At 32.3% G+C, this 60,948-nt stretch overlaps 1 long non-coding RNA gene across 1 annotated transcript; it reads left to right on the forward strand.

Moving 5' to 3' along the window:
* The first annotated feature begins 23,960 nt into the window (after nucleotides 1–23,960).
* On the forward strand, nucleotides 23,961–60,349 carry LOC143071165 (uncharacterized). The gene is made up of 23 exons (XR_012976811.1): nucleotides 23,961–24,038; nucleotides 40,231–40,318; nucleotides 50,326–50,399; nucleotides 51,119–52,028; nucleotides 52,462–52,535; nucleotides 52,903–52,976; nucleotides 53,345–53,418; nucleotides 53,774–53,847; nucleotides 54,203–54,276; nucleotides 54,632–54,705; nucleotides 55,061–55,134; nucleotides 55,490–55,563; nucleotides 55,931–56,004; nucleotides 56,372–56,445; nucleotides 56,801–56,874; nucleotides 57,242–57,315; nucleotides 57,671–57,744; nucleotides 58,100–58,173; nucleotides 58,529–58,602; nucleotides 58,970–59,043; nucleotides 59,399–59,472; nucleotides 59,840–59,913; nucleotides 60,281–60,349. It is a non-coding gene; the product is annotated as an uncharacterized LOC143071165 (long non-coding RNA).
* The last annotated feature ends 599 nt before the right edge of the window (nucleotides 60,350–60,948 follow it).

The raw sequence follows: 60,948 nt of genomic DNA on the forward strand, positions 1-60,948 counted from the left end.
AAGACACAAGGATATGAATATTACAATATAGCCTTCATCATGAAAAAACTCTTTGATTGTATTTAAAGCAACAGTAGTATACCGCTGTTCAATAGTCATAAATCTAATCAAACAATAAAACAAATTTGGGTTACAAGTCAAAACCGAACAATCAATTATAAGAGGAAAACAGAACATCAAAAGCACTGAACTACAACGAAAACAAACGGCAAGTTGAACATACATAGAAGCTGTATAGTCAGGAATAACATTTAGCCTCAGAAACAGTTCAAAGAGATTATTCAAAAGCAGAGATCAAGTTAAGTGTAAATGTTGAATAAGATTCTAGCATATCAAATCACACAAAATATCAGAACCCTATCATTTCTGTCATCAATACAAGTGTTTTCTAGAGATAAAAGATAAATTTCAACGAGTGAATAAGCCATATGGTACTAGAATTAAACATCAGCTCAGTTTACAAACCTTAAGACAAAATTATAAGCATTCGCCGAAAATTGGAGGGTTTGTTAGCATTGATAGCATGTAGAACTTGCATTACATTTCATAAACAATGCGTCTCCGGAGTGCTTTTATGGATGCTTCTTCAGCGGCTTCCGCTTGATCTCTGATTTTGAAATGTCGACTTATTTTTTTTGTTTTGTTTCGCACTTTTCTCTAATGGTTGACATTCTTCCTACCCCAATGAATGAGAAAGTGAGCTTAACATGCTTAAGTGGAAGAATCGGAATTACAAATAAATAATCATGCATATTATATATACATTCGGAAGCATCTGTATTTTCTTCCAAAAATCACTGAACGAGTTAACAAATACTACACTATTGCAATTGCTATTGTGACTATGTTGAACGCATCTATCCCATCGAACACGAGATAAAGGAGACAACAGATACAGTTAAGTCGGCCTTTATCTTGACTAACATCTACACATTGACAATAAGGGTCTAAGTAGACACATTCTAGCAGCGCCTGCATACTGAGTATATATCTCCAAATTGATACGGTTTTCCCGATCTTGTATTTCCTATCAATATATGATTTTCTTGGTAAAGGGTTGCTACTCACAAGGAAGCTATTAACCCAAGAGTTCCAATGGTGAAGTTGATATCATCCCTTCGTAAATTTAACAGACGCCATCACGAGCCGGTTGGCCGTTATGGAATAAAAGTTTCACAGATGATATCGCATATATTCCTTAAGTGGTAACATCAATCCTCGTCCCTTTGCATGAATGTGACCTACCGAATAGTCTATTTACCGGGTGTGTAATAACATAAGCAACACGACGAGTGCCACATGTAGAGCAGGATCTACTTACCCTTCCAGAGCACTAAGATCACCCCCAGTTTTTGGTGGGGTTGTGTTGCTAAGTTTTTAGTTTTCTATGTTGTGTCATGTGTACTATCATTTGTCTGTTTGTCTTTTTTTTTTTTAGCCATGGAGTTGTCAGTTTATTTTCGATCTGTCCCTCTGGTATCTTTCGCCCCTCTTTTGCAAACAAAGTTTACCTTATATCCTCCTCCTGCGTTGTATCATATATTTCATGTTACATCACTTATGAAAACAGTTTGTGACTGAGGTCAGACTAAGATAACCGTTGACAACAAAATTATCTGCAATAGTAAAAAAAATGAAAATAAGGTATATATTGCATGCGTCCGAAGCGCTATTCCGGGTTGATCTTAATCATTTACGCTCAGAGCCTGATATTTGAAAGACGAGGATGTAAAAAAAAAACAGAAACAGTTGAAGAGCTGTTCGACCAAAAGAACAAAAAAATAAGACAACATAGTTGACGGTCAGCTGCACTTGGTGGACTTGAAATATTAGGTTTTTTTTTATTTAAATATTTATAATTGGACAATTGAAGGGAATTAAAGGAATTGCAGAATCAAAACTCCTTTTTTTTGCTGGCATGGTTTCTAAAAAAAAAAAAATCGAAATTATATCTGTAATTACCAATGTAATTTCAACTGATCTTGCGCTTTAATTTGCATATGGACAGTCTTTTTGAAGATGTGTGCGATAAGGATGATTTCCGTTACAATTATTATTGATTCTAATCACTTATCAGTGTCACTAAACGGATATATAAAAGAACTGACGGTATGATACTAGTATGGGACAAATAGTTGAACACTAATTGTTGAGTGTATCACAAAACACCTGTATATATACGGACTGGTCCATGATGAACAAACCGGTTAAACCCCGCCAGTCAAGTGAAATAAATCAAGTATTAACATCAGAGCAGTTAAAAGTAAATTAGAAATATATTATAATTGCTTCCTTTGTTGAAAAACCATTTAAAAACAAATAATATAAAGGTCATACAATTATTCAAGCATTTAAGAGACAAAAGTCAAAACATAAAAGCGCTTTTAATGCTGAACTCACCTGAACGTTTGAAAAGTCCTTGATTTATCCTTTGTCTAAAGCGTTTGAAAGATAAAGAATTTTGAAGACTTCAAAATGGCGCAAATTTATATTTTATTTATGGTTAAATGGCAAAAACATCAAATTTTTCTGTTTTATAAATTGCAATGAGAATTTTATTTAGAGAAAGAATCATACCAAAACAGGAGGAAACATCAGGAATCTTTTACGTGAGTATTTCTTTATATTTGACTTGTTTATCTAGTTTTTATTTGTATGAGAAAATGTAAACAAAGTATCTACTGGATCCATATGCTCATGTACAAGTTCTATAGCTGATATGTATGTTCAAACAGCTTAGTCAATTGTAGATTGTTATACATTTTTTTCAATTATTTTTTTTATTCATATTTTGGACATCTTCACTCGCCTGTCCAAAGCCAAACTGATCCCTCTTTAGGTTTGTCTTGTCTTGACTTAATCTTAATGGTTTATATATGGTTTTCAAAACAAACGACGTATAATATATGTGGACACAACATATAATAAACAGTACTGCCTGGTATACAATATGAATTTGAAGTATACAAAAGGAGGATGATAACAAACATTTAGCGATAATACCGTGTCATAAATATGTAAATGCAGCTATTGTGTTTCTTTGAAACCTACATGTAAATAAGTACCTGTGTTACTTAGTACTCTTAAATCAAGATACAGGGGCAGATCCAGCCATTTTCAAAAGGGGGAAAAGGGGGGTCTAAACATAAGTTCCAGGAGTCCCCCCTAATCCGCTCCTGAGACATAATATACATAACACCTCATATGTGAAATATTTTACATTTACTGTATCATCGTACAATTTCGTAAAAAAACTAAAACTTTAGCATTTTATATCATGTAACTTTAATATAATAAGAACTTGTTCAAATTTCGAAGATTGCTAAAATTTTAGTTTCATAAATTAAATCGTTTTTTGGCAGCTAAAATTTTAGCCGTAAGAGTTTTGAATTAAAATTTCTATAGGCTAAAAATTTAGTTTTAATATATAAATTTGTTGTGTATTATATATAAAAAGGGAATGCTAAAGTTGTAGCAAACATGTTATTTCTTTTCTTTTTATTGCAGGATGATACTAAACCAGTTCGAAATTGTTTTTTCTTGTTTCTTTTATAGATAAATTGTATTCAGCTGAATTATTGAAAAGCTGAATGCAGTTTCTCTGGCACAAAAGAAATTAAGGTTTTTCAACATAGATGCGAATTGTTTCTCTTGATGAAATGGTTATTTAAAAAGATATATGTAAGTAATCATACATTAAATTCAAAACACAGGTTTTTAGCGAAAAAACATAGATTTTTAGCCATTTTGCAATGATTCAAAACAATCCATTTTGAGAATGAAAATTGCAGAGTATCAATATTTATTGCAGTCCGTTTACTTCTGTTCTTGAAACCACCGATTTCAACCTTTAAAACGACATAGAAAATACCAACGTAGATCAAAGAACAATTTTTATTTCATAATTTTGATAACCTCTTTCATAGGAAAAGTGTCCGATTGCACCTTTTAACAAAATAAGATACGTGACAAAAATATTCAAGCAAACACATGGCATTATCCGTAAAAGAATTTGAAGCTGTAAGATTATTAATGATTAAATAATATTTATTCAAAGGCACAAATCATACATAATATATAAAATGTAAACACGTGTTTATTAAAATTGTCAAACTTAATAATAAAGACATTCAAGAGGAAATCATGTCAAGTACATCTAAAACTGTTTCCAAAATAGCTGCAATTACTTGATGAAATCCGTTTTTCTTGGCATAATCTAAAGCCTGCATAGTAAACACATCAGTAGAATGTATTATTGCTCCTTCTTTGATTAAAAACTGTACAAAGTGCAGAATGGTTTCTTCGTCTATAATGTTATTATTGAGTCTACAGACAGCTATTAACGGAGTTCTTTCATTACAGTCTTTACAGTTTACGTTCACTTTTCCTTCTATCAGAATTCTGGCAAGTCTCAATCTACCTTCGGAAATTGCTTTAAATAGTTGTTGCGCATCTTCATCGTGAACATATTTGGAACACAACGCTTTCTTTCTCAATTTGTTTACTGCGGCTTTGAAGTTTTCCATTTTTTATGTGACGATTCTGGTGATCTTGTGTGTTTGATTTTGTTCATGAAACTTACAAGTATTTATACTGTATTCATTTAGTAAGGTGAGATCACACATTCGAAAATAAATGTCAGGTGACTGATATTTAACATGATAAATACAGAATTATTTTACGTCAGTGATGAGGTTAAATTTCTAACCTTGCTTAAAATAGTGTCTGCAAGAAGCACTTCAGTATTTGCCTGTGAACATTATGTTATGGTAGTACACAATAAAGTTGTACCCAAATTTTAAATCTTCTCGAAGAGAACATGTTGTTCGTTGTATTAGTTTTATTGGATATAGAAGTTAGAACAAAATATTTTTATGTTGAGAAACACCACATGAGTATTTGAGTAAATGATGACTGGTTTTAGATCGGTTAACATAAAGTAGTATTTGTTGTTTAAGACCGACTCCTGGATCGACCAATGGTCGCTATGATGCTTAGGTTATTAATTTTAAACAAAACAAACATTAATCACGTTTTTTATCATCCAAAGCTAAACAACATATTTATATCTATCTAATAATGAACACTTATGTTCTTTCAATTCGTCAATTCTGATATATTTGCATGGCACAAGATATGTTACGCCTATCTCAAACTGACGATTTGATTTGTAAAATCCTTTCCTATCTATTTTTTCGGTAATTGTTATATTTGCTGTTACAACACTGGAGCCTATCATCATTAGTTAAAATATTTTGATTTTCGTTTAATATTATAGCATATTTTAGGCCGTTGGTTTTCTCGTTTGACTAATCTCATTTTTTGTTATCCCGAGAGTCCGTACGCTACTGCACGTCTCATCCATCTAGCAAATGACACCATTGCAAATATAACAATTTAAAAGACAATGCACTTCTCAACCATCAATTTACATCATTACAAAATATAATAATTTAACGGGCAATACTGCACATCTCATCTAGAAAATGACACCAGTGCAAATATAATAATTTAAAGGACAATACTGCACTTCTCAGCCATCAATTGACATCATTACAAAATATAAAAGATCAAATTTATTAATGCATAATAGATTAATTGACATTATTGCACACATGATAAAACAAATGACATCTCTGTACAAATGATTGCACATCCTATAGAGAATATGCATCATTATATAAAAAAGGTAAAATTTCATATTGCAGGAATTGTAAATTAAATGACATTGTTGCATAAAAGATAGAGCAAATTAAATGAGCTTATACTAGTATATAAAAACTCAAATGAAGAAATTGCACAACTCAACGAAGAAATGACGGTTTGCATAAATACTATATTTGGTATTTAAATTTAAAATTAATATAATAAACGAAATGAGTTTATCACACATTGATAGGTGTCAGTTTCCTTTTGTATCGTTCACTTACCGAACCAATTTTGAAAATTCGAGTAATTTAATTAGGTCCTGGTAACTTCCGATAAACTTTTTTGAAAAAAACGTGAGACACTCTTTGACAAAAATATAACTCATTGTGTGTTCGCTCATACGACGATGACGTTTTACAAAGTCTGAGTAGCAGCTGCAAGCTCTTAAGTATAGTTCCAATTATGAATAAACTCATCATAAATACCAGGATAAAAGTTGCATATGATAGACGCGCGTTTCGTCAGCGACGTCCGAAACAAAAAAAGTTAAAAAGGCCTTATAAGGTATGAAAAGCATTGCGAACTCAATATTCCTAGAAGTTTACCCATATACAGATAACATGGCTAAGTTAATCTATTTCTGTTTAAGACACCCCTTATTATTTCGAGCAACAGTAATAGTTACTTTATGAATATCATGTCTGACTACAGGGCTAGTGATACATTAGAGCTCTTGATTTTGCAATTTGATTATGGACTTTCCTTTTTGAATATTCTCGGAGTATTTTTGTGATTTTACTTTTTTAGAGAAGCAAACCTCCACCATCAGTGGCATTGACAACTATAAAAAAAAAAAGAACATAGGAAGTTTTCTAACAATGACAGAACAACTATAAAAAAAAGAACATAGGAAGTTTTCTAACAATGACAGAACAACTATAAAAAAAAAGAACATAGGAAGTTTTCTAACAATGACAGAACAACTATAAAAAAAACAACATAGGAAGTTTTCTAACATTGACAGAACAACTATAAAAAAAAACAACATAGGAAGTTTTCTAACAATGACAGAACAACTATAAAAAAACAACATAGGAAGTTTTCTAACAATGACAGAACAACTATAAAAAAAAACATAGGAAGTTTTCTAACAATGACAGAACAACTATAAAAAAAAAAGAACATAGGAAGTTTTCTCACAATGACAAAACAACTATAAAAAGAGAACATAGGAAGTTTTCTAACAATGACAGAACAACTATAAAAAGAGAACATAGGAAGTTTTCTAACAATGACAGAACAACTATAAAAAAAAAAGAACATACGAAGTTTTCTAACAATGACAGAACAACTATAAAAAAGAACATAGGAAGTTTTCTAACAATGACAGAACAACTATAAAAAAAAAAGAACATAGGAAGTTTTCTAGCAATGACAGAACAACTAGGAAAAAAAAAGAAAATAGGAAGTTTTCTAACAATGACAGAACAACTATAAAAAAAAACAACATAGGAGGTTTTCTAACAATGACAACATAGGAAGTTTTCTAGCAATGACAGAACAACTATAAAAAAACAACATAGGAAGTTTTCTAACAATGACAGAACAACTATAAAAAAAAAAAGAACATAGGAAGTTTTCTAACAATGACAGAACAACTATAAAAAAAGAACTTAGGAAGTTTTCTAACAATGACAGAACAACTATCAAAAAAAAAGAACATAGGAAGTTTTCTAACAATGACAGAACAACTAGGAAAAAAAAGAAAATAGGAAGTTTTCTAACATTGACAGAACAACTATAAAAAAAAAGAACATAGGAAGTTTTCTAACAATGACAGAACAACTATAAAAAAAAAACATAGGAAGTTTTCTAACAATGACAGAACAACTATAAAAAGAGAACATAGGAAGTTTTCTAACAATGACAGAACAACTATAAAAAAAGAACATAGGAACTTTTCTAACAATGACAGAACAACTATAAAAAAAACATAGGAAGTTTTCTAACAATGACAGAACAACTATAAAAAAACAACATAGGAAGTTTTCTAACAATGACAGAACAACTATAAAAACAAAACATAGGAAGTTTTCTAACAATGACAGAACAACTATAAAAAAGAACATAGGAAGTTTTCTAACAATGACAGAACAACTATAAAAAAAAAAGAACATAGGAAGTTTTCTAGCAATGACAGAACAACTAGGAAAAAAAAAGAAAATAGGAAGTTTTCTAACAATGACAGAACAACTATAAAAAAAAAACATAGGAAGTTTTCTAACAATGACAGAACAACTATAAAAAAAAACATAGGAAGTTTTCTAACAATGACAGAACAACTATAAAAAGAGAACATAGGAACTTTTCTAACAATGACAGAACAACTATAAAAAAAGAACATAGGAACTTTTCTAACAATGACAGAACAACTATAAAAAAAACATAGGAAGTTTTCTAACAATGACAGAACAACTATAAAAAAACAACATAGGAAGTTTTCTAACAATGACAGAACAACTATAAAAACAAAACATAGGAAGTTTTCTAACAATGACAGAACAACTATAAAAAAGAACATAGGAAGTTTTCTAACAATGACAGAACAACTATAAAAAAAAAAGAACATAGGAAGTTTTCTAACAATGACAGAACAACTATAAAAAAAGAACTTAGGAAGTTTTCTAACAATGACAGAATATCACGCTTGGAATTGAAAACTGTCTATCACCCTTCAAGGTTGTTTTAAAGTCAGCAAAACAAAGTTTACCTCCTAAGGTTTCATTTGACCTTTACGATGTATAATCTCACAGTTATTACAAATACTGGTTTAAATTTCAAAAATGTTTTTACAGTTTGTCAAAATAACCACAATCTGTCATGTGTAAATAATATTTTAATATTCCAGATAGTGGTTATTGAACGATATATATAACGTTGTAGGGATAAACTAGCAAACTGTAAAAACAATTTTGAAATATTTTAATAAAATACAATAATGTAATAACTGTGAGAATATGGATCAAGGAATTATACAGGTCATTTAGTTGAAAATTTGACAACGACAGCTCTGAGATAATATCTGTACTGTTAAGAATTTATTTTTATTCTATATAATACACATAGAAAAACAAATATGCATTCTGTAAAACAGTTATAATATTGAAAGAGACGATTATTTAAAAATAAAAACTGCTATAGATATAGGAAGATGTGGTATGAGTGCCAATGAGACAACTCTCCATCCAAGTAACAATTCATAAAAAGTAAACCATTAGTTATGCACATTTAATAGCAATGTACGATACTAAATCTAATTTGCATCAACACATGTTGTTCAAGGTACACTTAAAAAATAAAGAAATGTGTTTTACCATCTCTTTTGGAAACCACATGAAAAAAGTCTACTTCCTTGAATGATTGATGAAAATAGATTTTACAATATTGTGCATTGCTGAAATATTTTTAAAAGATGAAAATGTAAACAACATGTTTCCTATAAATGATATTAAACACAAAGAAAATATACCTAATGAAAGGTATTGTAATGGGTTAAGTAGCATTGTCTACATTAAAAATAGATTTGTTACGAGAGAAGAAAGTAAAATAGAAATTCCGAACCACCAACTTCCATGCAGTGACTGTCATAGATTAATATGGTGTACAATTTAAGATATCGACAAAATGTAGCATCGTGAAGGTCGATTGGTTTAAAACAATAGCATTAATAAGATTTAATCATTTAGCATTAAATCAATTTAATAAATTGAGATTTTCGTCTGCTAAACTAGAGTAAACTTTTCTTTCATTTTGAAGGACAAGAGTGTCTTTTGTTTACCAACATTATTTCATAAGCGGTTTTCCCGCTTTTATTTGCTGTAAAGTTGCGTGATTTGAACTGAAGGAACACAAAAACCCAACATTTCCCATTCTTGAGAATTTTTTTCTGCTGTATGTTGTATATTTTCAGATATTATTAAAAGAAGCGTCATGGATTGGACAGAATGTGAACTGAATCCATAGTTTTACTGAATGGCTGAATCTATCACAGTTGGCGTCTGGAAACCCAGTTGCCATTTGAAAATATGAGAGTTGCCCTTCAATATCTTAAATCTTGAACATTAATGACACATGGTCGATAAATGCAAGTTCGTTGGCCGGTTGATATATAGTTGAACTGTCTCATAAATCCATGACAAAAAATATCCAAAATTCAAACTTACTTTTTGTTGTTTTTTATTATGATTATTAATTACTTTGTCTTACAATTTGACTGCATTTGTATAATGAAGGTAATCTGGAGTCGTTGGAAATATAACGAGTGATTTCAATGAATCTAAATGTAGGAAAGGAGAGTTATTGCTATTAGAATTTTTCAACGTGAGTTCTGTTGTATTAATTTCTGCAATTCATTTCGATAATTCTTGATAAAACGTAACATCATTGAAGACTTATTATAAAAGAGGAGCGAAAGATACCAGGGGGATAAAATAAACTGACAATGACATGACTAAAAATAAAGAAAAATAGGCAAATAAGTGGGCAATTGGTACCCAATAGAATATCTACAAGCAGTCGCTTAACTTTATTGCCGATACGTACATACATGTTGTCAAGTCAACTAGATTTCACCAATTTACCGTTATCTTAACAGAAGAAGGCTATATATGAGATGCAACAAATGAATTTGCATTCCGATTTTTTAAAATGACCATTTAATAAAAGAGAAAATCTTTTGTTTGACAAGATTCTATGAAATATAGTGTAGAAAGTGAAAAAGTGAAAAATGTAAACCAAATTTACCAAAACGTCAAAAGCAAGTAAATCATTCGTAAAACAAGTTGTTTTTAATTAATTGATCCAGGAAATGATTTTTTAAATACAGTATTTGTACGTTTCCCCCTCTCATCATATTCTCAAAACATGACCTCTTTCAATATTTAATTCCACTATTTTCATATATGTTATTACAAAAATTAATGATAGGTTCTATGGTATAGTAGTAAATGAACAATTTGAAAGCACGAATGGATCAGTTGCAACGTCTTCAAAAGAGGTCTTACTCGAAGCCGAGATGAAACGATATCTTACGGGGTTTTATGTACATTTTGTAACCAATACAGAGAATGAATTTTCTAATTTTAAGAGGAAAGCTTAACCTGAGATATACTATGGTAACTTACTATCTTGCTCGCTATGAAGAGCAATTTTGAAGCCTATATAAAGATACCATCAATATTTCTGTCTAAATACTAAATACTAGTACTTTGAAATGAATTAAAATTGAGAACAAAATTTTAATATCAGAAAGCTATTATATGGTGTTAAAATCTTTAAATACATTGTCACCTCTATATTCAAAATATAATTTTCATTAAAAGTAAAACTACCAAATCATCACTTTTAGTGACGTCTTTCATTAAATCGTCTAAAATGATTAAACTTGGAAATCTAGAGTGTATGAATGAGTCATCATTCAAATTTTCAGGTAAACCTTGAACAAACAAAATGTTTTTAATGGTCTGTCGCATTTCACTACATAATGGCTGCCATCGTTTATAACACCATATTATCCTCTCTGGTGATGGTGTAATCATAGTCCGTGCTCTCTCTAATAATTTTTTCCTCCCAAACGTCTTACCTGAACCAGTACGTCCAGCCAGCATCATAGTGAACGGATGATGTAGTATCACATTATGTGGCGGCTGTGGCCTATTCCCCTTCTGTGGAGGTGGAGTCGGAGGAGGCGGTGGCAGAGGAGGAAGCAGCTACCTTCCTTTTGCGGAGGCGGCGGAGGAGGAGGAGGCGGCATGCTATCTTCCTTTTGCGGAGGAGGCGGTGCGACGGAATCGACTGTGGATATACACCATTGCTCTGTAGATATGATTGACTAATTCCATGTTTATTTCTATGATGTCGCAACATATTATCTTTTCTTGAAAATCCTATCTTGCACACGGGACAAGTATTAGACATCGTATAGAGCTCTCTAAACACGTCCGCTTCCTTCAAATGATAGACGTAGAGTGATTAAAATGTTGATTTTCATCCTTATTATATTCTGCAATATCCATAGGCCAAACTTTGTAGCCCATCATCTAGTAAGTATCTTTTATCATCATAAGGGGATAAGCCCAGTTTGCTGATTAATATATTATATAACGTATGGTCATATGAACGAATCTGAGTCATGGTAGACATGTGGATCTCTTTATTGAATAAACATTGGTCTTGTGTCATGTTTGATCACACTCTTCTTTATACCCTTCGCTGTCTTCTTTTCGCTGAGTGTTTCATTCTCCTCATATATCAATGAGTACAGTTTTGACTTAAGACCAACGAATTCTTGTATGGGAATACCATGTGTTTCGTTCTTCATCTTTCCTAAAACTTTTTTTTTATTTAAGGTGCTATAAAGCCGATGTTCAGGGTTATACTCTGACGTATCAAACAAGTGTTTGTCCTCCATCATATCTTGATATATATCATCAGTGTTAATGTTGTAGCATAGCGAGTCGATATCCGTAAACAAGAGTTTTGCTCTAGACCCATATTCATCCTGCATGGAATTATAATGGAAATCGTACATAAGTGTCTTTGACAAATCGAGTACAGTGAATCCCACGTAGATAGGTCTGTTTAAGTATAATCGTTGTTTCAACATGTGCACAGCCACCAAGTCGTCGTTGAATATTTTGAAGGCATGAAATATTGGTTTGCTGATTAATTTTCTGGCCTTTGATTGGTCATTCAAAAGTTTTATATCTGTTCTCTTCCTTAAATTTTCGATCGTCTTTCAAAAGATTGCGTTATTCATAGTTTAAAAAAAATCTTTCTCAAACTCATTGTTTGCAAGCTTTCTCTTCTTTGTATTGAAATCAATATAGGTCTTTAACCACGGTCGTTGTTCAAATGTCATGACTCTATGGATGTTTGTAAGTCTCATTCCAAGTGATAAGTAGAGTTTCAAATTTCTGTAATGTACCACGTATTTTTCCTTTAGATGTAAATTTGTCGTCAATTTTTCTGTTGATGTTCCTTTTAAGTTTAAATCATCCTATAGCTTTTCTGCATAGGGCAATAACATATCATTTGTAACCTTCAATTTTTCTGGAGCGAGTGGATATTCGTTGTGGTCGTCGTGTAGTTCCTCGGATATTCTAAGTCAACTTCTAATAAACCATGTTTACTGTCATCTGCAACGTCACTAATGTTTAGATTCTCTATTTCACAATCGTTGAGCCATCTGAAACCTTCAACTGCAAGTGCCTGTGACATGGCCCATCCGTATAAGTTGTTGGCATCTAGGTACGTCACGTGATAAATGGGTTGATTTGGATCGTAGTTTGGTAAATATGTATTGTTAGCTTTGGCATGGCGATGGGATATCATTGATATTCCACCTCTTAAACCTTTCTCTATAAACAAATGCATTTCTACGTCAGTTAGTAATTTCAACTTGACACCTGTCATTTTCAAGGCAGCCTGTCAGGCTAAACCGGGTGATGTATAAAAATGTGCAGCATCCAGTCCATATTATAGTAGTTGAGACAGATCTCCCTGAAATTTTCAAAGACGTCGGCTAATGCAAGGACGTCTGATAGAACATATAGACCGTGGTACTGTCCGAGATTCTGTATGTTAAACAATTGCCATACGTGTTGTGCATGTTCATAGTCCAGTGTGGTTATACCTTCTCCCGATAGTGGACTGTAAACATTTTCAATCGGTGGTAGTTGAGATTCTAAAAATTTTGCATCGGAATCAAAATACTCGTAAGGGTATACTTGTTTTCGCAGAAGTAGGCTTATCTGTTCTTCTCCAAATGTTATGTGTCTAAATTTACTCGAACCTTCTTTTGCAAGGTTTTCCACGAGTTTTTGTTATGAGGAAGACATAAATTGGAGCGAGTCTATAAAATCCATACATCCCAATGAAAAAGAAATATACTTTTCCATATTATGAGCATACAATTCAGTTGCTTTCATTCAACTTTTCCAATAGCTTGCATAATCAAATGACTATCATATCCCCGAAGGTTATGAAATACCACTGGAATTCGACCTGTAAACTTGTAAGTAATATTACAGTCGTTATGAGCCGCCCCTCGAAATTTTCCGGCACGTGACAATGATCTCGATCTTATGTCTGCTACCTCTTTTTTACATATGTGACAAAGAGTTGCTTTCTTAAACGATTTCAGGTGTTAGACCTACTACTTTGTAAGCAAAGCCACATGGTATGTGTTTGGTAGTCTTTTACGTTTTTTGATCACCCTCGTCGCGTTCTAGTATTGGTTCTTGCAGACATTCAAAATCTGCATATATGATATATGGTACTTTGAGCTGTTTCCGAATATCTTTGTAATATAACCACTTATTTTCTTCAGTAGGAAGTTCAATTTTCTGTGGTCCGTGGCCAGCTGAAATCCGCATTTGGGGATTTTGTCGCTGCGTTGAAGACCCATAGGTGGCCTTCGTCTGTGTTTTTTTTTTTTTTTTTTTTTTTTTTTTTTTTTTAACTCTTTGGTTGTGTTGTCTCTTTGACACATTCTCCATTGCCATTCTCTGTCTAATTTAGAGACTATATAAAAATTTGAAGATGTTAAATGATTACTAATAAGAAAACTTTACACTAGACCGTAAAGTAAAAGTTAACAACCTATATAGGTCATAGTACGACATTCAACAATGATCAAAACCAATATCGCATATTATGATTGGGACTGGAAATAATCATAGATGGTTTGATGTAATATAAGAAGGCTAACCACGTATCGTATTTCAGATCCCATAAAATAATAAAGAAACTTGAATGAAAGGCTGAAGGCTTTTAAATGCCATGAAACGTACAAAACAATAATAGAAAAAAAACACAAACATGATATACAGTACAAACAGCAACCACTAAAATACAGGCTCCTGAAAAGTGGCATGCTCATTTAACTTCGCCTCTTTTTGTATTTATGTGCTTGTCCTAAGTCAGAAGCCTGCAATTCAGTGGTTGTCGTTTGTTAATGTGTTACATATTTCTTTTCGTTTATTTTTTGTACATAAATCAGGCCGTTAGTTTCTTCGTTTGAATTGGTTTACATTTGTCATTTTGGGTTCTTTTTATAGCTGGCTATGCAGTATAGATATTTGTTCATTGTTGAAGGCCGTACGGTGGCCTATAGTTGTTATATAAAAGCATAGTAAAATCTTCCAGTATAAGAAAATTCTATCTCAATAAATATATACCTATGATCTACCTTAACAATATTTCTGCAGTAGCTATAGCAACGCGTATGGTAAGCAGTACGGCTAATTAATAAAGGCACCAGTTGTATACTGCTTTTCAAAATTCATAAAACGTTTAAAAGATAAAACAAATCTGGCTTACAAACCAAAACCGATGGAAACACATCAACTACATGTGAAAAACAACGGATTTTAACATGACGTCCTTCAAACGCTTTGAGTACACACCCGTGGTAAAATATGAATATATTGACAGGACTGTTCCGATGTTACTCCCACGTCATATGTTTTTTAATGAATGAGGTACCTGGCGTCATAGAATGATGACGTAAGAATAAAAGCATTATACGGGAAAATACACGCTTGTGAAACGGTAAATCATCACAACAAGGAAACGAAATCAAACGATGGTAAAATGTGGTATATGCCATTTGTTTTATATAAATATAAGACATATTTATAAGTAAAGTATCATTTAAATTCATCAAAAACTATCTAAATACGTCATTGTAAATAGTTTATACAAGTCAATAATATACATTTATTTCCCGTTCCTGAGGGAGATATGAAGATTTGTTCACCCAAGAATATTCATATTTCACGAGGGCTTTGCCCGAGGGAAATGTGATTTTTCGAGGGTGAACAAATCTTCATATCTCTCGAAGCTTAGGGAAATGAATGTTTTATTCCACTGCCTATGCTTCGTTTACTTACTGAATATATTATATTAATGTGTATACGTTTGTTTTCTTATCTGCTTGTTTTAATAGCTAAACACGGCATAAACAGTCCGGATCAAAAGTAAATTAATAGTCTTTTTATTTTAACGCTGGAATAAATTTAAACACAGTAATGACTTATCTAACGCTATTTTAATTAAACGACTTTCAAAACGGTATGCACATTAACCGCGCGTAACGTCATATTACGAGGTCCCGATCTACAGAGGGGAATATGTATCCTGGTTCCCGGGACTACGTTCCAGGTATTAGCTATTAGCCATACTCTCTCACGAGGTATATTGGTATATGTGTAACATACTGAATATTGCGATCGGGAACCAGTCTAGGAATATGATCAATCGGAACAACTCGGCCTTTCTGGTTGCACGAAGAAATAACAATCGGAACAACTCGGCCTTTCTGGTTGCACGAAGAAATAACCTCGTATGCATTAGGCGGAGGAATCATTGTCCGGAAAATTTTCCGATTCGATTCAAAATTATATTTTTTCGACTGGACTGGTACATTTTTTTTACCACTACTGATTTAACTTGCTCCTGTCCGGAAAATTTTCCGATCCGATTGAATTTAATATTTTTTCGACTGGAATGGTACAAATTTTTTACCATTACTTATTTACTTTGCTCCTTCTTTCGCGCCAAAATATTTGGCAGAGTTAAAGTTCTTGATTACTGTGATATGTAACCAAATTATAGCGCCACCTGGAGGATAGAACTTCTTTGTGTCGCGGATCACTACAATTCCGGCCAACAATTTAAGAAGAATTTCTCCGTAGTGCATACGAGGCTATTGTACTGCGTAGCGAGAATGGCCGAGTAGTTACGATTGGGAATATGATACTCAGAGGGGAATATGAAGTTTTGTTCGACGTCACGTGTGATAGTTTCAACCAATCAAATGTTGATTTCACCATCAAAATCAACATGCAGTGGAATAATTCCGTTTGTTCCGTTTTTACGCCAATTTAATAGTGCGTTTATTTGTTGTAACGGCAAATATTTGCCTCCACCTAGAGCGCTTCGATCCTAAAGAACTGCCGCATTTGTCCTATTAGAATCGAAATAATTCATGGGGGCTTGAATATATCGTGATTTTACCACAGGTTGTCCCCTTTATGTCGACATTTTACCCCTCGCTATCGCTCAGGGTAAAATATTTGTCATAAAGGCCATGAATTATTTCTTAAATATCAGGGGAAAAAAAAAACAAAAACAAACGTTAGCATATTACATAAATGATAATTTCAATTTATTAAAACTATATGGTTTTAAGCTCCAAAATGAAGGTGCATACACCCAGCGTTTTGACGCAAATTAACTCCGCGCCTAATTCTGGTGCAAACAATTTAGGGCATGCATTCTGTAGCTGGACACACGAACACTGTGATATAATAAATAAAATAATATTATATCAACACTCAAATTATTCCGTATTAAGGCTAAATTCAATACAATAAAAATTGATCGGGTTTTGTTAATAAAACGGACACATAACGGAAGCGAAACGGATAAAACGGATGAACAAGATATACGGAAAAATCAAAGGCGACAATAATAATACATGTAAATCGCATAAATATTCAAAATGTTTCTGTGTAACTGGTTTTGGGTTGTTCTTCAAAATTCCACCAAAGGGCAGTGTCTGGCCTGAATATGAACTGCTTGATTGTGTTGACGTGCCTATACTCTAATATCGATTATGAATAATAAGAATTCATAAACCTTAAGAAATCTGACATACCAATAATTGGCATTTCTGACGCGAAATTTTCAATTGGCATTTATCCGTTTTATCCGTTACACGTCCGGTAGAAGTCCGTTTCTCATCCGTTCAACATCCGTTTTATCCGTTAAACGTCCGGTAGGAGTCCGTTGGTGAATTTATCTTCCAGAGCGCCAACGGATGTATAACGGACACGTAACGGATAAAAAACGGAAACGAAACGGACGAGTACCGTACAAAACGGACGCCTAACGGACGTTCAAAGGACATTTTATCCGTTGGACGTCCGTTCAAAGTTTTGAACATGCTCAAAATTTTCCACCGGACAGAACGGACGTCGACGGATAAAACGTACGCTTAACGGACATGCAACGGATATGAACGGACGTCTAACGGATAAGAACGGACGTCTAACGGACATGAACGGATTGAACCGTCCGTTCGAGCTATCCGGTAAGGTGTGACCGAGGCTTAAATGTCAATGATATATAAAAACTAGATGTGTCAAAGCGACACGAATGGCCCCGTCTCAAAAGTTGAAAAATCTGAAATTTCATTAACACATGTGGACACAAACATGATGGTAGTCTCACATATCAGAAATCAGCTCAAAATCTGAAGGCATATGGAAAAATGTCCATATAACTGTGGTTTTCAACAATTTTCAAAGTTGTAAACCCTTAATTTTTGTAAAAATTAGCAGAGCGGAACGAAACTTAAACTTGATCTGAAACTCGTCATGCTTAACTCACATACCAAAAATCAGCCCAATATCTGACAGCATTTAGAAAAAAGTCTGTATATCTGTGATTTTCAACAATTTATCAAAGTCCATAGCACGTGATTTCGGAAAAAATTAGACCAGCGGAAAAAAATCAGGCCAATATCTGAAGGTGTTTAGAAAAAAAAAAACTCTGTATAATAGTTTGTTGCGTAATGACGGAATGACGAAATTTTGAAATTACGGAATTTCGGAATTACGGAATTTCGGAAAAAGGTAAAACTATATGGCACCGACAACTGTGTTGTGGGGCCATAAAAAATATTTAAGGAATGACTGTAATATTTTTTCTGTCTATGAAGAAATAACATAAAAAATGTGGTGCACACTGAATAGCGCGTAGCGGGTTATTTAACAGTGTGCACCACATTTTTATGTTATTTCGAATATACAGAAAAAATATTACAGTCATTTCTTATACTAGTAATTTAATTCTAAATTCCATTTTAAACCGTAGAAAACCATGAAAAACGTTGATGATGTCACAGTCACATGACTAAATTATGTCTATGTGCTGGGTTGCGTTCAATATCGTAGCGGCTACGTAGTGCTATGTAGATTTTGACTATTGAACGTGTGGCTATAGACTAGTTGTTACATAGATATTGATAGCAGCTACGTAGCCGCTATGTATCTGCTACGATATTGAACTCAACCCTGATAACAAAATAACGTCAGCCAATAAGAAGACGCGTTACATCCAAAATTAAATTAGTTTCCACTTGTATTACATGAAAAAAATCCAGAAAGAGATTTCATCGAAACTGAAACATCAGAGGAATGCGTTCTTAAGTTGTATCTCTGCGACCCCCCCCCCCCCCCCCCCAACACACACACACATCATAAATGGAATGTCGAGTGTACACGAGTGGGCGTGTTTGAGTTGACTATTTTGCCTTGAAAACGTATAAAGCAAAAATGTTTGATACATCATCTCGCTTCAGATTCTATTACTTTTACATATTTTGGCTACAGGTTGATTTAATATCATTAAAAATTTAAAGTACTAAAACATGAAATACGTCGGTCAAGTGAAATACCTTTCCGATCAGTCATAACAACATAGTAGGTGTGTTCGAATAACAAACTTTTACTGACAGACTTTTCAAGTGTATCTTAAAAAATGCATGACGTCAAAAAACTAAATTGTTTGTATGAGTTATCTAGGGTTGTAAGTCTTCAACCTCTGAAAATGTTTAGTCTGCCATTCCACGAAATATTTAATTGATTTTTTTTAAATGTTTTTGAACTTTCGAAAACTACACCAGACAACCGATTAGAAAAAAAAAATCAAGTTGACTAAAGGCAGAAAAGTACATTAAATGCTGCTCAATAATTACTAGATGTACATATGTCTTTTCAAAAATACAACTTGCATGTAAGGATCGTCAGAGCTTAATGTGGATGAATATCTCGTTTTCAAGATCTAAATTGGTAGGGCTTCATCCCTATATATAATACCTTCCAATTTTTACAATTGTACAAATCGGATGGCATAATTGGGAGAAATTTTTGACGAAGTCGGATCCTGACTGATAAAAAAATTAATGCACAACTATTAACGTGAAAAAATAAAAACATAAGAATTTATTAAAAATTGTTAAAATAAATAAATAATCTCTCTAATTTCACATTTTTCTGAATAAAAAAGTACATGGAGCTCAATATTTGTTTCTTTTGAAACAACATTGTGATTAAATATCACAGTTCAAACAAACGCTATAACTGTTTTATTTTTGCTCCAGGTGCCGGATTTTTTTTCGCTGCGTTGGCCTTTGGTTGTTATCTGTTCTTTGGTCGGGTTGTTGTCTCTTTTATATATTCCCCATTTCCATTCTCAATTTCAAAATGATTATATTCTTTCCCCTTGGCTTATAAAAAGTTTGACCTTTTTTTTTTTTATCAAAAGACTTCAAATTGCAGTATAATAGCTGATAAAAGGTTAGTAAAGTAAAATAATCGCAGGATGGAGCAACAAATAATAAAGTACATATGTGCTTCATTTGATTTTTTATGATTTACGGTAACTCCGATAAAAGACGTAATAGAATTTGATCAAAATCTAATAAATAGTGGTAGTGAAAGAAAGAAAAAATAACCTTTTCAAGTTTAAGGTACTTCCACCTTTAAAAAATCGCACAAAAACAAAAACTGATGTAAATTTATTATCAATATTGTGAAGCACTGCTCTAATATCAATCTCGTGTTTTTATTAATTTTGTTTTTTCTGTAAAAAGTAGACTTAAAGGAGGACTCGGAAGACCGTGGCACCCTTTTGTGGGAAGAAATTAGGGAATCACTGATGCATGACTGGACTGGGCTCCCTCTTAGGCAGTCAGTGGACTATAAGATAAGATAAGAAAACTTAATTTTGATTCGGCATAAGTACAAATAAGCAACACAAGCTCTAATGAGCTTTTGACCGAATATAAAAACATATAAATAACATAAAAACAGTGCATTAATTTAGACATATTAAACAACCTGTAATACAAAGTTGAAATCTCACATACATAGCATGAAATTAAAATAAGCAACAAATTATCGAATGAAGTAAAAACGTGCTAGACCAGATCAACCAAAACCAGCATAAATAATAAACAGCTCAAGAATTATCTGAAAGCAGAACAGCGACATTCCAAACCGTTCCAGGACTGAACAAGACTTTTAAAATTTGAAAAACTGTTTTCAGTCCTGAAATGGTTTGGAAGGTTGTTCCATAATGTAGAAGCAGCAAATTTGAACGATTTTTTACCGTAACGGGTTGACTTGACCTGTGGATTTTCAGAATATTTACATACCTGAAAGAATATTTAGATTTTTTGACATTCATCAAATTTTGTAAGGACACAGGAGCTATGTTGTTTATAATTCTAAAAGTTTCTAACGCCATTGTTCTTATCCGCCTGATCTGCAAATTTTAAGTAAGAGGTCCTCGTAGAAGCTGGTAAAATCCTCATATACAAAACGGAGTGCTCTTTCCTGCACCTTTTCTAGTTTTTTGGAATTTTTCTCAGTGCAAAAATGCTATGCCAAAGGGCAAAAATTAAAATTACTAAGAATAAAAGTATGAAATATAGTAAGTTTACTAAGTCTATCCAAAACTGGGCATAAACGTTTTAAAACATTTAATTGCTGTGATGCCTTCCTACAGATTGAGCTGATATGAACATCAAAGTTTAGCTGGTAGTCTATTTCTATGCCTAATAATTTTACTGTTTTTTCACATGTAAGGTTCGAATTTTGAATATGTATAGATGGGTTCTTTTCAAAGGTCTTTTTGCCAACAGCCTAAACTTGAAATTTGTCAGGATTTGCTTGCATTGTATTCACCGTGAACCACTCAATAAGATTTTTTGAATCCGATTCCAAAGTTGAAATTAATAAATCGAAATCTGGAGTACAGAAAGACAAAGTATTGTCATCTGCATAGTTATATATACTACCATTTTTACCAAAGAGAAAAATATCATTAATATGTTAAACAATAATGGCCCTAGCATCGAAACCTATGGTACGCCTTTATGGATGTCAGCCCAACCACTCTTGACTTTAATTTGCTGTTTTCGATTAGATAAATAAGACTTTAAAAGAGCAATTGCATTTGGGGTTAAACCATATGCTGATAATTTATCTAGCATAATATTGTGAAGCAGGTCAAAAGCCTTAGAAAGATCCATTACTACCGCTGCAATGTTATGGTTTTTATCAAGAGCTTTACGCCAGTCTTCTAACACTCTGAGAAGTGTGGTCTGACATCTATGTCCACGTCTAAATGCACACAAAAATGGATTAAATATTTTATCAAAATAATCAGTTAATTGAATTTCATATATTTTTTCAAAGATTTTAGAAAACATGGGTAAGACACTTAACTGGTCTATAATTTGTTTTTAATAATGGGTCACTCTTTTTATAAAGGGGGTCAATTTGGATTCTTTAAGTTTATCGGGGAAACAGTTATTATCAATTATTGACAAATTTACAAGAGTTGTCAGCTGTGGTGCAATATAAGATTTACATTTTTTTACTATTTTTGCTGGAATACCATCAGCTCCTGTAGCCTTCTTTATGTTTATTTTATTTTTAATTTTTTCAACATTATCTTTAGATACTTTTTTGAATTCAAAAACAGAATTATGCTTTCTGTTACCTAAAATTTCTTTTATACTTGGGTGATTTAAGGGGTCATATACGTACCACATCTGCTCCAAATTTTGTCTGCTACTGTGGAGAAAAAATTATTAAAAACATTTGAAACTTCATTTGAACAATTTACAATTTTGTCATTTTCACATAATAAAATTTTTTGCTCTACACAGTTCCCCTTTTTTGAGAAAAATGGTTTGACTGTTTTCCAAAAATTGTTTTCTAAATTTTCCCAATTTTTGTCAATCCGGTTTTTATTATTAGTATATTGTGAATAAAGCATTTGTTTTCTATATATGGCCCCTCTCAGTTCTTTATTCATACATGGAAGTGGTTTATTTCTTTGACCCCTAGATTTTACAGGTGCATTTTTATTTAATATGTTTTTTTAAATCTTCTTCATAATCATCATATATACTTTTTAAATCTTTCTCAGTACAATTTTCTTAAATCTTTATTTTCTGTAAATCATTTGTAAATTCATCAATATCAAAAGTTTTGTAACTTCTATATGTTACATCTCTGCGTTTTTGTGCAGGTCAATTCCCTTTCACAACTGTTGGAAATAATATTGTAACAGTCACTAAACCATTTGGACTATTTATTGTTTTAAAACACAAATTCTTTTTATTTGTAACAATAACATCTACAAGGGATGGGTTACAACCCTTTTTAAAACATGGTGGGCCTTTAACCAGTTGGGACAAGTTGAAAATATCACATATATCATGTAGAGTCTGAGGTTTTTCAGCAGACAACATATCAAAGTACTGACATATAGAAGTTACAAAATTTAGGTCACCAAAAATAATAATATTGTCATATGACACAAAACTTTTATCAAGTGATTTTGTAAAATTTTCAATAAGGGATCGACCATTTGATATTCTGAGGGGGGAGGGGAGGGGGAGGGAGGCAAGAGGATTTGTTTTTGATCGGTTACTTATTTTTGTAAACTAAGAGGACAGATTATTCATTTTCTGCACTATTGAAGCAAGATTTTTCATTTTCATTAAAGCAAGGGACTGGTTATTCATTTTCACAACTATAGTTATGATATTCGAAAGGCATCCAATCTTTAAATGATTAAAGGATGAATTTATGAAGAATCTGATGCCATCTCATACTTTCGGTTAGACCTGCTGAGTTATTTATTTTCAATACATTGCAAGGCAGGTAATTTATTTTCAAACTACCCGGCACAGAACAAACAATTTATTTTTGTGATTATCAAGGCTGAGTTATTTATTTTCAAAATCCTTCTGCTCCCCTTGGAATATTCTTCATATTTTCATAGATGGAGGCTTGTATGCTCCCATAATAAGCCATTTGGCATCATTTATATAAATACTTGATAACTGTATTTTGGACATTGCTCTTTTCTCAGTATATTTTTTGCTCAAATCTTCCATCATTGCAGTTTTTCTGTACAAAAGGTATTATCTTTATCCAATTCTTTAATTTTCCCAAATTTTCCAAATTCTCATATTTCCAATTCAGTTTATATTTAAGCACTCCTTATTCTCTATTCTTTATTATTTTTGCCAATTAATTAGATTAAATTAGTGATTAATTATTTTATATTCGGGAAACCCCCGTTTTTCACGGTTCATGGCACCACGTGAAATCTGTTTATTGTTGGCTACTATTGGCGGGATTTTCTATTTATAAGTGACCGTTCTCAACTCTTGTCGTCGTATCCATTTTGAACTGAAGGACTGTTCATACATTTGTTTTGAAAGTTTCATCTAAAAGGTAGGTTTTATTCTTTCTTTACATTTATAGATAAGATATGGCCTAGTTTTGTTACCAGTATAGAATCAGTATAAATATCAAGTTTTAAATATTACACAATAGATGATCACAATATCGTAATGTCAATTTCATTTTGGTGACCGACTGACGAAAACTTTTTGTTTTGTTATCATTTTATAAAAAATACATTTGTGAATAAAGATAAGACGAGAAAATTTCATCATTCAATATACATAATGTTATTGTATTTAGTCTCTGGTTTAACCAAAGAATTGCTAAATTCTGTGGATTTCTCGTTCGAGTAGACCGAGTATGCTCGTATGAATAGATTTTGAAATAACCTGGCATTGAAAAGAAAATTGTTTTATGTAATAGAGTTAATTTGAGTTTTATCCTATAAAATAGGATTTTTTTGTTGTCGAAATTGTCAGTTAAATTATTATGGCTAGCAATGTCATAAAACAGTGACAAGGAAATAGAAAGATGGACACTACAGGGCTTTTTCCATATATGTCTGTAATACACTTGCCAAAGAGGGGTATTGGTTTGGCTGTTCAAGATATACAAGTACCCAGCCATTCTGACAGTTTATGCCTCATGTATATAGAGAGCTTGTCAATGCTCTAGATCTTTACATGGACCCTTCTCAGAGGCAGATTTAGGGGGCCCCAGGGGGCCCCCCCTTTTTGGGAAAAAATTTGCTTCTATAGGGAATCATTGAAGCGTGACTGGAGCAGGCCACCTCTTGGGGACCAGTCAGTGGGCCCCCACTTGTGTAAATTTCTGGATCTGCCACTGCTTCTTACTTCCTTACTTATGATATCCAGTTATCCATCAGAGTTTTGAACCACCCCATTTTTGGGATGATCAATGCATTTAAATGGGAATACATGGTTGGACCCCCCTTTTCTCCATGGGAAGACCCCCTTTTAAAAAAAGATCCACTCAACTGGATTTTCCCCTGAACTGCTGTGCATGCGTAGCATAATTATACATAAATACTAACAAACCAACAGTGCCAAAAGTATTATAAATACTAACATGAAATGTGGTCAAAAATATTTACATTACTACTAAGGTTTACTCCCAAGATGGGGAGGGTAAATACTTCAATATTTTTTTGGAAGTGGTGTGCCGAACTGCAAATTTTGTCGCACAAAGCTAGACAAAGAGATTTAGACAAAGAGATTTAATGAGTGAGATAGTGATCCGGCAGCAACTGTCAATGACTGGTGTTAACTAAATTCTTGAAGGCTTATAATGCTTCATACTTTTTATATAGATGCCTTATGTTGGGAAGCTTGGTCTGTCACATGTCCAATGTCCTTGACCTCATTTTAATGGTTCAATGACTACATGTACTTGAAGAAAAAGTTAAGATTTTTTGTAATGTTAATTTTTCTCTTATTATGAGTAATAGGAAAACTATTTGATATGTGTGTAACCTTACAAGGTCCTCGTGACAGTTTTCATCTGACCTTGACCTCAATTCATGGAACCGTGAACAAGGTTTCAAGTTTTGGTGGTTAAGCCCATATTTCCGATACTATGAACAAAAAGTCTAGTATATTTGGTGTATGGAAGGACTGTTAGGTGTACATGTCCAACTTGCAGCTGTCATCTGACCTTGACCTCATTTTCATGGTTATATTTAAGTATTTGTGTTTTATGTGTGATTTTCTTATACTGGTATGCAATAGGTCTACTACAATGTATATTTGGTGTATGGAAGGATTGTTAGGTGTACATCTCTAGCTGCCAGGTGTCGTCTGACCTTGACCTCATTTTCATGGTTCTGTGGTCAAAGTTTTTGAGTTTTGGTCTGTTTTTCTAATACAGTAGGTCAACTATATTTGGTGTATTGAACATGTTGAAATATTTCATTATGTACATGTAAATTGCGCTGGTTAATTTTGCTGTGACCTCATTTTCACAGTTCATTGCTCAGTGTTAAGTTTTTGCGTTTTGGTCTGTTTTTCTTGAACTATAAGCAATAGGCCCGAGAACAGTAATAATTTTTTTGTAGTGCATTTATTTTAAACAATAAATTTAAATTAAACAAATCGCACCTGCTCTATATCCAAAAGACTTGCAGTGTTGTGTACAACTAATGGGACAATTAATATCAAAACTATAAAAACTTCTATCAGCTCTAACTCAAAATATTGACATTTATCCTGCAATTGGGTGTCCTACTATGATTTATAATCACATAAGCAACACGACGGGTGCCACATGTGGAGCAGGATCTGCTTACCCTTCCGGAGCACCTGAGATCACCCCTAGTTTTTGGTGGGGTTCGTGTTGTTTATTCTTTAGTTTTCTATGTTGTGTCGTGTGTACTATTGTTTTTCTGTTTGTCTTTTTCATTTTTAGCCATGGCGTTGTCAGTTTGTTTTAGATTTATGAGTTTGACTGTCCCTTTGGTATCTTTCGTCCCTCTTTTTTTATACAGATACAGCCCTACAGATATCGCTATGTTGTATCTGTATATTATACAGATATCGCTTTAAAGCTCCGCCCACTGCCGGACTGAGTATTGTTTAAACTGTGACCTCAGAATGTGTATTCCAGTTGCATTCCAATGACAATTGTCAATTTCAAAACTTGAATGTGTATGATTGTGTTACAAAATCAACCATGTCAATTTCAGCATGCATGTTTAGTGAATGTCAAGTCTGAAGCGTAGGACAACTCGTACACTTCTGTTTCAAATTTGACAATGTTTTGTTATTTGTTTTTACTGTTGAAATTAATTGTCATGCTAAAATAGATAATTATTCACCTTGAGCGATATATTATTGTTGACCATTCAAGATTTTTTTTTCGAACCCGTCTTCAGCGAAATGTGTGATTTTGATATTACTATGCGGGCCTCAAGGGATTACAAATCGAAAATAAATGCTTAATATGTTAGTTTTTGTGTCTTTCAAAACACAAACAATATACAGAATTAATTGCAGGATAAAGACAGCTGTATTTGTACTCTGCTCGAAACAGGTGTAGCAGCTCGCTAAAAGCTCACATACACCTTGTTTCCTAGCCTCGTACAAATACAGCTGATATTTAAAGACACTAAACAGTTATTGTCTATCTGTGTTTAGGGGTGTACAATTCATTTTGACAGCTTCAGACGTACTAAAATTTGACCTTTTTTAACTGGATCAAAGAGTGGCATGGACAAAACTGCAGAGACATGAATGCCAAACTGTCGACGAGTCAATCGAGGCATAATTTTTATGGGACCTTTTTTATGTAGAAAATGATTATTTTTGGACATTTTTATTGTATGCATGTGTACTCTCCCAGAATCTGATACTGGTTAAATTTTGTTTAATTTCAAAATACCAACCAATTCATATACTAGTTTTTCCAACAGAATTTTATATTCTTCTCGAAACTACCATCATTCAATTCATCAATATTTAATGAAAAAATTTAACCCAATCATATATTTAATATCGCAAACACAGACCCATTAAAGTCGCACTTCTGTATAAGGAACTTCGGAATATAGGAACCAAAGTGACTCGCCTTTCCCGGAATTTGAGCCTCTCATATATAGATATAGGAAGATGTGGTATGAGTGCCAATGAGACAACTCTCCATCCAAATCCACTTTCTAAAATAAGTCCTGTTCAACTATCTTTAACCAGTTATATACCCCCTGTAAATATAAATTATAATGGAAATCCCGTTTCTTTTGCACTGAAACTGTTATTTCTCTTATTATAAAAGGTATAAAACCACTAATTCATCAATTTCAAGCATTAATGGCTACTTTGTCTTAAGTTTAAATAAAGTGGCAGTTATTTCATGTCAAAACTGTACCTTATCTTGACTTGTGCTGAAAAAATCAACATACCTTTCATTGCATATTAGAGTGTACTGGTTCCTGGAAGTTTGATAGTACAAAAACAGGAACGTCTGATCTGAACAACAGGCCAAATGAGTCCTTTTTTTAGAATTGCATATACTTTCTTACAATTTGAATAAAACTTTCAACAAGAGTTCTAAAGTGATCCCAAGTCCCCAATCTTTCATTTGATACTAAAACTACCGAAATATTCCTGTTATTGACAAAGATACAGCTATGCATAGGAACTATTTTGTTTAAAATATATACTAGTTTCTTGTATGTTCTTTCTGACCATGCCGGAATAAGGCAGCAACCATTTGATTTTCTGGGGGGGGCTATGGTTTTTTTTTCTGGACAAATTTTTTTTTTCGCCTGTGGCGAAAAACAATCTATTTTTTTCGCGACAAGTCGAAAACAATTTTTTTCTTTCAATTTTAGCATTACATATAGTGGCAGCTGAGGGTGAAACAAACAAATTTTTTTTCTCAGAATCAAAAACAAATTATTTTTTTCTCCAAAAACTGGAAACAAACTTATTTTTCCAAAAAAAACCATAGCCCCCCCCAGAAAATCAAATGGTTGCTGCCTAAGTGGTTCTATACCTATAGATATTAATAAAATATGTAGAGGAAAAAAGTGCTTTTTATACGACTGCAAAAAAAATTTGCATTCACATACATTTATTGGTGTCGTTATCTTTGTCCGAAGACACTTAGTTTCTGGACAATAACTTTAGTTTCAGTGAATGAATGAAATTTAAACACAAGGTTTGGAACCACAAAAGGAAGGTTAGGATTGATTTTGGAGAATTTGGTCCAAACGGTTTAGGAACAAGGGGCCCAAAAGGAGTCTAAATAAGTCTTTTTCTAGTTTTCAGACAAAAACTTGTAAGTGTATGGATCTTTCTGAAATTGTATCAGAAGGCACCATTCCAAAAAAGAAAGGTTGGGATTCGGGGTTGTGGCTCAAACTGTTTAGGAAAAAGGGGTCAAAAACAACTTTTCTAATACTTTGTATAAATTGCTTATTTCTTGACCAATTTCAATAGGGTTTTATTCTTGAATTCTTAGGGTTCTTATATATGCTGAATCTGACAGTGTATTACGTTTTTGGAATTTGGTCCCCGTTTTTAAATAAGTCCACACAAGGTCCATAGGGTCAAAAATTAAACTTGGTTTGATTTCATCAAAAATTGAATTAATAAGGTTCTTTGATATGCCGAATCTAGCTGTGTATTTAAATTTTTGTCTTGCCTTGACGGAGTCAAAAAGCGAGCCATAGGTATGCTGTTTCCGTCAACAACGAATCAGTTTGTGATTAGGTCTAGTTTATTGTGAATCACAAGTTGTAGGTCAATCATATTTGGTATGCAGTTGTATAAGCATTGGCATATCTCATTTCCATGGAGATTATTTGGCCCTGCCCCCACAGTCATGGTCTATTGACTCTGAAACTTTGCTTATTTTATATGTATTAGTTTGTGATTAGGTCAGTTAATGGGGAACCACAAGTGGTAGGTCAATGATATTTGGTATGCAGTTGTATAAGCATTGGCATATTTCATTTTCATGGAGATAATTTGCTGCCGCCCCACCCCCTTAGTTATGGTCTATTGACTTTGAAATTTTTGTAAGTTATCATGTATTAGTTTGTGATTAGGTCAGTTCAAGGGGAACCATTAGTGGTAGGCCAATGTTAATTGGTATCCAGTTGCATGTATAAGCATTGGCAAATCTCATTTCCATGGAGAATAATTTCCCTCGCCCTTCAGTTTAGTTAGTCTAATGACTTTGAAACTTACATTGTATCATAGTTTACATGTATTAGTTTTTGATTAGATCAGTTTAAGATGAACTGCTAATGTTAAATCAATAATATTTGGTATGCAAATTTATTTACATTTGCAAGTAATGTTTCCATGGAGATTATATAGCCCCACCCCCTCTTCATGCTTCATTGACTTTGAAACTTATACATAGTTTACAAGTTGATTTTTAACCGGATTTTTGTGACAAAAATGTCGGTTATTGATTTGGGGATGTACGGCAGGTGGGCGGCAGACAAATGTTGTCCGTGCATTTACTCATGAACCGTTCAACCAAAGCTTTTAAAATTGATATATGTTGTTGCTGACAACAAAATGGAGGTCAAGTTCAGAAATGACTATTTTGACTTTTACGGATCTGGAGTAATGGTTCTTGAAAGATTGAAAAATGGTGTTTCCAGTCCTGTCCGTGCATTTACTCAGGAACCGTTTAAACCAAAGCTTTTGAAATTTTAATATGTTGTTACCAATGACAAAATGGAGGTCAAGTTCAATAATGGCGATTTTCACTTTGTCTGTTCAGGAGTTATGGTTCTTGAAAAATCGAAAAATTGTGTTACCAATCATGTTGGTCCATTCAACCAAAGCTTTTCAAATTTAAATATGTTATTACTGATTACAAAATGGAGGTCAAGTCTGACATTGAAGATTTTCACTTTCACCATTCATCAGTTATGGTTCTTGTAATATTGAAAAATGCCAGGACAGGAATAAAGGTGAATAAATCCGGTTTGCTGTCACTCTGACAGCCTCTTAAATTGTTGTATTTAGATTTGGGAACGACTTATAATACGCAATGGTATTTGATACACAGTTGTATAATTAGCATTGGCACATCTCATTTACATGGAGATTGTTTAAGCCATGTAACTCAGTCATGGTTCATTGACTTTGAATATTTGCATAACTTGTGTATTAGATATTTTGATTTCAACATTTGCATAATCAAAATAAAAAAAGGAGAGACATATCTCTGTGATAACAGTTTATTAATTTTGGGTCCTGTTTTCAAATTAGGTCTACATTAAGGTCCAAAGGGTCCAAAATAAAACTTAATTTGATTTTAACAAAAATTGAGTTCTTGGGGTTCATAATTTGATATGCTGAATCTAAACATGTATTTTAGATTATGGGCCCAGTTTTCAAGTTGGTCTACATTAAGGTCAAAAGGGTCCAAAATAAAACTTTGTTTGATTCAACAAAAAAATAGAGATATGGAGTTCTTTGATATTCTAAATGTAACCATGTATTTAGATTTTTGATTGGTTTACCCTTTTATCAAATTGGTCTACATTGAGGTCAAAAGGGTCCAAAATAAAACTTTGAATTCATCAAAAATCGTAATATTGGAGTTCTTAAATATGCTGAATCTAACTGTGTTTTTAGATTTCAAGTTTTTGGTCCCATTTTCAAATTGGTCTACATTAAGGTTGTAAGGGTCCCAAATTAAATTTTGTTTCATTTTAACAAAAATTGAATTCTTGCGTTTTTTTCATTATGCTGAATCTAAACATGTATTAAATTTTTTGATTATCAGGGCCCAGTTTTCAAGTTGGTCCAAATTGAGGCCAAAAATTTTACTTTGTTTGATTTCAACAAAAATTAAATGTATGGGGTTCTTTGATATGTTAAATCTAACCATGTATTTTGATTTTTGGGCCCTGTTATCAAATTGGTCGACATTGAGGTCAAAAGGGTCCAAAATTAAACTTAATGTTTGATTTCATCAAAAGTTGAATTCTTGGGATTCTTTGATATGCTGAATCAATCCATGGCCATGTATTTAGATTTGGATATTGGACCATAATAGGTAAATTTAAATTTTAAAGTTCATTAGACCACATTCATTCCATGTCAGAAACCTATGCTGTTAAATCACAATCCAAATTCAGAGCTAACTCAAAGTTTGAGTGTTGTGTTCATACTTGCTCCAACTGTTCAGGGTTCAACCTCTGTGGTCGTACAAAGCTGTGCCCTGCTGAGCATCTAGTTTTAATAATTGCCCTTTTTGTTTCTTGGATAGATAAAATATGTGCAATGCGGGGGACATTGGCACTATGGTTTTATTGGAAATAAAATTAATATTTGTACCTAGATGTTAAAAGGTATTTATAAGACCAGGAACGAAGACGCACTCTATAACAACCTGTAGCCTCAGTGTTTATCATGTCACAGTAAATGATATCGGGATATGGTGGTTTAGTTGTGAATAATGTTGCTACATCAAAAAAGATGTAGAAGCCATCACTCCCTGTCTCAATTTCAGATAAAACATGTCCGCTGGTTTGTGTATCATCACCCACAACACTTGCCGTAGCCTTAATGTCATATGTGAAACAGTTGGATTTAATCATTACTTTAAATGCAGTTTTGTCCGAGCACATTGCTTCAGAAATGATTGGACATTATCCTCATATCCTCACCCTTGTTTCATTTGGATACCTCCGAGTTTTGATATCTGCTACGAACACATAATTTTTTGTTTTTTGTGAAAATGATGTGGATGCTTGAGCATCTGAGCATACCTGCAAGCTACGCCATGCCAAATCACTACTTAACATAAAGATTCAGCACCCAAATTTTTGAACATGTAATTTCATCTCCATACTTAATGTTTCATGCATTAAATATTAAGAAATAAATTGAAAGTGTATCAATTAAAAAAAAGGCAGGATATACACTGTTCACAATAGGGACTATATTTGAAGACAACTAAAATCAAAAGCAAATTGCTTCCTGGAAGCATGCAATTATAAAAGAGTAATCTTATTCTAAATATGGACTATAACTGTCCTTGGACCTAATAGGACAGAAAGACTAGATCAATCTTAGTAAAACTTAGGGAGCTACCATTTGATTTTTATGGGGGGGCTAGGATGAAATTTTAAAAAAATAGGCAGGACAGGAGTTTTGAGTAAAAAAAAAAGGCAGGATGTGACACTTGCAAAAAAAAAAAGTCAGGACGACAATTTAGGTAAAAAAAAAAAGTCAGGATAAACTAAAAAAAAAAAGGCAGGACCGATTAGAGTGAAAAATAAAAAGGCAGGACAGAGATTACAGCTAAAAAAAAATGCAGGACAAAATTTTTCATCCTAGCCCCCCCTTAAAAATCAAATGGTAGCTCCCTTAGCATGACCTAAGCTTTCCATCTTTGCTAGCCAAGGGTTACGATCTACTCCCTTTCTCTTCACCCTTGGCGGATTGAGCTAACATTTGTGATATCAATGTTGCGCCATCTATCGGAAGATTAAAGTCATGCCCATTCCGAATGCACTATTCTTGACCAATGGTAGCACTTGCACTCTTCAATTTGGAAGTAAAAACACAGTAGCGTCTAGATTCTACACACTTGGTAAATCCGGAAACGAAAATATACGTCAACATTCATGCATTTGTGCATGAAACATACACAGGAACTTCTATTAGTTGATTAAAACGTTCAAGTTGTCTCTAAATATCATGAATATAGTCGTATGTTTAGTGATGTAAAGACTTGTTGTACAATAAACACGTGGCAATTGTTTACAAACACTTTCTACATCTACACGTGATCATGTTATAGGCGCTTTTTGATTGGATGCAGCGAGTTTCTACTGCAACCAATAAAAATCCTTACCTTGTGTCTCCAAAATTTTATCTCAATCTGCCAAGGGTGAAGAGAATGGGAGTGGATCGTAACCCTTGGCTAGCGAAGATGAAAGCTTTCATGATTTTGAAAAAGTTAGCTTTTTAAATACTCTTGACTATTATTGCGAATATTTAAGGTCTTTCCTCTCCGCGAGGAAAGACCTTATTGTTAAGGTCTTTCCCCTACGTGAGGAAAGACCTTATTGTTTTTCTAATGTTTTTTTTTTTTTTTCTTTTTTTTTTTCTTCCAGCATTTTTTTGGCAAGCCCTCCTACCGCTTCTATTGCAGTTATCAATACCAAATTTGAACCATCGATAGACCTCATCATGAAGTTGTACCAGATGAACTTTTGTAGGATTTCACCATCCCCTTGAGAAGTTATCTCCCTTATATTGATTTTTTTCAACATGTCCCCCCCTCGTTGTTTTTAAAGATATCATGACTTTATTTGGACAATAGGTAGATCTAATCATGATGTATTACCAGATGAGGCTGCAAAGGATTTCATCATCTCCTATGAGAGTTATATACCCTTGAAACAATTTCTTTCCTTTGCATTTTTCTCAAAAAGTATTAGAGATAGAATCGATTTGAAAACGGCAACATGTACAGGAACAGATGACAATGTTAATAAACATGTACAATCATTTTGTTATTAACCCTTATAAGGAGTTATTCCCTTTGAAAAATTGTACATAATTTTTGAAAAATTGTATTTCGAGAACCAGAAGTCGTAGAGACTTGGGACCTTCACCAATACTCTTTAATTCATGTGACCTTTAATATGCAGTCAAGGTCAAAGGTCACTGAGTGCAAAAAAAAATTACGCTGTAATTTCAAGCTTACATATTAGGAAAACGATAAGACTTTGCTGCATACATACAGCGTGTAAATTGTTCCTCTCGACGAGCTCTACATTTTATACAATAAGCCCAAAAATGTCCGACTGTCTGTTTAAAAGTTACAACGGGATGATTCTTAAAAGTGTAGTTTTGTGTGTATATCTTTTTAAAGGTAACAGGTATCAACCTACTATCAACTGCAAAGATGATCAGTAAGACAAGACCTTCAGTTTGAGGTCAATGTCAGGTCATGATGAAATTTCACCTTGACCTTCACAGTATACTATGACCTTGACCTTGTGGTAGTTGAAAGGTCAAGTGGTCCTGAGTTGAATGGTGCTAGTCCCATGTCTCTACGACTTCTGGTTCTTAAGTTTGGTATTGCATCATTTATTTGATGATTAATTGTGACCTTGGTGAACTTTGAAATTGTCCCAATTCTTTTTCTCTAATGTTGTCTTTCAACTGTAGATCATTTATCATTTAACAGATTTGAGATATCTATTGTCGTTTTAGAGATAATGCAGTTCGAAGTTTTGCGAGCGGCGGCATGTATTTCTGAATCAACAACAGCTTACCACTTAAAATGTTTTAGAAAATGTAGAGGTTAACATAGTTATATGTTTAACCAAATGCCAAAAACATTCCATGGAAAAAAAACGCCAAAAATTCAATTTGAACTTTTCATGTTTTGCATTGATTTAGTTAGTTTCATAACTTCTATTTATATAGTTGATATTGCATCATTTTTTGAACTTTGTCACATGGGGTCATCTGATATATCAAATTGAAGGTCTTAATAAACTCTACTTATAAATGAAAATTTTAAACACCCTTTTCATCCCAGGGGGACGGGTGGGGTCATTTAGTGCAAAAAATTAAATTTCTCAGATGGTAAGGTTGTCGCATATCAAATGAAAGAACATGAAGTGTACATTTCAAATTTCAAATTGACGTCTCCCAAAAATGGGTTGGATGGGGTTATTGAGTGCAAACATTAAATTTTGTTTTAAGATAGGGTTGTTGTATATCAAATGAAAGGTCATGATGTGTACATTTGATATATCAAATTCCCGACCTCCAAAAATTACTTGGATAGGGTTATTAAGTGCAAAAATCAAACTTTCTAGAACATGGTGTTGTTGCATATCAAATGAAAGCTCATCTACCCTATGTTACTTATATCATACTATCCGATCTCAAAAAAGTAGGCGGATGAGGTCATTAAGTGTTAAAAGAGAAAAGTTTGAGAAGGTATGCTTGTCGTATATCAAACGAAAAGTCGTACAAAGTACATTCCGAAAACATCCATTTTACTGGAAAGACCTTTCAATTGTTTTACAAACAATTGAGATACTAGTTTTTCTCCTGTTTTGTTTTTTTTTTTTTTTTTTTTCATCCAGCATTTGTTTAACATGGCCTCCCCTTGTTTCTATTGGAGTTATCAAGACCAAATATGGACCATCGGTAGACCTCATCATGAAGTATTACCAGATGAGGCTGTGTAGGATTTCATCATCCCCTTTAGAAGTTATCTCCCTTTTATTGTTTTTTTTCGACATGGCCCCCCCTCGTTGTTTTTGCAGATATCATGACCTTATTTGGACAATAGTTAGATCTCATCATGATGTGTTACCATATGAGGCTGCTAAGGATTTCATCATTCCCTATGAGAGTTATGTCCCCTTGAAGCAATTTCTTTCTTTTACATTTTTCTCAAAAAATATTCAAGATAGAATCGATTTGAAAACGGCAACATGTACAGGACCAGATGGCAATGTTAATTAACATATACAATCATTTTGTTGTTAACCCTTATAAGGAGTTATTTCCCTTGAAAAAATATAAACAATTTTTGAAAAATTGTATCTCGAGAACCGGAAGTCGTAAAGACTTGGGACCTACACCAATAATCTTAAGTTCATGTGACCTTTAATTTGCACCCAAGGTCAAAGGTCACCGAGTGCAAAAAAAAATTACGCTGCAATTTCAAGCTTTCATATTAAGAAAACGATAAGAGTTTGCTGCATACTTACAGCGTATAAAATGTTCCTCTCGACGAGCTCTACATTTTATACACTGACCTCAAAAGAGTCCGACTGTTCAAAAGTTACAACGGGATGATTCTTAAAAGTATAGTATTGTGTGTATATCTTTTTAAAGGTAACAGATATCAACCTACTATAAACTGCAAAGATGATCAGTAGTTCAAGACCTTCAATTTGAAGTCAATGTCAGGTCATGATGAAATTTCACCTTGACCTTCACATTTTACTATGACCTTGACCTTGTAAAATTTGAAAGGTCAAGTGGTTCTGAGTTGAATGGTGATAGTCCCATGTCTCTACGACTTCCGGTTCTCAAGTTTTGTATTGCATCATATATTTGATGATTAATTGTGACCTTGGTGAACTTTGAAATTGTCCCAATTCTTTTTCTATAATGTTGTCCTTCAACTGTAGATCATTTATCATTTAACAGATTTGAGATATCTATTGTCGTTTTAGAGATAATGCAGTTTGAAGTTTTTCGAGCGGAGGCATGTATTTCTGAATCATCAAGAGCTTACCACTTAAAATGTTTTAGAAATTGAAGAGGTTGACATAGTTATATGTTTGACCAAATACCAAAAACATTCCATGGAAAAAAACACCAAAAAATCAATTTGAAATTTTCAAGTTTTGCATTGACTTTGTAAGTTTCATAACTTCTATTTATATAATTGATATTGCATCATTATTTGCACTTTGTCGAATGGGGTCATCTGATATATCAAATTGAAGGTCTTAATAAACTCTACTTAAAAATGAAAATTTTAAACCACCTTTTCATCCCAGGGGGACGGGTGGGGTCATTTAGTGCAAACATTCAAATTTCTCAGATGGTAAGGTTGTCGCATATCAAATGAAAGAACATAAAGCGTACATTTCAAATTTCAAATTGACGTCTCCCAAAAATGGGTTGGATGGGGTCATTGAGTGCAAAAAATAAATGTTCTTTTAAGGTAGGGTTGTTGTATATCAAATGAAAGGTCATGATGTGTACATTTGAAATATCAAATTCCCGACCTCCAAAAATTTGTTGGATAGGGTTATTAAGTGCAAAAATCAAACTTTCAAGAACATGGTGTTGTCGCATATCAAACGAAAGCTCATCTACTCTGTTCCATATATCATACTTCCGATCTCAAAAATGTAGATGGATGAGGTCATTAAGTGTAAAAAGCGAAAAGTTTCAGAAGGTGTGCTTGTCGTATATCAAACGAAAGGTCGTACAAAGTACAATACGAAAACATCACTTTTACAGGAAAGACCTTTCAATTGTTTTACAAACAATTGAGATACTAGTATGTTGGTGTCTTTTGCGTCGTCTGTGTAGTATGGTTTCCGGATGATAACTTTTAGTATAAGTACAATATATAGAAATCAAATAAATTTAAACACAATGTTTATAACCCCAAAAGGAAGGTTAGGATTGATTTTGGGGATTATGGTCCCAAATGTTTAGGAATGAGGGGCCATAAAAGGACTTAGATTTAGACTTCAGATTTTTTGTTGAACCTGCAACTTTTGCATTAAGCTCGACATAGGGATAGTGATCCAGCAGCTAACTTCTTAAAAGCTTTATACTTAGGAAGGTGGAAGACCTGGATGCTTCATACTTTATATGTAGATGCCTCGTGTTACGAAGTTACGAAATTTCTGTCAGTCATATGTTCAATGTCCTTGATCTCATTTTCATGGTTCAATGACTTCTTGAAAAAAAGTGAAGATTTTTTGTAATGTTAAATTCTCTCTTATTATTAGTAATAGGATACCTATATTTGGTATGTGCATACCTTGCAAGGTCCGCATGCCCTTCAGACAGTTTTCACTTGACTTGGCCCTCATTTCATGGATTAGTGAACAAGGTTAAGTCCATACCTCAGATACTGTAAGCAATAGGTCTAGTATATTTGGTGTATGGAAGGACTGTAAGGTGTACATGTCCAACTGGCAGGTGTCATCTGACCTTTACCTCATTTTCATGGTTCAGAGGTTGTAGTTAAGATTTTGTGTTTTGGTCTGTTTTTCTTATACTTATTGCAATAGGCCTACTATATTTGGTGTATAGAATGATTGTAAGGTGTACATGTCTAGCTGGCAGGTGTCATTTTTATGGTTCATTGGTCAATGTTTAGTTTTCTTGGTTAGCTAAGTTTATGTGACAGTTTTAACAAAGCTTGATATATTTAAGACTCAATATAATAGCAATGATTAGTAAAGATGGCTAGACATTTCAGCGTGTGCACTCTTGTTTAAAGACAGTACGGTCTGATGACCATTTTTTTTCACTTTTCAATGGAAAACATGAATCTAAGTTTTAGTCCTGATAGGCATATATTTGGACCACTTACTACACTTAAGGATTATGTACCCTTCTGTTGATTCAATGTTAAACATATGGAAATTTTATAGAAAACCCACAGCCTTTATCCTTGTACTTTCATATTTGGCAATTTGATGACTGATAGTTATAAAATTAGTGCATGCAGTGCTAGCATTGATGTCCTTAAAACAAATTTATTAATGTAGTTATTAGTTAAAACAAATAAAAATATGGACCAAATCAAGTACACCATTTAGGGTGCACTCGACTTTAGTGCCTCAGCACGATGTATTTTGGAATTTACAGGTTGGTTAGAACATTTTGTAGAAAATGAAGACTAGCACATCATAGGAAAGCAAGTGAGTAATCTATGTTTCAAATTTTATAACGAAAATCTCTGTATTAAAGGCTGTGGATTTTCTATAAAAATCTTGGTTTATTTGCCACAAAATACTCTTTTTGTAGTAAATGCAATGAAACAGTAATTACTTATGCTTTCCATCAAGTTTCCCCTTGGTATATGTACTAAACATGCTAAATGGCCTATCTCTTTTATTCATTATATCTGTAGTTTTGATACAATTGATGTTTGAAAAATTTGTAAAAAAATGGCTACAGAAGGGGTCACAAACCTTAAGAAGAAAATTATGAAACTTATGAAAGAAATAAGGTGAACTGATCATTGTAAAGTGCTTTGTTACAGATTTAGTGAAATATTTGTGATGGACTACATATTACATGTACAAAGCTCTTCCCATTTTGCATACATCAAACAGGCTGTTTAACCAGGGCCATGAAAACAAAATATTCTGCACATTTCGTCTACGATAATCTACTTTTTTCTAGATTTCAGCGTTCACCAATGGCTAACTTAATTTGATTTAAGCATAGAAACATAAAATATCAGGAACAAAAAAACTGTCGGATAGAAAGTTAGCATGCCTCTAATAATATATATGCATAAAATGCAAACTGCTTTAAAATGCTTATTTTAGCCGTATAATGCCAAAATGGGACATTTTAACAGAATTTCTGTAAATCATTTACTTTTATTGAGTTTGAAAAATTGAAACCATCAAACGATTCAGGAAAGTACAGAATTTAGATCTCCGGAATCCGTCTTTTAGGGATGTTAGATGTACACATATATAATAACATATTTCATGTTTGGTTTATATGACCTTGACCTCTTTTCTTGGATTAAGTTTATATGTGATTGTTGTAGTTGAGCCTTATATGTAGGACAATCAACATAATATTGATTATTAGTAAAGAAGATGAGACATTTCAAGGTGTGCACTCTTGTTATATTGATGCACCTTTAATTTGTCATGCTAACAATAGTCTAGTTAAGGCCCGTAGGGATATTAGTCGCACTAGATGCATGGGTTTTCTCTCTCGAATAGCTACATTTGAACCAGTGTGTCTAAGTACATGTAACACTCCCTGTTGATAACACTTGCTGAGTTTAGTTGCATAACTATATATCCATCAGCTATCAAAAAGAAGCCAAAGACATCATCAGTTCTATTCAATATTTTTACTGGAAATTAAATTAAATCCTTAGCAATACCAAAAGGATTAATACCTCTTAGTCTTAAGCTGATTTTAACACAGATCCTAATCTATTTACATCATCACATTTACCTTTTTGAACATGTCAATTTCAGGGAAAACGGTACTATTACATTTTCCCAGCATTAGTTCCCAAGACAGGTGAAGGAAGTCGACCTAGGAGCGCTGTGATTGGATGTAATGGTACAATATATTTTTTCATTTATCTATGAATAACTGCAGTGTGTATATTTACTATATAAATTTTAAAACCTATATTTCCTAGAGAATTAATCGAAAAGGCTTCTAAAATTTCATAATTATTTTGTAAAATGACGGTGGGCATGGATAACATAAACAAGTTCCGTTGGAAGACAAATTGGTCATGATACTATTTGGCTTCAATTTTTAAAACAGCATAATAAAGTACTAACACCACACATAACTGTTTTATCCAAGTTTTTATTATAAAAAGTGGTATATTTATAAAATATACTATTGTCGCCTATGGCAGAATAAATAGTACCGTTTTCCCTTCAACAGGGTCTCAGACTAAGTATTGGATTTAACACGAAAGGAGATTTAATTTCCTGTTATGAATATTACAAAAAAGATTTACACAATCATGATGTATAGATAATAACCCTCTGTGTAGGAAAAGGGTAAGAAGGCTTGTGAACCGATGATTTACATATATAATTGGTTTTTTTTTGGCATGAATTAATTGGGTTTTTGAAAGTTTCAATTGAGTCATGATAGTCAATTGCATTGGATTTTCAATTGTTTTTATTATTGCTTGATCACACCAATACACAGATTATCTGGAGCTGTGAATAGGTCAGCTATATTTGGTGTACAGTACTTGCAACCTTAGGCGCTACTATTTCAGCGATCAGTCAGCGGTCATCGATCAGTCACCGATCAGTCAAGTTCGCGTCAAACTCACGTCAGCAATCTGTCAGACTTATAGTAAAAGTAATTGACTGATCGGACTGATCGGACGGATAGTACCAATCGACCTTGATGACGGATTGAACTTTAATACGTCACATGATAAACTAATACAAATTACGGAATCTTAGTTTCGTTTAATCTAATTAAAATGGCGACTCTTGAAAATCGAACGTTCAATGATATATTTTGTTTATTAATTATTTAGCAAAGTTTTATGAATTGAAATGAAAAGAAATGTACAGATAAAACCTAAATTAAAATATCATCATTAAAGAATGGTCTTTTTCGTTTTATTTAGGTTATATATTTTCAAAACCGGCGGGTTCTAAAACTGTGTCTACATCGCGATTTTTATTTTATTATTTTCCAAACATTCTCGGAAAAAACAAAATGAAAGAATCAGTTATTGAAAAATGTAGTCTATTTTTTTTCAATATTTTAAATTTTTGTATCCTTATCATCATAAAATTCTTAAAAAAAAAACTTATCATAATCAGGGACTTTCTATATTCTCGTCAGTCACAATCGAAGCATTTAAAATAACAAATTACAAAAATAACTGCTGTATTTTTCAACAAGAAATAGAAATAATTTTAAACAATGCAAACAACATTACATTATATTTTTCTGATAGTCTTTTTTTAATAAAAAAGATAACTACTAAACAATAAAAAGTACAAAAATCAAATGTTGGTAAACATAAATATATTCCTTCAAAAGAAAGAAATAAGCAGATTTATTCTTGAATAATTCACATTTTCTACAAAAAACCTATGAAAATCATTTATAACAACTGATTGCAATTGAAATTACAATATTTTCCAATATGAGAAGAAATATTTGCATTTTTGCCAACACGTACAAAAAAAATAATATTTCTTTCCTTAAAGTAAACATAATTTATGAAGAACAACCAATCCTGATGGACAAAAAGTAATGCAATCATTTATTTTAAGTATTTTAAGTCTCATTACATCTCAATTCTAATTAGCAGACTTGTCTCCAGATGGTAAAATAACTGATTTCAAAAAAATAGTATCATCTTTAATAAAAAGAAGAATAATTTTAGTTATTTTAAACAATGCGAATAAAATTTTAGTATGATTTCTCTGACATTCCTTAAATTTTATGAACAAAAAAACTATTTTAAACTATAAAAGGTACAAAATCCAATGGCGGTCAATAATTTTCAGTAAAATGAAGAAATATTTGCATTTTAGGTAACGCGTACAAAAATTAAATATCTTTTTCCTTAAAGTAAGCATGTTTTATGAAGAACAGCCAATCCTGATGTACAAAAAGTACTGAAATCATATGACGGTTAATAATTTGTATCAAAATAAATCAATAACTGCATTCTTATTCCACAAAAATAAAAGTTTAAGTATTTTAATTCTCATTATATCTCAATTCTAATTAGAAGACTTGTCTCAAGATGCTAAAAATAACTGATTACAAATAAAATAGTATCATTTTTGATAAAAAGAAAAATAATTTTTATTATTTTAAACAATGCGAACAAAATTTTAGTATGATTTTTCTGATATTATTTTAATTTTATGAAAAAAAACTTCTCAGCTATAAAAAATACAAAATTCCAATGGCGGTCAATAATTTTCTGTAAAATGAAGAAATATTTGCATTTTAGGCAACACGTACAAAAATTTAATATCTTTTTCAATAGAGTAAGCATATTTTATGAAGAACAGCCAATCATGATGTACAAAAAGTACTGAAATCATGTGACGGTTATTATTTGTATCAAAATAAATCAATAACTACATTCTTATTCCACAAAAATAAAAGTAAGTATTTTAATTCTCATTATATCTGAATTCTGATTAGAAGACTTGTCTCAAGATGGTAAAAATAACTGATTTCAAATAAAATTGTATCTGTTTTGATAAAAAGAAGTATAATATTGATTATTTTAAACAATGTGAACAAAATTTTAGTATGATTTCTCTGACATTCCTTTAATTTTATGAACAAAAAACTATTTTCAACTATAAAAGGTACAAAATCCAATGGCGGTCAATAATTTTCAGTAAAATGAAGAAATATTTGCATTTTAGGTAACGCGTAAAAAAATTTAATATCTTTTTCCTTAAAGTAAGCATGTTTTATGAAGAACAGCCTATCCTGATGTACAAAAAGTACTGAAATCATATGACGGTTAATAATTTGTATCAAAATAAATAAATAACTGCATTCTTATTCCACAAAAATAAAAGTTTAAGTATTTTAATTCTAATTATATATCAATTCTAATTAGAAGACTTGTCTCAAGATGGTAAAAATAACTGATTTCAAATAAAATTGTATCTGTTTTGATAAAAAGAACAATAATTTTGATTATTTTAAACAATGTGAACAAAATTTTAGTATGATTTTTATGCCCCACCTACGATAGTAGAAGGGCATTATGTTTTCTGGTCTGTGCGTTCGTTCGTCCGTCCGTCCGTCCGTTCGTTCGTTCGTCCGTCTGTCCCGCTTCAGGTTAAAGTTTTTGGTCGAGGTAGTTTGGGATGAAGTTGAAGTCCAATCGACTTCAAACTTGGTACACATGTTCCCTATGATATGATCTTTCTAATTTTAATGCCAAATTAGAGATTTTACCCCAATTTCACGGTCCACTGAACATAGAAAATGATAGTGTGAGTGGGGCATTCGTGTACTGAGGACACATTCTTGTTCTGATATAATTTTAATTTTATGAAAAAAAACTATTCTCAACTATAAAAAGTACAAAAATCCAATGGCGGTCAATAATTTTCAGTAAAGTGAAACAATATTTGCATTTAGGGAAACGCGTACAAAAATTTTATATCTTTTTCCACAAAAATAAAAGTAAGCATATTTTATGAAGCATATTTTATGAAGAACAGCCAATCCTGATGTACAAAAAGTACTGAAATCATATGACGGTTAATAATTTGTATCAAAATAAATCAATAACTACATTCTTATTCCACAAAAATAAAAGTTTAAGTATTTTAATTCTCATTATATCTCGATTCTGATTAAAAGACTTGTCTCAAAATGGTAAAAATAACTGATTTCAAATAAAATAGTATCATTTTTGATAAAAAGAAGAATAATTTTGATTATTTTAAACAATGCGAACAAAATTTTAGTATGATTTTTCTGATATTATTTGAATTTTATGAAAAAAAACTATTCTCAGCTATAAAAAATACAAAATTCCAATGGCGGTCAATAATTTTCTGTAAAATGAAGAAATATTTGCATTTTAGGCAACGCGTACAAAAATTTAATATCTTTTTCAATAGAGTAAGCATATTTTATGAAGAACAGCCAATCATGATGTACAAAAAGTACTGAAATCATGTGACGGCTATTATTTGTATCAAAATAAATCAATAACTACATTCTTATTCCACAAAAATAAAAGTAAGTATTTTAATTCTCATTATATCTGAATTCTGATTAGAAGACTTGTCTCAAGATGGTAAAAATAACTGATTTCAAATAAAATAGTATCATTTTTAATAAAAAGAAGAATAATTTTGGTTATTTTTAACAATGCGAATAAAATTTCAGTATGATTTCTCTGCCATTCTTTTAATTTTATGAAAAAAAACTATTCTCAACTATAATAAATACAAAAATCCAATGGCGGTCAATAATTTTCAGTAAAATGAAGAAATATTTGCATTTTAGGCAACGCGTACAAAAATTTAATATCTTTTTCCTTAAAGTAAGATTATTTTATGAAGAACAGCCAATCATTATGTACAAAAAGTACTGAAATCATATGACAGTTAATAATATGCATCAAAATAAATCAATAACTACATACTTATTCCACAAAAATAAAAGTTTAAGTATTTTAATTCTCATTATATCTGAATTCTGATTAGAAGACTTTTCTCAAGATGGTAAAAATAACTGATTTCAAATAAAATAGTATCATTTTTGATAAAAAGAAGAATAATTTTGATTATTTTAAAAATGCGAACAAAATTTTAGTATGATTTCTCTGACATTCCTTTAAATTTATGAACAAAAAACTATTCTAAACCCTAAAAAAAACAAAGTCCAATGGCGGTCAATAATTTTCAGTGAAGTAAAGAAATATTTGCATTTTAGGTAACGCGTACAAAAATTTAATATCTTTTTCCTTAAAGTAGGCATGTTTTATGAAGAACAGCCAATCCTGATGTACAAAAAGTACTGAAATCATATGATGGTTAATAATTTTCATCAACATAAATCAATAACTGCATTCTTATTCAACAAAAATAAAAGTTTAAGTATTTTAATTCTCATTATATCTCAATTCTAATTAGAAGACTTGTCTCAAGATGGTAAAAATAACTGATAGCAAATAAAATAGTACAATATTTGATAAAAAAAATATTAATTTTGGTAATTCTAAACAATGGGAACAAACTTTTAATATCATTTATTTGACATTCTTTTAATTTCATGAAAAAAAACAACCTATTCGAAACTATTAAAAGTTCAAAAATCCAATGGCGGTCAACAATAACCATTTTCGTAGAAATAAGTTCATGTTAACAGAGTCATATAATACAATTATGTATTATATGTCTCTGGTGTTTATAATATTTAATACGAAAATATTAATCAACACAAACAATTTAACGCTCTAAGCATCTTATTCTGTTAAACTATTTTTACTTTTGAATTGCATCTAATTTTATTACAAATTATAACGTGTAAATTAAGGTGTCTTCGTAGAGGTCCGCGTTCATCGATTGTAAACACTGTGGAGTTCGGTTTACATAAGAATTTTAAGTATATACGTATCCGTCCGATCCGTGCATAAATTTAATTTACTGATCGATCAGTGACAGTTGTCAGGGTAACTCTCACATAGGTTATTTGACTTATCTGACGGATACTATGGGTCACCGATCACCGATCACTCATCGATCAGTCAAACATCCGTCACGGATCATTCACCGATCAGTCAAGTTCACGTCAAACAGTAACGCCTAAGGTTGCAAGTACTGTATGCAATAATAGTCATATGTATATGTAGTATCTGGCAGCTATCATCTGACCCTGACCTCATTTTTATGGTCAAAAGGTCAATTTTGAGTTTTTTTTATACGACCGCACAAATTTTTGTGGTCATACATTGCTATCATGTCGTCAGCGTCGTTGTCAGCATCCTCCGAAGACGGATGGTTTCCAGATATTAACTTAAGTATAAGTAAAATCAAAAACATTTGAACACAATGTTTATAACCACAATAGGAAGGTTGGCATTGATTTTGGGGGTTATTGTCCCACCAGTTTAGGAATAAGGGGCTCAAAGGGGCCCAAAACAAGCATTTATCTAGTTTCAGGACAATAAGTTGTGTATAAGTATTTTAATTACGCTGAAATTGTACCACAATGTTCATACCATATGTGGCACCATAAAATCCAATGGCTAAAAAGGAACTAATTTTTATTCAGTGCCTAGTTACAATCTGAACTGTCTTGTTAGGGACAGTTCTTTTATGCAACTACGAACGTGACTTTAATTTAGAAAGAATTTTGTTTATGATAGGTACTTGCTTTTGGAAAGCCCAAAGCCACAAATAAAATGGTTCTAAACAGTGACCATTACTTTTGGTCCTATACACTTAACATTAGGTTAATTACAACCAAACTATTAAAGTCTAATTAACTGGCCACAACACGATGACTACATGTTGCTGAATGAAAAAGCCATAAACTTGAACATCCCTTAAGCAAAAGCATATACATATAGAAAGTCACGTTTGTAGTTTAACAATAATACATACAATTATAAACTTTACAAATTATTAGTGTTGTCAACGGTTAACTCTCCGAACGTCCAAATACCGAATACCAAAAACACTAACCAGTTAACCGTTTTTTTTTCAATTTTAATAGATTTGATAAAAATTTGTATTGAAATCATTAAATAGTTGAGTTTTCTTTGAAAATTGTTGTCAGGGTAATTAATTTGACGGATCAAATGTCCAGTATATTGATTGGTATTGTTAATCCAAAAATATGAAATTGATTAGAACTTGTCTCTCAGCTTGGCAAGATCTTAAGGAAACATAATTAGTTTAATATTTATTAAACAGTAATTTTTAATCAGTAATACGATTAAATTTTATGATTTACTTCATTATTTCATTTTTGATCTTATATTATGTAGACCTACATCTGAATGTGCAATCTCCGTCGTGCAAGTGTTTGTCATACTTTAAACTAAATGCTAACTCAAACTATAAAAAGCAAACCAAGCAGGATTTAATCAATGTATACTTGATGGTACAAATATCAGGATTAATCAATTGTAGTTGAAACACCTCACATTATTTTCGGAGACAACAAGACAAAATGGAAGAATCATCGGTTCATACATATTCATTTCAACGAGATCAAGACGTTTTTTTTTATTTTTCAATTTGAAATTAGTACAAACACCATAGTTAAAACCGTGTATTTGATTATTAACAGTCAAACTCCGACAAGAATCTTCACAGACGAGCGGTATAAAACCAAAGGCCAAACTTCAATTCATTGTTTTATAAAAAACGTAAATGTATGACTTACATGGAATGTAGTCACATTTGACACTCATACCACATCGTCTAATATTGATGTGTAGGGTACTAACTATTGATAAGGCCTTCAAACATTAACTTTAAGTACCGGTTAATCGGTCAAACAATTATACGAGTAACCGGTTAGACAAAAGTGTACGATTTGACAACACTACAAATTATATTTGATAATTTCAATTCTTTCCATCACTGCATAGTGTTACACATATAGAAGGTTGGGATTTTATTTAAGGGTTATGGGGCAAACAGTGTAGGAATTGAGGGCCAAAAAGGGGCCAAAAACAAGCATTTTTTGAAGTTTCAGGACAATAACTTATGTTTAACACTGTAGGTATAGTGTCCGGCTAGGATCATGGTTTTTCAAGTGATTTGGTGCGTTTTTTTTCGAGTGTAGTTTAGGCTTTTTCAAGTGAAAAAATATGAGATAAGGTAAATTAACTGTTAATTCGTAATTATGATAGTTTTTCATGACTATCCAACTTATTTTGATTAGTTTAATGTTTTGATCAACAAAGAAGCACAATTTCCTTGTATCTAACAATAAAAGTGAGCGTTTATTATTGTCCTTGCTTTTTTGAGAGCAAGTGTGAAATCGTTTGGGTTTTTGTCGAGCCTGCAACTTTTGTTGCAGAAAGCTCGACATAGGGATAGTGATCCGGTGGCGGCTATGGTGGCGGCGTTAGCTGACTTCTTAAAAGCTTTATATTTTAGAAGGTGGAAGACCTGGATGCTTCATGCTTTGTGTATAATAATAATAAATTCTTTATTTAAAGAGGGTAAACTCAGTTAGTTACAATAAACTAATCTTCCCTGAGGCCCTCACATACAAATTACAATACAATCAAAACAGATATTTACACATAGTTAATTTACACTCATGTAGATCAATGTATTGTTATTAACATAAGATATAATGCTGTTTAAGATGTATACATGTAGTCAAAAAATCAAATGAAAATAAAAAATAAAAAATACAAATACATTGTAGCAAACATTTCTTATCAGGGTTGTGTTAGGTACTTCTTGATACTTTGCTTAAAAGTAAAAGTGTTTTGAGCTTTACGCATTGTGTGTGGTAGTCCATTCCATAATACTGATCCAGAATAAGCAAAGGATTTCTTAAATAGTTCAGCTTTTGGCTTGGGAACTATCAGATTACCTTGAGTGACACCTCTTAAGGAGTAAGGATTATTGTCTGATTTCAGTTTAAACTTTTGAACTAGGTACATTGGTGCTTCCATACGCATACATTTATATAGAAGTAAATATTTGTGGTATTTTATTCTATTGTCAACTGTCATCCACCCAAGTTTTTTAAATAAGGGGGCTGAGGGGGATAAAGGATCTGCATCTAGGATTAATCTTGCTGCCCTTTTTTGAAGTTTTAAAATTCTTGTTATCCCTTCTTTTTTACATTCACCCCAAATAATACAGCAGTAGTCAATTAAGGGAAGAATATACCCATTGTAATATGTTTTCCTTGCATTTATATCTAAAAATTTCTTTATTTTAGAAAGAAGGTATATTCTGGATGATATATTAGCACAAACTTGGTCAATTTGATTTTTCCAGTTAAAGTGTGTTGTCAATTTTAACACCTAATAATTTTTCACATGAAGAATTTTGTAATACTTTTAAATGTATAGATGCTTCATGTTACGAAGTTTCCATCAGTCACATGTCCAATGTCCTTGACCTCATTTTCATGGTTCAGTGACCACTTGAAAAAAAAGTTCAAATTTTTTGTAATGTTGAATTCTCTCTTATTATAAAGTAATAGGATAACTATATTTGATATGTGCGTACCTTGCAAGGTCCTCGTGTCTGTCAGACAGTTTTCACTTGACCTCGACCTCATTTCATGGATCAGTGAACAAGGTTAAGTTTTGGTGGTCAAGTCCATATCTCAGATGCTATAAGCAATAGGCCTAGTATATTCGGTGTATGGAAAGACTGTAAGGTGTACATGTCCAACTGGTAGGTGTCATCTGACCTTGACCTCATTTTCATGGTTCAGTGGTTATAGTTAAATTTTTGTGTTTTGGTCTGTTTTTCTCATACCATATGCAATAGGTCTACTATATTTGTTGTATGGAATGTTTGTTAAGTGTACATGTCTAGCGGGCAGATGTCATGTGACCTTGACCTCATTTTCATAGTTCAGTGGTCAAAGTTAAGTTTTTGAGTTTTGGTCTTTTTATCTAATGCTATATGCCATAGGTCAACTATATTTGGTGTATGGAAATATTTTATGATCTTTATGTCAGTCGAGCAGGTTTTATTTAACTGTGACCTCATTTTCACGGTTCATTGCACAGTGTTAAGTTTTTGTGTTTTGGTCTATTTTTCTTAAACTATAAGTAATGTGTCAACTATATATGTTGTATAGAAGCATTGTTAGCTGTACCTGTCTGCCTGGCATGGTTCATCTGACCTGGACCTCTTTTTCAAGGTTCATTGGTCTTTGTTTAGTTTTGTTTAGTTATCTTGGTTAATGTTAGGTTTATGTGACAGTTGTAATAAAGCTTAGCTTTATACTTAGGACTATCAACATAATATCAATGATTAGTATAGAAGGCGAGACATTTCAGCGTGTGCACTCTTGTTAAACAAATGGTCCTGGTTTTTTTTTAAGTTTTACTTCATTGACTTATGTTGTTCATCTCATTTCAGTTTTTGAATACCATATGAACTTGATCTGCAGTCACCCTACTAGAATTGAGATGCATTTTGGAAAGCCAAACTAGGTATAGTCTGCTTTTTATTTATGATAAAACAAGGTATAGTCTGCTTTTTATTTATGATATATGATTTGAAAAATCTTATTATTACACCCAATGCTTAGTAGGGTTTAACCAATTAGTCAGTCATTTATGTTTTCCTTGTGCTTACTCCAAATCTTTAATTTCAATATTAAACAGATAAAACTGCCATAAGATATTGTTCTTCAATTGGGAGACATTGGTATGTGAGCTTGCTAAATTAAGGTTCTGTAATAATCAGTTAGACCTAAGCCAGAGAAGATTTTGTTTGGTATATCTGTGAGCTAACATGGTTATTCATAAAGGAAAGATGACTATACATATGGCAAGATACATAAATAATGGTATTAACTGAAGAAAAAGCCTTCAGTATTTCAAGTTCATAATCACCATGAATAGAAAAATGTTTTTGAAAAGACAAAACAATTTTTAAGTGAATGGTAGTCCAAAGTCAGCCGACTTGAATTTTCATGATATGGTTTTGCATAAAATTACAAAATTGCCTCAGATAGATTAGAAAAACGTTAATTATGTTGTTTTAAAGGAGATGTCCATTATAAAGCATTTAAAACTAATAAGAATTATTCTTAATTATATTTATTTAGGTGTTTAAGATATTTTTTTTCAATGAGCTAATTTATGTGTATGCCTTCTCGTAATCTTGTTTCTTCGTAAAAAAAATTTGATGACCATTTTTTTTTCAGCATTTCTTTAAAATGATAACATAAATTAAAGAAATTCAAAATACTTTTTTTCAAAATAACATTAACCATAGCCATGCTTACATCAATTAAAGATAACTTTTTCATTTTTCAAAAAACTGGTTATGATGTTGGATGCCATTTCTTTTAACAAAACATTGTAACAGCATTGATCCCTCCCTATAAGCACACTAACTTCTAAGTGTATCCTAGGTCATTGACCATATTTTAAAATGTAATAAATTTTACTAACTTTTTTAGAAAATTTTGATTGAAAATAATTTAACTCATCTCTACTCTGTAGATACTATATATTGCACAAACACTGCACCTGGACTGTAGACACACCTGGACTGAAGACACAAACACTGCACCTGGACTGTAGACACAACTGGACTGAAGACACAAACACTGCACCTGGACTGAAGACTAGACAAAATATCCAAGTTGAGTGGGACTAGGGATCATTGAACCTAGCTCCTTCAAAAACATATTCATTATTGACCTCTTAATTGATGTGTTAATGGTGAAATCATGTTTTTGATAAAAGCATTGATTAATGTTCATGCATTAAAACATTGGATTGACTTTGACTCAAGACTTATAGTTTCTCAAGAGTATAAATGGGTTTGCTCATTAAAGGGTATAGAAAATTTCATTTTGATATTTACCAATTTCTTTACATTTGACAGCAAGGCTATAATGGCTGATGCACCAAAATAGATTTTCATAATTGGCTCTTTTTCCACAAATATAAATAATCAAAAACAATTTGAAAATTGAAACAGCAATTAGTGTCTTTTTAAAGCTGATATTGATTTATAGCTTTTGTTAAAAAGACGGCCTTTTCTTTAATATATGTTGCCCTCCTAGACGGAAGAAGATGGATTCATGGCAGATAGAGAGTCAACCTGTATGTATTTGTTCATTACAGTTTATCTGAAAACTATGTTCATGTTTGTAAGGCAACACAACCAGTTTTACCTGAACAGTTTGATAAAAAGATGCCTCATGTTAAAAAGCATATCTCTGCAGAGAGCAAATTTAACATTTTGATATATCATTGATGCATTTAATGGGTGCTTCATGATAAATGCAACTTGTAAATAAACACATCATAGATACCTGAATTCAAATTTAATATTTACTCCAGACGCATGTTTCGTCTACAAAAGACTCATCAGTGACGCTCAAATCAAAAAATGTTAAAAGCAGTCCTCTGCAAAGAGCAAGCTTTAGGTTTTAATGTAACGTTGACACGCTAATTCAAAGATTAAATTCTGAAAACTTGAAACAGCAAATAGCCTCTATTTAAAGGTGATATTAATTGATAGTTTTTGTTACAGATACAGCATCTAGTATATGTTGCCCTCCTCGACAGATGACGAATGAAGACTCTTCAGTATAGGACTGGCCACATGTAAGTACATTACAGTTTACGTAAGTTTATGTTTATATTTGATAGGCAATGGAATTAGTTTTTTTCCTCAACAATTTGACAAAAAGATGCTACATGTTAAAATGGGACTTGTAAATTAAACTCATCATAGATACCTGAACTAAAATATAATATAAAATTTAATATTTACGCCAGACGCATGTTTCGTCTACAAAAGACTCATCAGTGACGCTCAAATCAAAAAATGTTAAAAGCAGTCCTCTGCAAAGAGCAAGCTTTAGGTTTTAATGTAACCTTGACGCGCTAATTCAAAGATTAAATTCTGAAAACTTGAAACAGCAAATAGCCTCTATTTAAAGGTGATATTAATTGATAGTTTTTGTTACAGATACAGCATCTAGTATATGTTGCCCTCCTCGACAGATGAAGAATGAAGACTCATCAGTATAGGACTGGCCACATGTAAGTACATTACAGTTTGCTTAAGTTTATGTTTATATTTGATAGGCAATGGAATTAGTTTTTTTTCCTCAACAATTTGACAAAAAGATGCTTCATGTTAAAATAAGACTTGTAAATTAAAATCATCATAGATACCTGAATTAAAATTTAATATAAAATTTAATATTTACGCCAGACGCATGTTTCGTCTACAAAAGACTCATCAGTGACGCTCAAATCAAAAAATGTTAAAAGCAGTCCTCTGCAAAGAGCAAGCTTTAGGTTTTAATGTAACCTTGACGCGCTAATTCAAAGATTAAATTCTGAAAACTTGAAACAGCAAATAGCCTCTATTTAAAGGTGATATTAATTGATAGTTTTTGTTACAGATACAGCATCTAGTATATGTTACCCTCCTCGACAGATGAAGAATGAAGACTCATCAGTATAGGACTGGCCACATGTAAGTACATTACAGTTTGCTTAAGTTTATGTTTATATTTGATAGGCAATGGAATTAGTTTTTTTCCTCAACAATTTGACAAAAAGATGCTTCATGTTAAAATGGGACTTGTAAATTAAACTCATCATAGATACCTGAATTAAAATTTAATATTTACGCCAGACGCATGTTTCGTCTACAAAAGACTCATCAGTGACGCTCAAATCAAAAAATGTTAAAAGCAGTCCTCTGCAAAGAGCAAGGTTTAGGTTTTAATGTAACGTTGACATGCTAATTCAAAGATTAAATTCTGAAAACTTGAAACAGCAAATAGCCTCTATTTAAAGGTGATATTAATTGATAGTTTTTGTTACAGATACATCATCTAGTATATGTTGCCCTCCTCGACAGATGAAGAATGAAGACTCATCAGTATAGGACTGGCCACATGTAAGTACATTACAGTTTGCTTAAGTTTATGTTTATATTTGATAGGCAATGGAATTAGTTTTTTTCCTCAACAATTTGACAAAAAGATGCTTCATGTTAAAATGGGACTTGTAAATTAAACTCATCATAGATACCTGAATTAAAATTTAATATTTACGCCAGACACATGTTTCGTCTACAAAAGACTCATCAGTGACGCTCAAATCAAAAAATGTTAAAAGCAGTCCTCTGCAAAGAGCAAGCTTTAGGTTTTAATGTAACGTTGACACGCTAATTCAAAGATTAAATTCTGAAAACTTGAAACAGCAAATAACCTCTATTTAAAGGTGATATTAATTGATAGTTTTTGTTACAGATACAGCATCTAGTATATGTTGCCCTCCTCGACAGATGAAGAATGAAGACTCATCAGTATAGGACTGGCCACATGTAAGTACATTACAGTTTGCTTAAGTTTATGTTTATATTTGATAGGCAATGGAATTAGTTTTTTTCCTCAACAATTTGACAAAAAGATGCTTCATGTTAAAATGGGACTTGTAAATTAAACTCATCATAGATACCTGAATTAAAATTTAATATTGACGCCAGACGCATGTTTCGTCTACAAAAGACTCATCAGTGACGCTCAAATCAAAAAATGTTAAAAGCAGTCCTCTGCAAATAGCAAGCTTTAGGTTTTAATGTAACGTTGACGCGCTAATTCAAAGATTAAATTCTGAAAACTTGAAACAGCAAATAGCCTCTATTTAAAGGTGATATTAATTGATAGTTTTTGTTACAGATACAGCATCTAGTATATGTTGCCCTCCTCGATAGATGAAGAATGAAGACTCATCAGTATAGGACTGGCCACATGTAAGTACATTACAGTTTGCTTAAGTTTATGTTTATATTTGATAGGCAATGGAATTAGTTTTTTTCCTCAACAATTTGACAAAAAGATGCTTCATGTTAAAATGGGACTTGTAAATTAAACTCATCATAGATACCTGAATTAAAATTTAATATTTACGCCAGACGCATGTTTCGTCTACATAAGACTCATCAGTGACGCTCAAATCAAAAAATGTTAAAAGCAGTCCTCTGCAAAGAGCAAGCTTTAGGTTTTAATGTAACGTTGACACGCTAATTCAAAGATTAAATTCTGAAAACTTGAAACAGCAAATAGCCTCTATTTAAAGGTGATATTAATTGATAGTTTTTGTTACAGATACAGCATCTAGTATATGTTGCCCTCCTCGACAGATGAAGAATGAAGACTCATCAGTATAGGACTGGCCACATGTAAGTACATTACAGTTTGCTTAAGTTTATGTTTATATTTGATAGGCAATGGAATTAGTTTTTTTCCTCAACAATTTGACAAAAAGATGCTTCATGTTAAAATGGGACTTGTAAATTAAACTCATCATAGATACCTGAATTAAAATTTAATATTTACGCCAGACGCATGTTTCGTCTACAAAAGACTCATCAGTGACGCTCAAATCAAAAAATGTTAAAAGCAGTCCTCTGCAAAGAGCAAGCTTTAGGTTTTAATGTAACGTTGACACGCTAATTTAAAGATTAAATTCTGAAAACTTGAAACAGCAAATAGCCTCTATTTAAAGGTGATATTAATTGATAGTTTTTGTTACAGATACAGCATCTAGTATATGTTGCCCTCCTCGACAGATGAAGAATGAAGACTCGTCAGTATAGGACTGGCCACATGTAAGTACATTACAGTTTGCTAAAGTTTATGTTTATATTTGATAGGCAATGGAATTAGTTTTTTTCCTCAACAATTTGACAAAAAGATGCTTCATGTTAAAATGGGACTTGTAAATTAAACTCATCATAGATACCTGAATTAAAATATAATATAAAATTTAATATTTACGCCAGACGCATGTTTCGTCTACAAAAGACTCATCAGTGACGCTCAAATCAAAAAATGTTAAAAGCAGTCCTCTGCAAAGAGCAAGCTTTAGGTTTTAATGTAACGTTGACATGCTAATTCAAAGATTAAATTCTGAAAACTTGAAACAGCAAATAGCCTCTATTTAAAGGTGATATTAATTGATAGTTTTTGTTACAGATACATCATCTAGTATATGTTGCCCTCCTCGACAGATGAAGAATGAAGACTCATCAGTATAGGACTGGCCACATGTAAGTACATTACAGTTTGCTTAAGTTTATGTTTATATTTGATAGGCAATGGAATTAGTTTTTTTCCTCAACAATTTGACAAAAAGATGCTTCATGTTAAAATGGGACTTGTAAATTAAACTCATCATAGATACCTGAATTAAAATATAATATAAAATTTAATATTTACGCCAGACGCACGTTTCGTCTACAAAAGACTCATCAGTGACGCTCAAATCAAATAATGTTAAAAGCAGTCCTCTGCAAAGAGCAAGCTTTAGGTTTTAATGTAACGTTCACACGCTAATTCAAAGATTAAATTCTGAAAACTTGAAACAGCAAATAGCCTCTATTTAAAGGTGATATTAATTGATAGTTTTTGTTACAGATACAGCATCTAGTATATGTTGCCCTCCTCGACAGATGAAGAATGAAGACTCATCAGTATAGGACTGGCCACATGTAAGTACATTACAGTTTGCTTAAGTTTATGTTTATATTTGATAGGTAATGGAATTAGTTTTTTTCCTCAACAATTTGACAAAAAGATGCTTCATGTTAAAATGGGACTTGTAAATTAAACTCATCATAGATACCTGAATTAAAATTTAATATTTACACCAGACGCATGTTTCGTCTACAAAAGACTCATCAGTGACGCTCAAATCAAAAAATGTTAAAAGCAGTCCTCTGCAAAGAGCAAGCTTTAGGTTTTAATGTAACGTTGACACGCTAATTCAAAGATTAAATTCTGAAAACTTGAAACAGCAAATAGCCTCTATTTAAAGGTGATATTAATTGATAGTTTTTGTTACAGATACAGCATCTAGTATATGTTGCCCTCCTCGACAGATGAAGAATGAAGACTCATCAGTATAGGACTGGCCACATGTAAGTACATTACAGTTTGCTTAAGTTTATGTTTATATTTGATAGGCAATGGAATTAGTTTTTTTCCTCAACAATTTGACAAAAAGATGCTTCATGTTAAAATGGGACTTGTAAATTAAACTCATCATAGATACCTGAATTAAAATTTAATATAAAATTTAATATTTACGCCAGACGCATGTTTCGTCTACAAAAGACTCATCAGTGACGCTCAAATCAAAAAATGTTAAAAGCAGTCCTCTGCAAAGAGCAAGCTTTAGGTTTAAATGTAACGTTGACACGCTAATTCAAAGATTAAATTCTGAAAACTTGAAACAGCAAATAGCCTCTATTTAAAGGTGATATTAATTGATAGTTTTTGTTACAGATACAGCATCTAGTATATGTTGCCCTCCTCGACAGATGAAGAATGAAGACTCATCAGTATAGGACTGGCCACATGTAAGTACACTACAGTTTGCTTAAGTTTATGTTTATATTTGATAGGCAATGGAATTAGTTTTTTTCCTCAACAATTTGACAAAAAGATGCTTCATGTTAAAATGGGACTTGTAAATTAAACTCATCATAGATACCTGAATTAAAATTTAATATTTACACCAGACGCATGTTTCGTCTACAAAAGACTCATCAGTGACGCTCAAATCAAAAAATGTTAAAAGCAGTCCTCTGCAAAGAGCAAGCTTTAGGTTTTAATGTAACGTTGACACGCTAATTCAAAGATTAAATTCTGAAAACTTGAAACAGCAAATAGCCTCTATTTAAAGGTGATATTAATTGATAGTTTTTGTTACAGATACAGCATCTAGTATATGTTGCCCTCCTCGACAGATGAAGAATGAAGACTCATCAGTATAGGACTGGCCACATGTAAGTACATTACAGTTTGCTTAAGTTTATGTTTATATTTGATAGGCAATGGAATTAGTTTTTTTCCTCAACAATTTGACAAAAAGATGCTTCATGTTAAAATGGGACTTGTAAATTAAACTCATCATAGATACCTGAATTAAAATTTAATATTTACGCCAGACGCATGTTTCGTCTACAAAAGACTCATCAGTGACGCTCAAATCAAAAAATGTTAAAAGCAGTCCTCTGCAAAGAGCAAGCTTTAGGTTTTAATGTAACGTTGACACGCTAATTCAAAGATTAAATTCTGAAAACTTGAAACAGCAAATAGCCTCTATTTAAAGGTGATATTAATTGATAGTTTTTGTTACAGATACAGCATCTAGTATATGTTGCCCTCCTCGACAGATGAAGAATGAAGACTCATCAGTATAGGACTGGCCACATGTAAGTACATTACAGTTTGCTTAAGTTTATGTTTATATTTGATAGGCAATGGAATTAGTTTTTTTCCTCAACAATTTGACAAAAAGATGCTTCATGTTAAAATGGGACTTGTAAATTAAACTCATCATAGATACCTGAATTAAAATTTAATATTTACGCCAGACGCATGTTTCGTCTACAAAAGACTCATCAGTGACGCTCAAATCAAAAAATGTTAAAAGCAGTCCTCTGCAAAGAGCAAGCTTTAGGTTTTAATGTAACGTTGACACGCTAATTTAAAGATTAAATTCTGAAAACTTGAAACAGCAAATAGCCTCTATTTAAAGGTGATATTAATTGATAGTTTTTGTTACAGATACAGCATCTAGTATATGTTGCCCTCCTCGACAGATGAAGAATGAAGACTCGTCAGTATAGGACTGGCCACATGTAAGTACATTACAGTTTGCTAAAGTTTATGTTTATATTTGATAGGCAATGGAATTAGTTTTTTTCCTCAACAATTTGACAAAAAGATGCTTCATGTTAAAATGGGACTTGTAAATTAAACTCATCATAGATACCTGAATTAAAATATAATATAAAATTTAATATTTACGCCAGACGCATGTTTCGTCTACAAAAGACTCATCAGTGACGCTCAAATCAAAAAATGTTAAAAGCAGTCCTCTGCAAAGAGCAAGCTTTAGGTTTTAATGTAACGTTGACATGCTAATTCAAAGATTAAATTCTGAAAACTTGAAACAGCAAATAGCCTCTATTTAAAGGTGATATTAATTGATAGTTTTTGTTACAGATACATCATCTAGTATATGTTGCCCTCCTCGACAGATGAAGAATGAAGACTCATCAGTATAGGACTGGCCACATGTAAGTACATTACAGTTTGCTTAAGTTTATGTTTATATTTGATAGGCAATGGAATTAGTTTTTTTCCTCAACAATTTGACAAAAAGATGCTTCATGTTAAAATGGGACTTGTAAATTAAACTCATCATAGATACCTGAATTAAAATTTAATATTTACGCCAGACGCATGTTTCGTCTACAAAAGACTCATCAGTGACGCTCAAATCAAAAAATGTTAAAAGCAGTCCTCTGCAAAGAGCAAGCTTTAGGTTTTAATGTAACGTTGACACGCTAATTTAAAGATTAAATTCTGAAAACTTGAAACAGCAAATAGCCTCTATTTAAAGGTGATATTAATTGATAGTTTTTGTTACAGATACAGCATCTAGTATATGTTGCCCTCCTCGACAGATGAAGAATGAAGACTCGTCAGTATAGGACTGGCCACATGTAAGTACATTACAGTTTGCTAAAGTTTATGTTTATATTTGATAGGCAATGGAATTAGTTTTTTTCCTCAACAATTTGACAAAAAGATGCTTCATGTTAAAATGGGACTTGTAAATTAAACTCATCATAGATACCTGAATTAAAATATAATATAAAATTTAATATTTACGCCAGACGCATGTTTCGTCTACAAAAGACTCATCAGTGACGCTCAAATCAAAAAATGTTAAAAGCAGTCCTCTGCAAAGAGCAAGCTTTAGGTTTTAATGTAACGTTGACATGCTAATTCAAAGATTAAATTCTGAAAACTTGAAACAGCAAATAGCCTCTATTTAAAGGTGATATTAATTGATAGTTTTTGTTACAGATACATCATCTAGTATATGTTGCCCTCCTCGACAGATGAAGAATGAAGACTCATCAGTATAGGACTGGCCACATGTAAGTACATTACAGTTTGCTTAAGTTTATGTTTATATTTGATAGGCAATGGAATTAGTTTTTTTCCTCAACAATTTGACAAAAAGATGCTTCATGTTAAAATGGGACTTGTAAATTAAACTCATCATAGATACCTGAATTAAAATATAATATAAAATTTAATATTTACGCCAGACGCATGTTTCGTCTACAAAAGACTCATCAGTGACGCTCAAATCAAAAAATGTTAAAAGCAGTCCTCTGCAAAGAGCAAGCTTTAGGTTTTAATGTAACGTTGACACGCTAATTCAAAGATTAAATTCTGAAAACTTGAAACAGCAAATAGCCTCTATTTAAAGGTGATATTAATTGATAGTTTTTGTTACAGATACAGCATCTAGTATATGTTGCCCTCCTCGACAGATGAAGAATGAAGACTCATCAGTATAGGACTGGCCACATGTAAGTACATTACAGTTTGCTTAAGTTTATGTTTATATTTGATAGGCAATGGAATTAGTTTTTTTCCTCAACAATTTGACAAAAAGATGCGTCATGTTAAAATGGGACTTGTAAATTAAACTCATCATAGATACCTGAATTAAAATTTAATATTGACACCAGACGCATGTTTCGTCTACAAAAGACTCATCAGTGACGCTCAAATCAAAAAATGTTAAAAGCAGTCCTCTGCAAAGAGCAAGCTTTAGGTTTTAATGTAACGTTGACACGCTAATTCAAAGATTAAATTCTGAAAACTTGAAACAGCAAATAGCCTCTATTTAAAGGTGATATTAATTGATAGTTTTTGTTACATATACAGCATCTAGTATATGTTGCCCTCCTCGACAGATGAAGAATGAAGACTCATCAGTATAGGACTGGCCACATGTAAGTACATTACAGTTTGCTTAAGTTTATGTTTATATTTGATAGGCAATGGAATTAGTTTTTTTCCTCAACAATTTGACAAAAAGATGCTTCATGTTAAAATGGGACTTGTAAATTAAACTCATCATAGATACCTGAATTAAAATTTAATATTTACGCCAGACG

The sequence above is a fragment of the Mytilus galloprovincialis genome, chromosome 4, assembly GCF_965363235.1.
Source record: "Mytilus galloprovincialis chromosome 4, xbMytGall1.hap1.1, whole genome shotgun sequence".
Taxonomy (NCBI): Eukaryota; Metazoa; Mollusca; class Bivalvia; order Mytilida; family Mytilidae; genus Mytilus; species Mytilus galloprovincialis.